The sequence below is a fragment of the Perca flavescens genome, chromosome 20, assembly GCF_004354835.1.
Source record: "Perca flavescens isolate YP-PL-M2 chromosome 20, PFLA_1.0, whole genome shotgun sequence".
In the NCBI taxonomy this organism is placed as follows: Eukaryota; Metazoa; Chordata; class Actinopteri; order Perciformes; family Percidae; genus Perca; species Perca flavescens.
Window position 1 is genome coordinate 10,834,201 of NC_041350.1, and position 72,089 is coordinate 10,906,289.

The following is a 72,089-nucleotide window of genomic DNA, read 5'->3' on the forward strand; positions in this document are numbered from 1 at the left end:
CTGGGGCTTACTTTATGAGAATAACCATATAAATCAAGTTTGTTTAAAAACCGAGCATCATAACGTGGCATAAAGTTCTGCGGCCTACTGATGATCAGAAAAACACACACACACACACACACACACGGGAGGAGACAACTAGTTTTCCTGCTCCAACCTGACTGGCTTCCCTCTGGCATCTGTCCATACAAAAGTGAGTTATCTACTGGGAGCTCAATCAGAGAGACAACTCATGGCTACAGGGAAAGTGTTACAAGTCTGGCAATGAGGATGTGTATGTATGTGTGTGTGTGTGTGTGTGTGTGTGTGTGTGTGTGTGTGTGTGTGTGTGTGTGTGTGTGTGTGTGTGTGTGTGTGTGTGTGTGTGTATATATATACAGTACATGTATGAAGGTGTGTGTAGAAGGAGAGAACAGGGATGACTATATATAGAGCCACAGTTTGACATGAGGTGGATGAGGGTTATATAAATGATTAATATGCTTGTTATAACACTGAAACTGTGCTGTAAGTAATATTCTTCAAGGCCACTTGTCCTTGATTTTAAATGGAGATACTTATCAGCTAATTACTTTTTCTGAGTAACAAATCAGTTATATTTATCAATTTTATTATGATTCTATATGGACCTTTCTAAACGGAATAAAAACCATGAGCCATGCTGAACGTATGCTACATAACTCTTTTGTGATCTAGTTCACAGTCTCTCCTTTGATATTGAATGAATGTGACTTTCTCAGTTGGTGCAGAGCACAGAAAGAGCTGCCTCTGCAAAGAAATATAGCCTACATTTTTCAGTTAAAATGAGAGCTTAATTCAGAGCTGGCATGTGAGAAGAAAGACCTCCCAAAAGGGAGAAATCATTCACGGCTCGACCATTTATCACAAAGCTGAATGTTAAAGCGGTCAGATCGCCTCCACAGCTAAGTCCCGTTCCGTAAGTGTGCCCAATATGGAACAAAAGAGCCACTTTCATTGGGAAAAGAGTCTCTTCATTAGTACAAAGCGGGGCCTACGCTTGTAGTTTTCCCTTTTTCACCTTCTTTCTTTCTTTTCGCTGCCCTCCATCCTCTAGTTCATTAGGGGCCTGGTGGTGATGAAACGACCGATCTGGGCAGAGACTTGGCCTGGCCCGAACCGGATGCCGCCAGAGGGGCTGAAGCTTTCTGAGGCTGCGTGGAGTGGGTCTCCGAGGACCTCAGAGAGGGACGTGCTTCATTAGGATGATTGAAGCAGATGGCGGGGAGGCCAAGCGAGCCACTTGTTTTCTTATTTGTCAAAATCAAGAGCAATCTTTTTGTTTCTCACGGATGAACAATATCAATATTGCAGTTGAACTTTTTTGAAATGATCCTGGTGGATACATTTCACACAGAGATTAATCACTTTAGATCAAATAAGAAAAACAAGTCACATACTAATGCAGCTTTGATGTAGCTGTCAGAAGACAGGACCACCAGACATTAAAATAAAAGCCCTTTGTTTTGACAGACATCCTCATTAATCATCAGCCACACGGCACCGCCGTCCTATTGAAGTTTGGGGTTCTGATGCTCCTCTGTGCTTTAAAGACAACAAAGACAACACTCGGATACCACGCAGGAGATCATTTCTTGTTAATGATCAGCAATCCTCTTTTCCAGCCCAGAGAGAAGTGCTTCTTGGATGTGGCTTTCACTCGGTTCAATTTCAGTACAGGCCCCTCTCAGTGGCCGACAGCGCTCTCTTTTAGCTAAAGAGCCGGGAAAAGGAGGTCAAGCAGGGCTAACCTCGTTTGGCTGCCAAATTCCACTTTGTGATTGTGTTCCTCATCATTCACACAGAGTGCACTACAGTATATTCCAACAGTGACATTGACAGGTTGACAGCCTGGCACACTATTTCAGCGGCGTGCCTTTTAGTCCTCCTCAGTGAGTTCCAATGAACGGCAGATTAATCGCATGCCTGATGGATGTCATATCCGCACTGTACGTTGTTTATGACTCATATTAGGCGGAGATGTACTTTGTGGCAGTTAAGAAAAGCGCTTGTTATCCATCACCTGCTAATGAGTACTTCATTGAGCTTGGACACATTAACTAAGAAGTACTTCATCTGTGCTCTGATCAATCTGGTCAAACGGAGATACTTCACTTTCTTAATTGCTTCAGCACTTCTCATACTTATTTGCATATTTCTGAAGGGTATTTCGTCACCCAATGTAGAGGGGGCGTGCAGAGTAGTAGCCGATGATAATTGCACCAACAGGGTTTAAATATATTAGTGCTGCAGGTATTTAAATTAAAACTCCAAACTTCAATCAGTGAAATACATGTTGGACTGAAATGCTTTCTATCACACTGGTTTAAAAAGTTCAAAATTTGTGGAGATAACATTGGACATTTTTATTTTTATTACGTCTTTCTTTTCAGTAGGTTGGGATACATGTGATGTTTCTGCTGGACCCGCGTCTCACAACCTGCTCAGCCTGTGCATAATCATGTGTGTTGCAGGTTGGATGTGGTACTAAAGCTGGTTTCTCACTGGCTTTCTGCACCCTTTTTATCCTTTTCTTAGAAAAAAAACACATTTACATTATATCTGCACATGCATGCACTTATACAGTATACACACACACACACACACACGCATATATTTGCATATGCTCCATTTCACATAGACGTTTACATGCTCAAATTTATGTAGTCTACATATAATGTTACTGTGAAAATACATTTGTTTCCCTTTAATATCCCTCGTCGTGCATATTTTATATTGTGCTATTAAAGAAAAAAAGAATTTCATTTTTATTTTGCAATTTTATACAAACGCAATATGAAAGCATAAGTGTGTAATTTTGTTATATTAATGAACGTCCGTTACATTCAAGCCATTGCCAAATGAGTTGCTACAAAGCTAATTAACACCATCAGCTCCACACAACTCTCTCTGTATTTCTCAGTATGGCTATGTTCAGAAGATTGTGGTGTCCAGTGAATTTATATCACATGAATGCCTTGAAAATTGGACAGACGTCAATGGGCACAGTCACATTAAAGCTCCATTCACCTTGGGGGACCAACCGACGTCCCCCACATTATTGGAGTGATTGCCATGAAATTTGGTGCAGATATCTATAGAGCCCAATGGATGAATCCAAAAGAATTTTTTGATCCCTTAACTTTTCATCTCGCGCCACCAGCCGGTCAAAGACTGACTTATTCAGTCAAATATCTCAACATCTACTACATGTATTAGCACAAAATATTGCACCGATCTGATCCCTGACTTTTGCTCTAGTGCCACCATGAGGTTTGAGGTTTTATTAATGCAATTTGGTACAGACATTCATGTACCCCTCAGAATGAATTGCAATAACTTTAGGATTCCCCTGATTTTTCATCTAGCACTATCATCAGGTCAAAACTGCAATTTGTCAAATGGTTTTAAAACCTTTGGTTTATGAGCTAATACTTGTGAAACTACTGATATTCCCATCATCCTCAGCTGTACTTGTTAGCATGCTAAGATGCTACGTTAACATGATAAATAGTATCTGCTAATCATCAGCATGCAAGCCTCAAGCAGAGATCAGTTGTTGTTGTTGTTTTTTTCATTATAAAACTTTAGCCACAAGCAACACTGACGCAAGAGGCATCACTTGAGGTAATGTATCAGACTTTAAATAGCTCCCTCTGGAGCCACAAAAGGCTTTATACAACTTGTTTTCACATACAACATCCCTAGCCTGGTCCTACCAGACTCTCGTACATTTCATTTGTACAGAGAGTCTGTGTCTCATTCCGCATACTTCCGTCAGTACACTGTTAATGTGCACTGAACACTTACTGCCGTATTGCCCACTTTTGATGGTTAGTATTGTCCTAAAAGGAACACTTACGTTAAAACACTTACCGGAAATGATGGGCAGTCAGCTCGGCTCGCCGCCTCTCAAAATCTGACGAAATCTATTAAACTGACCTTTGTCGATGAAAAAAACAGACGGATTCAGCAACTGTATGGCCTATTTCTCGCTTAAAATGTTTTCAGAAACACGTTTCGGTAAACACATTTACGTAAAATACGAGATCGTATTCTGAACAAGCCGCCATTATGCTCTGTTGTGAAATCCGGGAGAAAGTTGTTCTACACTATATACTTAAAACTAAGTGTTTGAAGTGTGAAAGTAGGCGGTTTGAGACACAGCCAGAGTCCGGCCACTCTCCATTGACAAGTGTTAACTTCCTTGAAGGCGGGTACTCTGTTGAAGTTTAAAACTATTGGATCTGCCCAGAGCCACTCTGGATCTGCCATAACCAATCGCTAACGTTTGGTCATGACGTGTGTCATGCACATGTGCAACAAGAGGGGAGACCGACAACAACACTATCGGCTTATATTTAGCATTAGCATCGCTAGTGTTAGCATTAGCCACCTCCTTAACCACTAACGGAGGGAGCTGGAAAATCAAACTTTTCTCGAACCCCGTGGGAATCAGGGCCACAACATCGTGGCAACCAACACTACTCAGCAAAGATTGTTCTTACTCGGGCTTTTACTTCTGGATATTCAGCCACGTTGCTACAACGGACCGCATATTTCTCCGGACCGCCAAATATTTGGCCGGAGAAAACCCAAGAATATACCGCAAACCCAGACGGAGTACTGAAGGAAAATGAAAATTGAGTGGAAGTATGTAGGAGGGCAGAGCCAGGCTACGACATCCCAACACCTGTAAGCTAAATTTAAAGTTCCCCTTTAATGCACTTTAGTTTGGTGTAATTTAAAACAGACACAAATCAAAAGTATCACCAATGATGTCAAATCAATGTAAAAGGCAACACAAACAGCATCTCTTCTCTTACACTTCCCTCAGTTAGTTGAATTACTTAAAAATCCATTCAAGCTTGTTTAAACATTTTGATCAAACTGGATCTGCTTACTCAGCATTATATTCATGAATAACTATTTCAATTAACTTCTCATTCTTGTCTGTTGTATTCTTTACTTGTTCACAACCAAACCCAAAATATATATTTTTTTAGCTTTCCTCTTCACTAAATTGCTATCGCATCCTGTGTGTTCACATATGTCACTACACTTATGGCTAGGCTGCACAGTGTGAAACTCACTTTACTGATCCGACTAGTCAGGTTACACACCCCTCTCTATCACTCTTTCATGTTCATCTCTCTCTTCGCGGCTGCCATCATCAGTATGTGTCACTTTAAGAACAATTCCCATCCTCTCATTTTTCACTGTCATCCACCCTCTGTGTGAATCCATCACGGTCTGTGGCCTTTCGTCTGTCTCCAAATGCACTGCTATCCTCCTTTTGGAGAATCAAAATCTGTGTTTTATGTCCATTTTCCACTGAAACTATTTCACTCCTTTGTTCTCTGGCCAAGCAAATGAAATTATTTAGCTGTTTTTGCTTCACTCCTCTCTGTCTTTCTCAGTTTCTACACACATACATACACACATACTGTACATCATGCCGCTCTAAATATAAAGAGAATTTATTGTGTGAGAGTGTATGTGTGTGAGCGCATGGCGTAACATCAGAGAGGAGAGGCTAGAGCAGCGCTCTATGGCTGTATCAGCATGCAGCAGGCAGGTCTTTGTCAGCCCCATGCTGAAAAATGTCAAATAGGAATAACCAAAGAGACACAAAGACAATGAGGGAGAAATAAAAGGGTAGAAAGAGACTGACAGAGATACAACGAGGGGATGATTTGGGTTCACAGTGCAGCAGGAGAAAGTGTTTACATATTTGGCACCGCTGTAACCCGACACAACCTCATTTAGTGTTTAGATTACATGAAAAAGCAGGGCCTTTATCGTTGAGTCTAGGAGAGAAGAGGCGCAGGATGTAAAAGAAAAAAACTGACAGACATAATGAAAGATTTTACAAAATGACAATTCATTCTGTGATTGCATATTACTGATTGGCCCTTGAAGTATTTGCAGTTAACTTTAAAAGTATGCATAATTAAATGAGTCATTATGATGAATGGGAACATCTTTTTGCTCACCAAAGAAGTTGATGACAGAAATTCTGCTCAGATAATTTCATTCTCTTTCAATCTGCATTTGTCAGACCAGAAGGAAACAATTCATATCTTCTTTTCATCATCATCATCATCATCATCATCATCATCATCATCATCATCATCATCATCACAGTACTGAATTCAGTTGGTGGTCTTACTGTGGCTCTGTTCAATGGTAACACAAAAACCTATTACAGCATGATAAAGATTTATATTAATTAAATAGCTTTGGAAAATATTTGAAGCCGATATCAAAATGACAGGAACATCCTATAAAATAATGCAACACAACAATGGCTTAAAGAATATGGCTATTGATAATGTATATGTTTAGTAGCCATCCTGGCAAAATGTCCTGACAGCTTTTGCATGGATTGCAATTTGAAACAAATATTTATGTCTCCATTCAAGATGAATTTTAATGACTTTGGTGATCCCTTCATTTCCTATCTAGCATCATCAGGTAAAAATACGAATTTGTCCAATTCTTCAAAGTTTATGACCAAATACGTGCCTGCAAAACTAATGACAATCTCATCAGCCTCTGCTGTACTTTGTGTTCCGTGCTTATAAGCAAATAAGCTCTTGTCACAAAGACACAAGCTTTTGAGACAAAGACACAAGACTTGTTAGTCACATCAATTCACTGTTGGTTTGAAATGACTGACTGAGCACTACAGCAGTCTGTCATTTCAAAAATCTTTTTCAAAGTTAAACATTTTTAGGTCAATTTTATTTTTCTTAAAATTCTCCCTGAAATCAGACTCTGTCGCCAAAACACTTTTAATATGAATAGCTCCTACTACTACTACTACTACTACTACTACTACTACTACTACTACTACGAGATTGTGACCAGCTCCAGCTCTAAGAAGGATGAACAACAGGCTGTTAAAGAGTGTAGGTGTGTGAAAGTGACCTGTTACATCAGAGACTGGACTGAGGGGGCGTTTGGAGGCAGAGAGCCTTTCGATTAGAGCCCAGCGTTCAACTCGCACTCTGAAGTAAGCATTGGTGCTTTGCCCGCTGCAGTTCCCCAGTGGACTGGCTTCCATGAATACCCAAATGCTCCTCTCTCTCTCTCGCTCTCTCTAAACACACACATAGAAAAACACATGCTGGTGTATGCAATAGCAGGAAGGAGAAAAGCGAGCAGAGGAAAAAGAAGATGAACAACCGAGGCGGTGATATCAAGCGATAAAATCATGTTCAATCACTCTGAGGAAGCTATCCAACACCTGTCATCAGACACAAGTTTCATTTCAGACTCAAACAGTGCACCCCCAGCTTAGCTGTTTGGTTGATTTCACACTAGTCTCGCTTTGCAAGACCCTCCTCCAAAGTGCACTGAAGGAGGGTCTGGCTACTCCACATAGCATTTGGGGATGGGAGAAAATGTGCTCTGGTTCTTTAAACCAATCAGAATTGTCATGGGCGGTGCTAAACTCTACACCGAGCCGCTGCAAAATAGTTGTGCGAGAGAAAACTCAGATTGGACAGATAACTAGCTGTCTCAATTTACTCTGCAGAGATCTGAGGAGCAGTCAACAATAGTCCTCAAAAATCCACTGAATTTAAAATTCCAACACAAAGAAAGCGTAAAGGAAATGGAAAATACATGCATTCGGCAAAATTTCCTGCAGCCCCGGAGCAATCCAGGAAGTGGAACGCGAAGGATATAGACTAATTTCACACAGACTCAAAGTCCTGATGGCAAAGATCTGACTTTTTTTTTCTTCATGTCTGCCTAAACTGGGTGAGCCCACACAGGATTGGATTGTTCCATGGTTAGACACCCGTGAAAAGATCAGTGTCACAAAGGCTTGTAAGCCAGGTTTACTGTTCCTGTGGGACTACAGTTGTAAACAAATACAAAAACATATGATCCAAACCAGCCCCTCAAACACAAAGGTGTGTCTCTCAGCCCTGTGGCTGGACTCCGCAAATCCACAGTCCCTCGCCTTCAAGGAAATCTTTCCTTGGAGATGAACGCTGGTGTTTAGTGGTCCATTTGAGTGACAGGTGAGAAGGATGATGGGGAGGCTGCTGCCAGAGGTGGAATGTGTGGGGATGTGTAGAAGCACTGATGTGTAGAATTTACTGACCTGCCACTGCAGATAATTAGAGCTGCTCTACAAGCTCCTTTTCTGAATGTTTATTTGTGCTGTGTGTGTGTGTGTGTGTGTGTGTGTGTGTGTGTGTGTGTGTGTGTGTGTGTGTGCGTGTGCGTGTGCGTCCATTTGAGCAGCGATGCACTAACAGAGGCAACAACAGAAGCTAGATGACGTCAATGCAAAACATTTGTGGGCTATATTGTCTGTGTGCAAGTTTGTGTGTGGAGGCTAGACAATGCTACCGCTCAGAGTATTAATGACTGAGATGGAAAAGGGGGAGATGAAGCGAAAAGTCCCACAGCATGAAAAGGGCAGCCAGCAGAACACAGCTGCTGCTGCAGCAGCCGCATCCCAGCATCTACAGGGCAAATAGAGCAACACACACACACACACACACACACACACACACACACAGAGAGGGCAGTGTTGCTTGGCGTTCTTTGGGAAGCACATCAGATCAGATCAGACAACAGACAAAGCATGATTTTGAGAAGGGGCACTACAGAACACAACAGCCGATTTCAGGAGGCAAATGAGCATTGTGGTGTGTCAGTAATTGTTTTCCTCAAGTCAGTGAGTCCACCCACACAAGCTCAGTGTAACTGCAGCATGCAGGCTGCATGCGTTTATTCCTTTATTTCCTCCTGTGTGAGCCCCCCAGTCCTTTTTGCTATTCCTCAGCTTGGAATTTTTATGTCAAAACTTGAGTGACAAGCAAACCTACTTAAGGTGTATTCTGACCAAACCCAAAGTAAACATATTGCATAGGGCGTTTCATTCAAAGTCAATGCAAAGACAGAAAAATATGCAAATTCGCCCAAGTTGAAATGTTTTAACTTGAGCGAATTTGTGTTGCGAAAGCATTGATCAACATTGAGATATTCTCCTGACGTCACCGAGAATCAGAAATGGAGGCCAATCGCCGTCTAGCTACGACTAATCATTCATACGGTTCAGAGAAAAAGGAGAGAGCCTAAGAAAAAAATCTGAAGCCATAGGACATCATGGTGAGTTCTGAAAATGTTATGTTACTTGATTCCCGCTATCAGTTGTACTTTACTACGAACAGAGTTATGTCGTAATTAATGGAAGGACAAATATTCACGGGTTGTGAAAAACTCCAAAAACCACTCCCGCCGTATTCGCGTGTGTTCCTGCACTTCTTTATTTTTTATTTTGAATTCATATAATTTATGATGAAATTCTTCTACATTAGAACAGTAGTTTGAAGAATTTTGAATTACATTTGACAGCCCTAATGCACAGTGAGTACAGTATAGGTCAAAGTTAAATGAAGAAACATTTAAATTGTGGTGGATTAGCCTAGAAATCTAGACGCACACTAGCGGCAGCAAATTTAATTTGCAGCCAGGGGGGTCTCCGTTGGCTTGTGAGCTGGAAAAACCAAACTCTGGTCAGGCCAATCACATCGTGTATAGAGTCGGTGGGCGGGGCTTATGGCTGCTGCTGGTAACAGCGGTCTTCTGGAAGACTTGGAGTGAAGCTTTTCTTTGAGAAAAGAACAATGAACGGCACAGAAATCATTCTTAAAAAAGGAAGATGTGTTCGGAGTTTTGCCGACCGGATACGGCAAAAGTGTAATCTATCAACTAGCTCCGCTACCTTCTTCGTTGCTCTGCCTGGTGTAGCGCTTTCCTATTGCGTGCAGAGGGAATTTGAAAGACAACCCTTTAGATTGAGCCCTGTCAATGGTGAGTTCTCAGACCCAACATCTGGATGTGGGTCTGGCTCGTCAGGCTAGTGGTGGATGTTTACAGCAGACACATAATAATTTAACTGTTTGGCTTTGTTTTCTCTTACTTTGGTTTTGTCTATGTAAAACTTATCTAATCGTCTGACTCCCCATGTTTCCTGCCCCATAGGACGTGTTTTTGACAATATCATTAATTATAGAAAGGGTGACCGAAACCATCTTTCAAAATAAATATGTGCGTGTGTGTGTGCGTGTGCGTGTGCGTGTGCGTGTGCGTGTATATCTCAGATGTGACAGTCCCATAAATGCCAAGGAGGATACGGTGACCTCTCTCCTGTCATAAACCACTAAGAAGCTTGTCAAATGTGCACTTTCCTCATGTCTTCCTCTTTTTCGTGTATACACAAACACTCTCATACACACCAACACCCACACACACACACACCCCACTCCTCCTGCTTTATGAATATTCATTGAACAGCAGAAGGTGATGTCAGCCTTTTTTTTTTTTTTTTTTTTTTCCAGCAGCCGCATTAGTTTTCCTGAGTGCTTTCTTGGAGCGCTGGAACTTCAATGACATTGCAGATCAAGAGTCGGAGTGGCAAAAACCAGATGCAGGAGGAACTTAGGGGATTTCTCTCAATCAATCGCTTCTCATCTCAGATGATCTGTGCACACTTTGAGCTTTTAGAAGTGTTGGATGCAGCTTTGATGAACACTAGGGGGATTTGCAAATGCCGATTTTTGTTTGGATGTTAGATCATCTTTAGCACTGGATGTAAAGCAGAACATTGTTTGGCCGACTGAGCGGCTCAGAAAGTGAGAGGTTTTACTTATTGGGCTTCAGCGCTCGCACGCCGACAGAGAGTTACCTAAGCTAGTGGTTCCCAAACGTTTTCACGTCAAGGACCCCTAAACTGACACAAATTAGACCACAGACCCCCATTTAACAAGATGTTATCCCAGGGTCCCGCATCTGAAAGGACTTTTGCTTTTAGATGTTTTATTACAGAAAGTGTATAAAGCCCATTACCAAAATAGTCATATACATTCTGTCATTGTGTTACTTACATGAATTAGCGCAAAAAGAAATTATTCCCTTTTTTGCTGGGGACCCCCTGAAACCCCCTTAAGGACCCCACTGACTTTATTACTGAAATTTGATCACACAAAGTTCTACCCCTAAGAGCTGTAAAGAAAATAATTAAAAAAAGCAAAGGTGAAGATAAGCATCTCTTTGTATTAAGACAGTACTTTCACTCATCTGGACTTAGGTGCAGTTAAAATCAATAAAAAGTTCAGAGCACACATAAATAGGAATGGTTTACCTATTTTTTTTTTTCTTCTTTCTAATGTACAGCAGCCAGGTCATTTCCTTTACTTCACAAAGTAAGCATTAACTCTTCACCATTAAAGTAAGTATTACAGTCCTGATGAATAGGTGCTGCAGCAGGAGTCAGAGAGCTTTATCCCAATGAGGCCTGCAACAGCCTCTCATAAAAACAGCTATGCAGCTGTACTCTGCGATGCGAAACATGGCCAATTAAATTGACTTCTCCAGCAAGGGACGACATGCTCCGTCTCCACTGTAACTATTCAACCAAAATCAAATCACTCAGCCCGAGGTAACCTGAGAGCAGGCGCCTGTGACACGTGTTTTCAACACCAGCAGCCTCCACTATACTTTTATCGTCCACTCGTAAGTGCTGACCGTGACGCTGAATCCAACGGCTGTCTCATTCATAGGTTGATTCATGGCGGTCATTATTTGGGCGAACGGCCTGATTGCCTGCATGAACAATCCTGAACCGCAGACCTGCCCTAAATCTCACTGTCTCATAAAGGCAAATGCTTAAAGACTGCAAGATGGTATCAGAAAGCTATTTAAAAAAAGATTATAAAAACAAAAAAGTAAAGATAGGCTGGAAATGAATAGATGAAGCAGCGGCAAAAAAGGCAAAGATGACGAAAGAGAGAATAAAGGAGGGAAGACAATAGTGAAAGAAAACTTAACCCAAACAAAAGTCAGAGAGATAAGATGTTCTTGTGGTCAAGGGGAGAGACTGAATGTCATTAACAAGCCTGTAATTCCTCAGACTCGGTCAAACACAGAGGATGTAGAGGTTGAGGAGACGGGAGACAGGGGGAGGGTAGAGAAAGAGATGGCAGTGAAGAGGGAGGAAGTAGAGGACTGTAATTGCATCCCTGACCTGACTTCTTTTATCTGTCCCAGAGAGAGCTGGATACGGCCTCTTTGCTTAGGAGAGAAGTCAGGTCTGCCTCGTGCCTTCAGTGATTTACACTCTTTTGGCCTTCACCCTCGTTCTCCCGGTCACACAGCAGCTGGTGCAGGAATGTTAACACAAGCACACAGTTACACACTTATAGGCCCACACTGCTGTATATTGAACAACTGCAATAGCAGGTGCATGCACTTTCAGCACAATGAGAGCCAAATCCATTAATTCATTGGCAGGACAATATTCTTTGTCAAAACATTTTGGCATCGGCAAGCATGTTGGCAGCTATGCAAAAAGTAATTGCAACATTACAATTTTGTATTTATTTATTTATTCACACTTAATTAAACACAATTAAAATGGCATTTATTGCTCAAAATTGACAATTTACTTTTATTGTCATCCTCAATAATAAAGTTTATTGTCCCAATTGTAAAATAACGGACATATTTATAACAAAAATGTTTGTTATACCGTATGACTGTTAAAATTATTAGATTTTTACACAGGATAAATAGATTGTCGGGCGCCCGGATAGCTCGGTTGGTAGAGCGGGCACCTATGTATAGAGGTTTACCCCTCAATGCAGCGGGCAGGTTCGACTCTGACCTGCGGCCCTTTGCTGCATGTCATTCCCTCCTCTCTCTCTCCCCTTTCATGTCTTTATCGGTCCTGTCAATAAAGGCCTAAAAATACTCCAAAAAATAATCTTTAAAAAAAAGATAAATATATTGTTATTTGCAATTATCATTATCAGTGTCAACTTCAACAATGGGTATAGGGTGGGCTATAATCACAACCACTTGATTGACCTTTGTTAAGTTAGTTACTTAGTTACTGTTGATAAGCCATCGAAAATAATGCCATTTATATTAATGACAGTGGCAGATTTGCCAAGCCAAATATGTGACATAAGTTTAGTACGTTACACAACTGAACATACGTACTTACACAAACAGCGGTCTCCTGGGTGAAAGTGCTGGGTTCATAGACTGTATAATAATATTAATGGACAGAACATGTGTGACGTCACTCATTGGTTTGTGGAGATCTGCTAAGAGTCGTCGATTTTTACATTACATTACATGTCATTTTTATCTAATCTAAATGTCCCTTGATTTCTTTTCGTCCCATTATTTTTTCTCATTTTAATGCTCTTATCAACATGGAAAAGTGGATCGGCTTGCTTTGTGCTTTTGTCGCCTGGCTTTGATGAGGGGGCAGAGAAATGGCATCAGCTGTGTGCTTGGCCATCAAGTGGTATTTCAGACTAGACGTGCTGCGACGATAGCTCAGTTCACGACGACAAAACACACAGATCACTTTGGTCTTCTCAATGCAACCATTTGGCAACTTTTTAAAAGTAAACTTTCCATTCAGAATCTTATTGGCATCCATTTCGGCATCTCGTGCTCGCCATATGTGCAATGCAATGCAGTCTTATTGGAACTCGCGTTAGAGCAGATAAACAGTGGTCAATACATTACATTACATTTTTGTTCTTGTGTTTTTGTTTTGAGAGCTGATGAAAAATAGCACTCTTCAAACTCTGTAGATTCAGAGTATCCGTCTTACTACGCCCCCATGTACAACGCTTTAACATATGGAGACATCCAAAGCTCGACGGACCAGCCATTCAGTCGCAGTTTAGGGAAGGGGGTTAAAAGTCTCAACTGAACAATCACACATGCACACACACATTTACTCCACTAAGCCACAGAGCACTAGCCTAGAAATCTAGACTCCCCCTAGTAGCAGCAAATTTATTTGGCAGCCAGGGGGCGTCTAGGCATTCTCCGTTGACTTTCAAGCTGCAAAAACCAAATTTTGGTCAGGCCAATCACATTGTGTATAGAGTCGGTGGGCGGGGCTTATGGCTGCTGCTGCTGGGAACAGCGGACTTCTGGAAGACTTGGGAGTTAAGCTTTTCTTTGATAAAAGAACGGCACAGAAATCCTTCTTAAAAAAGGAAGATGTGTTCGGAGTTTTGCCGACCGGATACGGCAAAAGTTGAATCTATCAACTAGCTCCGCTACCTTCTTCGTTGCTCTGCCTGGTTGTAGCGCTTTCCTATTACGTGCAGAGGGAATTTGGAAGACAACCGTTTATCCCGCCCCTCGGATTGAGCTCCGTCAATGGTGAGTTCCCAGACCCAACATCTAGATGTGGGTCTGACTTGTCAGGCTAACAGAGCACTGCAATCACAACAAAATGCAGCCAAATAGCTTGATAACTTGCCATCCAAACAACATGACAAAGTCAAAGATAAGAAAAATCTGACAAACAGCACTACAATCCAACACTGCTCTGCTTTTGTAAAATCTAACAGGCGTGTGCTGTCCAACAAAGCATGTTGATAGATAAAAATGCCCCTCATCAAACAGTCACAATTACTAAATCAACAAACAAGAGCAATTGTCCTTAGGAGACAGCACATCTATCTATAAATTGCAGGAACGTCTGTCTACGTGTGTGTGTGTGTGTGTGTGTGTGTGTGTGTGTGTGTGTGTGTGTGTGTGTGTGTGTGTGTGTGTGTGTGTGTGCCATTATCGCAACACTGGCAAACATTTCCACTGTATCTACTGAATCTCAATTACCATCTACTGTGACTCTAGCATGTGTGTTTGTGTGTGCGTGCAGATGCCTACGCAAGATGTTATGTTGGGTGTTAAGCGCATATCTCTCGAACCATTAGTCCGATGGATTTCAAACTTGACAGGTGTCTTTCTACGGGCACGAGTAAGTGCAGTGCCAAGTTTGACGTTGCTTGGATAAGAACCGCAAAAGATATCGCTAAATATATAGGTAAAAGAAGCACACATTGGCTTTTGCTGCTCTAGCCGCTCTCACACTGCATGCAAACACTGACTGAGCACCTGTTTGTCTCTCTCCCTCTGCGCGCACACACACACACACACACACACACACACACACACACACACACACACACACACACACACAAATCTGTAAGTTAGTAGTAGGGTATACAGGGGAGTTGCATTTGAAGTGGTTTGGGGTCCTTCTGTAAGTCATTTTGGGGTAGGCTACAATTTGGTTTTGATGAATTCTACAAGCAGCAATACCACAGGCCAAGTAATAGCCCGTTCCAAACAGGCATATTTTCAACGGGCACTGCACTAGTTGACAGTGAAAGGCACTTACTTTTGGCTGTCAGATGTGGCTGTGCTCTCTGCTACCGTTTTTCGGTCAGTTTAAAAGCTTCCCCTTCTGTGTTCTGCCATAAGATGCATTAAGTCAGTGAGCTGCTGCCAGTTCAGACTTACCCTATTTATTTTCTTCCTACAAAGCCACAAATTAACTCTGAATCTGCAGCGCTGTAATGGGATTATGAGCGGGAACTTAATCATCCAAGAGCTACAGTTGCTCCACGTGTGAGCAAAACCAACACATTTGCTCATCCTAATGTGTCAACAGTGGGTGCCAATCAAAATCTTCAAAATAAGACTTAAAAAGGAGGAGAGAAAGTAAAGAAGTTTTTATTCCATGTGTGAATTATAATTGTTCTCTTCCTCTCGCAGGTTTAAATCACACCTTCCCCTGCCGTCACAGCTCAGTATTTGTTGTGTCTCCTCTCCCTGGGCCTGAGTCCCAATCCTATCAAGCTGAATCAGGAACAAAGACTGCTGTCCCTCCCTTATTACTCCCTCCAGCCCTGCTTCCATCCCACACCAATCTCTAAAAAAATAAATAAATCCCCTCTTGGTCCTGGTCCTCACCTCTGAGCGACCTGCCAGAGCTCATAATCCAAACTCATTTTGATAGGCAGGAAAGACCCAGTGTCGTGCCAGGAAACATTGGTGCGTGTAAAATATTCATGCCGGGCTGTTCTAGGTGCTGTTTCATTCTGTGTTTAAGAAAAGAAATGCTATATCAGGTTGTGGATTTTAGCAACTGGAGACTTGACAATTTTATAATCCTCTGTGACCATAGCGCTTGGTCAGATGGAGTTCTTACTTTGTGACTGTAAGTGATAATGGCTGAGCGTCATGCCTCAGCAATTTCAAATTAAATGCATAACAAAATGCGCCCGGGCTGCAATATACATAGGACTTTATATGTAATGTTAACTAAAAATGAATATATAGACCATAATAGAGGTCCAGGATTGAGGTTATTTGCTGACCTCATCATTTTGTCATGGTGGCAGCAGACTAAGCAAGACATCCAACATGTCTTTATTCTCAGCCACATCCTCCAGCTCCTCTTGGGGTATCCAGATGACATTCTCAGGCTGGATGTAGCTTGCAACGTACGAGCAAGCCAGGACATGCTAGCGGTAGTCAATCACAATAGCTCCTCAAGCGTATTTCTCTTTTATCTGTACTGGGCCATTTAGTTCACAACATTTTACATACTTGTATTGAATAAATAACCTTTTCCAAGCTAATGAGCATGCTAAATGCTTGCTAACAGATGGTTAGAAACATCTAATTATCAAGAGTGCTTCACCAAATCGATTCTCACCCTTTGCTCTTCCCTTCAGTGTCTCAACATACTGTATGACTAACCTGTCAGGTGTAACCCAGGCCTTTCTGTCATTATATAAGCAGGAAGGGAGCAGTGAGCCGCACTGTCAGAGCATCCAAAAGTCAGTGTTAGCAGAAGGGACACTTCAAAGAGCTGGATAAGCAGAGCGTACCCTCCATAACTTTGGACTAATGTTCCACTTCATGGTCCTCCGCTCCCTCTTTTGAAAATTTATTACAGCCAGTGACCATACAAATCCTTTTCCCTGACCACACACACACACACACACACACACACACACACACACACACACACACACACACACACACACACACACACACACACACACACACACACACACACACACACACACACACACACACACACACAGGTATGTCCATAAAGACATCAGATTTATTGCAGATTTTCTTCTTGATCTGTGTTTAATGTAGAAGACTGTAAAGTATCAGCAAGCCCAATTTCCAGAAGCAAATTACTCGCTTGGGCTGAGTCCTTTATGTGTTTGCTGAGTGCTGAATTTAAAGACCATTAACATTCTGTTGGTCCAGGACTTTGAGAGATCACTGAGAGTGTGGAAACTGTTGACAATTCAGTGGGTTGTCTTTGTGCTGCCCGGGCTTAAAATGAATGAAGTAAATTTGCCTTACAGTATGTGTGTACTACTCTGTGGTACATTTTCTATGATTATCAGTCTTTCATTTTAAGTAAGCAATTAGTCAAGGATGACTGAATGAATGCAAATGAATGAATAGAAAACTGTATTTTTGAAGAAAATAAATGGGAATATACTGTATATCTACACAACATCCACTCAGAAACCCCTTCAACACTTATCATTTGTAAAATATATAGCAGTTTCAGCCTTCATTATGTCTTAACAGGGTCATATTTAAATGGTTTGTGTTTTTATTGATGTGATGGGCAAGAACTGTGGATGCGTTTGCTGCTGCTGAGCTATTATTGCCGTAAATTTAAAAACTTGAGTTTGTTCAGGATTAAAAAAGAAGAAAATAATTGAAAATCCCAAAAGTGAGAAAAGGGTGGGAATCTTTTTTGTGTGCTAATGTTTCATATTTGTTGCATGTTTTTCAACGGTTACGATGCAACAGGCCCAGCTGTAGCACATTTTATCAGGTCTACGTGTGAACATCGCTGATGATGATCACATTTTTTAGTCCAGTGTTTTCCAGTGTCCCCAAACTGGAAAACACACAATAGGAAACGCGTCATTATGGCCCTCTTTACAAGAGTACGCTCGCGGGTGAAAAAGACAAAATATTTTATCAGATGTGCCTTTCGTTTAGACGGCGACGGCGTTTTTGGGGCTTAAAAACGCAAAAAAGTGAAACCACCCTCCAGAGTGGAAATCTTAAAAAACGCTCAACCGTCGCGTTCCCATCTAAAGGGTAAAAACGCACTGTGCGAGTGTGTGTGTGTGTCTGCGCCGCGTGTGTGTGTGTGTGTGTGTGTCTGCGCCGCGTGTGTATGTGTGTGTGTGTGTGTGTGTGTGTGTGTGTGTGTGTGTGTGTGTGTGTGTGTGTGTCGCGTGTGTGCCGCGTGTGTGTCTGTGTGTGCAGTGTTTGGAGCAATAACTCCACCTCCTCGTCTGTCCAGACAAAATTGTCAGCTTTTGTTGTTTGCTTCGCGCTACTAGTGTCAGTAGTTGTAGCTGTCTTACAAATAAAAAGGTTTTGTTTATTTACAAATAATCATTCAATAGTCACTCAAAACAGGGTAGCAGTAGCTCAGTCCGTAGGGACTTGGGTTGGGAACCGGAGGGTCGCTGGTTCAAGTCCCAGTACAGAGTGTGGATTGGTAGCTGGAGAGATGCAGTTCACCTCCTGGGCACTGCCAGGTGCTCTTGAGCAAGGCACCATACACCCCAACCGCTCAGGGCCCTGGCAGCCCACTCACTCTGACATCTCTCCATTTGTGCATGAATAGGTCCTGGGCATTTCTGTGTGTATTTCCTTTGTGTAGTGATTTCTAACAAACTAAATAGTAATTTCCCCACTGGGGATCAATAAACAGTATAATTAATTAAATTATTTTCTTCAACCATCATATAAACTCTCCTCCTGCCCCATTTATGTATAACTTACACCTGTAGCTCATCTTGATATAGTGCTGGCCTACATCCCATCTGCTTAACATTACACGTCCACCTCCATCAAATGAAATTCCCCCCAAAGACAGTCAAGTGGGAATAAGAAACAATTACCATTTTTCTGTCAATCAGTATTTGTTTCATCCAACCATCCACTGATCCATCCATCAGCTGTCCACTCACCCAGCTGCTTTCTGAACAAATGGAGGTGTTCAGTACCTCACCTCTCTTGCCCCCCTGCCAAAATCGTACTCTATTCACACTTTCCCTGAACATTGAATACAGCATTCTGTCTTGTTCCTCAGCGCTGTGTATTGACACCTGAGCTGCATCTATTGACTTACAGTGTCGCTGAAAAAACCTGAAATACGAACAAGAATTACATACAAACTTATGTATATTCAAATCAAACATTATTGTGGTATTGTGTATCTGAACTTTATGTTACAGCAAACTTATGGAGGAGTCAGAGGTCGGTGGCTCAGTTGAGAACAGGAATCCTTCCCCTTGCCCTTGAAGTTGGTAGATTTAAAAACATCCAGTATAAAGTTGAGTGTGAATCACATTTTCTTTTGTATTGTCCTTATTATGATGAGTTAAGAACACCCATCTTACATGAAATGTCTGTTCTAAATCCTGAAATGTTCTGGTGTACGGATGATGTCTAAATGGAGTGGTTGTTTAGATTTAATATATAAGTTGCCAACTTTTGTTTCTAAAGCATGGCAAAAAAGACAAGAAGGTTTATTTGTTTAATTTATGTTGCTATTTTTGGTATCTGGTCCCTTAATAATAGTTAGTAAAAATTAGTAATGGTGTCTTGTAAGCCCGTTTGGGGTGGGCATACTTTTTGTGTACATGACACAATAATAAAATGATTCATTCATACATGCATTACATCCTGAGTGATCTTCAAGCATCACTTGTCATTCGGCTGGTGCCATTTAGTCCCTCCACAATTTGTTATGGATATTTGCTCCTACAGATTTCAGCGACCTGATGTTCAATGTCAACTTTAATACAGATGAGGTTTGTCAGGTTTGGGTTCCTGTTCTCATTTGTGAACATGTGACTGGGTGATTCCTACCAGTGTTCGGGATGTACATCAGCACCACCACAGGAAAGATGCCAGTTACCACAACAGGACGCATGGCTCGATGCCCACTGACTCTCACAGCATTCTTCAACCGGAATGTACTCTGGAAAGGTCACACAGTTCATCTCGGTTAGAAACAGCATTCAGTGCCAATATATTGTAGCCTACAATAAGTCAGGTCTGTTAGGCTCCAGTCAGACCCGGAACTGAGAAACAGGCACACGAACACAGATGAGCAGTTTACAGTGTTTATTAGAAACAATGTTTGGCTGGCTGGAGCAGAGCAGGTAAGAGGGGCCACGCCCCTTGACCTAGATCCTCTTGAGTGACATGGAAGCTGGTGGAGACAGACACAGACAACACACACACAAGGGAAAGGGGAACAGGAAAACAGGCAGGGACAGGGAGACAGACACTGATCCACAACAAGGTCGTGCATTTTGGTTCCATGTTCTACCCCAAAGATCTCAGATAAAACCTTCTTTCTGTTACTTTAAACAAATAAACAAAAAGCACTCAGCAGGGGTGTGTGACTCTGGTTGCTCGTCTGGTCAGATGGGGCAAGACGCATGAGCGGTAGGACAACAGGCGAGTTATAAACAAAGCAACAGGTATGGACATCAGAGATTTTGCAAGTTTTTACAGTAAAGTAAGTTAGAAAGGCAAACATCTCATATATAAGGTGGACATGTGTGAGCAAAAACTCCCCAAAGGAGGATTTAAATAAGATTCAATATTCAGAAAAGGAAAAGACATGATGAAGTTAGATCTCATGATTAACTTAGGTGCCAACACGGCACAGGCTTGAAAAGTTACAGCAAGTTTCATTACTTCTCCAATTCTTCAGTTCAGTTCTGGAGAAAAGGCAGCGTGGCATGAAGCCAAGAGATCCAAGCATAAAAGAGGAAGAGAGGATAGAGTGGACAAAGGATGTCCAAACCAGTTATAGTTTTAGGTTAAAGGAGCGGAGACTAAGGGACTTTATATTTTAGTTTTTTATTGTTGTTTTATTGAAACTATTCTTTCTTTTGCCTTTGTGAGCTGGTTTGGGTCCCTCACTCTTAAAAACAAAAACAGGCTGCAATACATGACTACAGTGTGTGGCAACATTTCCCTAAACTCTCTGACTGACTTAAAATCGCTATATGAGACAAAGACCCTGAAGAAGGCCCAGTCAGTCCCAGCTGATATAAGCCACCCTCTGAACAGCTACTTTATGTCGTTGCCGTCTGGCCGAAGTTTCTCTCTGCCGAAATGCAGGACAAACAGACACAAAAACTCTTCTGTTCCTGCTGCTATAGGCTTTGTTAATAATTCAATGTGAGATGTGGACTTCTGTGTAGTATGTATTTATTTGTGTCCTCTATTGATAGTGTCTGTTGTTTGTATGGCTTATGTGTTGTTTATGTTGCATTCTATTGCTGCACAACGAATTGCCCCTCGGGGATAATAAAGACTCCTTGAACTTGAACTTGACTAGGGGAGTGTTGGCACGAACCCTAATGTTACACCTCTTTTAATTAATAGATGTTCCTTTACTGAAATTTGGACATTTTGTATGTAGTAGAATAGTTTTCTAAAAAAATCCATCTCTTTTTGCAACTAAATGATATCAAACATGAGGGAGTATCATCCAGACAGTGTTATCCAGCTGTGCACTGATCGGTGCACTCTACTGTAGGAGGAGATTGACTCTTAAATCATGCAGATCACAAACACCTGGAGGATAACACTGCAAGGCTCATTAAAAGGGAAACATTTTGCTACACTACTATCGCTCACACTTATTTAACCCTTGTGCAGTCTTCCCGTCAACCTTTCGACGTATTTGTTTGTTTTCGCTTTTTCCAACGTTTTAAATTGTAAAGTTTTTCTGATATAAAACAAAAATTGAAACTGGGTCAATTTGACCCTAAGTCAACAGAAAAACATGATGAAGTGCATTAGTAAAAATTAGGTGCCTGTACTTTACTTGAACAGCCTTTTCCATTGCCTGCCACAAATATATTTCCACATTTCAGGGCACGACATTGTACTTTTTACTCTTGTACATTCATTTGATGTCTTCAGTTACTTTACAAAGATGCAGTGGTGCATATTCAATTTACTAAGATGATATTACACTGTTAAAAACCCCACCTTGACCAACTACACTAACAGTTAACAGTAACCTAATAATATATCATAGTATTACCCTCACAGGGGGCATTTTATGCATTAAGTACAAATTTACTTTTACTTTTAAGGGGTATTTTTACATGATAACTACTTTAACTTACTTTAAAGGATGAGAATATTCCTGCTGCTCATGGATACAATGGTGGTGATTGTGTTTTTTACAGTGCAAACTCCCTCCCTCACACACACACACACACACACACACACACACACACACACACACAAAAAAACAGCACAATAACCCCTCCACCACCACCAACAGTGTTTCTCCGAAGCACGTCAGAGGCAGCTGGCTATGAATCAAGGTGCCTCTAGTGGGGTGAAGAAAACACTTCTTGAGGAAACAGCTAGGGGACAGTGTGGGTCTCCTGACTCTGGACTGACACTCCCACACACAGGCACACATATCCCGGAAAGCTTCAAGTCCACAGAGTGCTGCAGGTAAACCACCAGGTACTGTATGCAGACTTTAATCCATTTCTCTACTCGCTTCAGCCTGCGCTGTTGGTTCTTCTAAAACAATAAAGTAAGCAGGAAGAGGGGGCAACTCAGTGTTGAAGTTAAGAGGCATGCGTTTGTTTTTGAAGTGGAAAAAGCGGTTGAAACCAGCCCCGGATGAGACTTTATCTCTGTGACTGTTTGCGTGGGACGGTGTATGCATATTTAATCGATGAGTGGGCAGCAATAATTCAGAGCACTGGCTCAGCAAGTGGGCAAGTAAAGCAGGAGGATAGTAGCGGATCAAAAGAGAGGGCTTTTTGGTGACAAGTTTGCATTTGATCAGCTGGACTCATCCCTTGATGTTGTGCTTCTGGGGGGCTGGAAGAAGACTGCACACTAAATGATTACAGCTGCTATTGTTTTGATGGCCAGTCTCTGTTTGTAATGTGAAAAATGATGGGAAAAGTAAGCCATGACTATTGAACAATAGAAAACAATGGAAACAGGGTTACATGCCTGTATAGCTTAAGTATAGAAAATCCTTCCTTTTCTCGACATTTATTGACTTCTACTTTATGAATTATTTCTCAATGCAAAGACAGGGAGTCAGTGTGACAGGCAGGGACAGTCCAGACACTCATATACAAAGCCAGCACGTTTCTGTCTGCAGCAGCCGAGCGGCGCTGAGCACCACCTCCAGCAGCAGCAGCAGATCGAGGAGGGTTTTGGTTCACAGCTGAAAGACCGACGACGCATTTGAACAGCGGCAGGCTCGAGAGCAGTCAATGATAATGGCTCACTGGCTGGTTACCGGTTGCCGGTCGCTGGTTTCCGGTGGCTCGGGGGACCGTCGAGGCTTTTGAATGAGCGGAGGTGTCGCTGGAGCGCTGTCCGAGGTGCTGAAAAGCCGCCGACAGACTGGCCGCTGTCTCTTTTTTTTTTCCAGTCGAGACGATACGCATGAACTGACGTGAACGCCGAGCAGCACAACAACGGGCACAGCAGTTCGGCGGCTAACACAGCAACCCCGGCCAGGGTAAATGGGACCGCACGTCGCCCGAGCGTTAGAAAGATGGAGAGATTTATTTTCCTGCTCGTCCTCAGCTGTCTCTGCGCCTCTCGAGTCACAGCGGGTAAGTTTCTGTTTATGTGCAATTAGAGAAATGTTTCCGTGCATTTTTGGGGGGCAGAAGCTCACAGAGTGCTATTTTATTGCCTAATTAAAAAGGAACCGTGGAGGGGATTGCAGAGGCATGTGTGGAAAATGCTGCTGTCTTACATGGAGCTGTATTGTACAGGCTTTAGATTTTAACCGGCAAGACATTGCGTACAGTCGATTGTTTTTGTGGACGGACTGACTGACTGTCTGTGTTTGCAGGCTACTAGAGGCATTTCCGTGTTGTCATCTAAGGAAACATGATTCGAACAATTCACATCTGTCATGTTGATTGATTAAGATTAGAGGGGCTGAATTGCTCTGTAACAAACTATGTTTTTGTCTGTCTCTTAAAGCACAATGTGTGTGTGTGTGTGTGTGTGTGTGTGTGTGTGTGTGTGTGTGTGTGTGTGTGTGTGTGTGTGTGTGTTGAATTTAATTTCTTGCAGGTAAGCAAACTGAACACTTTGACACACACACACACACACACACACACACACACACACACACACACACACACACACACACACACACACACACACACACACACACACACACACGGCTCAATGTTGACCTGAGCTGTCTATTAACACTGTCAGTGTGAATATTAGAATATTGCATGTGTTGACCATTGATCATTGCTAGACATGTTAATCAATAGAATCCAAAATGTGACTGGACTGAGCCATTGGAAACACATGATTGGATTACTGGGGAGCTTTTGCAACTATTAAGGTGCATAAAACCATCGCACCTCTACAGTGACGTCATGACACTCACACATTCACATATCATCCATTCTCAATGAACTGATCATCTGGGGGTTGGTTGTGTGTGTGTGTGTGTATATGTGTTGATGACCAACATATACTGTACAAGTGCATCTATAAAACACGCTTTTTACAGCACAAACCACACACACACACACACACACACACACACACACACACACACACACACACACACACTGTGCCCGCTTACTGCTATGGAGTGCCACACTCATGCCATCAAAATGCCTCTGGTTTGGTTTGCTTGGCATCCTCCCACTGCTCAGTCTTCGCACTGTCGATGGATCACTGTGCTGCACACACACACACACACACACACACACACACACACACACACACACACACACACACACACACACACACACACACACACACACACACACACACACACACACTTTAGCCCCTTAGCATTTCACTGGTAGGCTGTGAGATGTTTGTAATGGATGTTGGCACTGGCACATTTTGATTGGATGTGCTTCACTATAGCAGCACTTGAGAATATAGCTTTTTTTTTGGCAAGATAGTCTTAATTTTTGCTTGCTTCAGCTCAGAATACAAAAGAAACAGGATAATAAAGGATATTAAAGGCTGCAAATCACTCAGTGTGCTCCAGTCCTTTTTTCCTGTGAAAATAGACATGCAATGCCCACAGAAAAGTGCTAAGAAAAAAGTTACCATCTACTATTCCATGACAACCAAGTAAACTTCGTCTGCTGATGATGTCATGTAAAATGATCTGAAGCTCCAGAACAGCTACTAAATAAACCTGCTGCCCAGTGAGTCCAAATGTTTACGTGGCTGCTTCAGAAACTTGCAGACTGGAGTGTAACTGCATTACTTTTAGAATCAGAATTCAAATCCATTCAAGTTTTTGTCTCCCAGTTTATTTTGAGACTCAGTCAGACACCAGCACCAAGAAAAGCAGGCCAGATCAATGTCGAGGCGGAGAGGTCGACTGGTAGGAGTGAGCGGGCACTATAAAATGTACACTACGGTGACGTCTTTACTGTGTCTATGTTTATAGTGACTCATAAACAATCAGTTGGTCCCGGAAAGGAAAGCTAATGTTTCCATTTAAAATGTAAATTGACTCTCTAACACATTCATCCAAATGAGGCCGTAAATCCTTGCAGGCAATTTTCCCCAGTCCCTAACAGTTCTGAGTTTGGAGAATGAAATAAAAAAAGAAAAGAAAATCAATGAATCAATCAACAAATTGAACAGTGATGCAAGCAGTGGAAAGGCTCCAGGGCTTTCAAGAGCTCAGAGCTTTAATGCTGGAAAAAAATCTAGGAACAATTTGGCAACCACCTGCCAGGTGATAAATTAGTACCAGTATATTATGTGTCAAGTGCTAAGTATGTAGCATCCACAGAGAGGAGTTACAGACCTCAGCTGTCAGTGCCAAAGTTGGTAAAAGCTACCCATCTTCTCCTCACCAAATTACCATCAAAAGAGAATCAGACTTACACTGTGAATATTTCTGAGCAGACAGCCCTCCGGTCAGAGAGATGCAGAAAAAGACTAAATCAAAATGGATGTGGTTTCATAAGAATCTCTATGTCATTTGTCACACACACACAGTCATTTCTCAAACACATTACAAATACTTGTTTATGCTTTGAGGATTGTTTTGTAGACACAGCACAGTGCATTATTCATTAAAAACAAAGCCTCCGGGTCGCTTATGTTATTGTTTCCAGGCGGCAGCTTTGCATGAAACGAGATGAGCGAAAGTCACTGAAACCAAAGTTCGTCATCAGTGTCAGAGGATAAGCAGACAGTGTGCAGGGCTCGTGTTCACGGTCCAACACTGAAACAATGATGTCCTTAGCTTTACCGTGCACATTAGAAACATCATCAGATGTGTCTTGTGGTGTCTTTTAAATCCTCTAAATGCAACGCTGCTCTCCTGATTTTCTTCAAATGTGTGTCCTTTAGACCTACTGGGTATCTGGGGCAGCCTCCTCATTGGAGGGAATCATTACTGTTCCCTCTGAATAGCCACTTTAACAGGGCCCGGAAAGGATGGGAGGTGTGTGTGTGTGTGTGTGTGTGTGTGTGTGTGTGTGTGAGAGAGAGGGAGTTTGCACTGTAACAAACACAATCACCACCAATGTATCCATGAGCAGCAGGAATATTCTCATCCTTTACTTGAGTTAAAGTAGTTATGTAAAAATACCCTTTTACAACTAAAAGTAAATGTGTACTTAATGCATAAAATGCCCCCTGTGAGGGTTATACTATGATATATTATATTATTAGGTTACTGTTGTAGACATATGTATGTGTAATTAGTGTAGTTGGTCAAGGTGCAGCTGTTTTTAACAGTATCATATCATCTTAGTGAATTGAATATGCACCACTGCATCTTTGTAAAGTAACTGAAGACATCGAAGAGACGTGGGGGAAGCAGAATTGTGTGTGTGTGATTATTGGTTCATTAGTTTCCCTGTAATTGTCTGAGCACAATTAGCTGTTTGTAATTATTAGTTGTTTGTCATCTTGTGTACAACCTTTTTTTTCCCAGAAGCTTATCAGAGTGAGTGTATCACAGTCACTGCGCTAATTTCTTACAGATATGTTGCATCAGATTCAGGGGCTCTGGCCGGTCAAAACCTTATTATGTTGCAATTGCATGTAACAATGCTAAAGCTACAGTGTGCTTTTTGACTTTTGCAGTGCTATTTATTACCATATTACTTTCAAGAAGACATAAATAGACATTGGCAAGCTGCCACTACAGTTAACTTGAGTTTCCAGGATGCAGTTGGCAAACACAGTAAGGAAGGCTCCACCAGTCCATCTCATCCACTCTTAGTAGCAAAGCACGTGATGACAGCTCTTTGTTACTCCTTTACTACACAATGAGTGGGCCTGTTTTTTTCAAAATGTACAAAGAATGAATTGATTCAGTTTTTATTATTGTATCATGCAAAGACACCACAAAATCATGTAAGCCAGATCCAAAGTGCTGCCTGTACATTTTAAAACAATGCTACAAAAAGTTGAAAAATAAAGAATCATTTTCAAAGGTCAGATTTTCTTGGTGATTTTCATTTGGTGTGGTTTGTTTTTTTGGCTGCATGCAAACAGGTATTTCTGGTATGCAAGTTGTAGAGCTTTGTGTAAATACAGAACACGTTTTAGGTTGTTTTAGGTTAGTTTAAGGTAAAGCCAGAACTACTTTATAAGCTTGACTTTACTGCTGGTGTATTTCTGGAACACAGAATTAGGGCTGGAGGACAAAAAGAGAAAGAACAATGTTTGTCCGTCCTCTCCCATAGCTTGTTGCCATGTCAAAGCTGCCCAGATAATCTTCCTTTATCTTTCCCTCACCCAGTCACGTTTTAATTCTCACCCAACAAGCTGAATTCAACAGCAGTAAATGCCAGTATTTCTGAGTGTTTGTATCAACAGATTACTGCTGCTGCTTCACCTCATCAGCCTCTTCTTTGTTTTAAAAATCCTCTCGGAGTTCCTCTTTCAGAGCTCACCGACGGCTTAGTGAGACACAGATGAATAGAGCGATGGCCTCGTGGCTGATAGTGAGGGCTAGGGATAGACCGATTATCGGGCCGTTTGCAGATCATCTGTATCAACATTTTATTTGCCTGATAACCAATAAAGTTAATGAATTAAAAAGTGCGTTTCTTTGGCAACTCTGTGTCCGTCCCTCTGCTTCGGTTTCTCTCACCACTGACTTAATGTCCCACCTACAACACTATCTGACTATCTTTTACTGTGAATTGTGTTGAAAGATTCCAACCCTAATGAGTGGCACATAACGTGAAGTAACATGGCATCCCAGACAAGCGGACAAGCCTTAATGTTGAGCCCTGTCACATATTTAAAGATTGTAAAAACTGATTATTTTCCAATTCATGGCACGTTTTGTATTTTTTTATTTTGAATGCGTTCTGCAGAGAAGGCGGCAGGCGTGTCTTGCTTAGGCGGCTGCCTAAGCTGCAAAGTGCTGTGGGAAACCCTGACTATGGCTAAGACCAAACGGCAGGAGCTAGCAACACAAAGAAAATAATTTAGATTTGAATCTTTTTCTCCTCAGAAAATGTTTTCAATGTCATTTTACTTGGAAGCTTTTCTTTAACTATGTAACCATGGCTCTTTTTTTGCTGAAAATAGAATAAAACAAGTATTAGAGGACAGATTGGTGCGATCATCTGGACACCGGGCCTGTGGGAGAAAGACACTGCGATGCCAAAAAGACTGACGTGGTAGCGGCAGCTCGCTGACACAGTCTGTGGTCTGTACAGAGTCACGTCTGAATGCATGGAGGGGGTGGGGGGGGGGGGGGGGTTGGAGCAGCCATTGGAGGGAATGAGCATGCCATGAATGTACATGTAAAAGGCGTTTGTGGCATATTCTGCGTCACAGACTCATTAGTAATTATTTGTGATTCTTGAAGTCTCGTTTATCAAAGCATGTGTAAAACAAGTTATAAATGTGTGCGTAGGGATTTGTCCGTACGATCAAGAAAATTGGCATTTATCAAATATGAGTCCTCACACCTTTACACAATGAACAATGAGGTTTGAGGCAGGCTCGTTTACACACACACACACACACACACACACACACACAGGCTCCCAGAATATCATACATGGTCAGCATGTATACAATCAGTTATTACAGTATGCACAAATGAGGTGCGGATGAAATGCTGTTCTGGCTGTTAGTTCCCTAAATATACTGTGTAAAGGCAATCTTTCACACTCGTATTGTTTCGCAGCTAAAAAAAATCGTTGTAGTTTTAAATGAAATGTAGCTAAACCAAGCTGTATCGTTCCACACATTCACAAGTAACTTGTCTAAAGATACTCTATACAAATACTGTAAAGACACAGCATGGGGAAAGGTGAAAATAAAAAATAAAAACAATTTTTGCAATTTAGAGATTATGGATTTGATTAATTTTAAATTGCTTCTTAATTGTTGCATTTGTTTTAACAGTTTGACAGAAAATATACCTCTTTTAGTTGAAATGAATGTTGCATAACGCCTTTCTAGCAAGTTTATTTGTATAGCACAATTTAAGTACAGGGGAAATTGAGTGTGCTGCAGCAGCCCAGCAGAGCATAAAAATAATGTTTTTACTTGACACTAGGCAGTCAAATCCTGTGGGGGGTTTTGTGTTGTCTCTCTCTCTCACACACACACACACACACACACACACACACACACACACACACACACACACACACACACACACACACACACACACACACACACACACACACATTCATTTGTCTCTTCTTACAAAACTTTTCTCGCCTGTTCCAGAAGTTGTGTCTGACACATAAAACATTTTTTATGTTGTGTTAATGTAAATGTGACAGTTAAGGTGTAAACGTGTGTGATTTTCAGCCAAGTCAGTTTCCCATGATCAACCTTTGTGCCTGGAGCTGCGAGTCTGGCTTTGGGTGGGGGGGCCTCAATCCTCAGTCGGGGGCCTTGTGTGTTTTTCTCAGAGGAAAACTACCAAGAGAGGGACACAGATGAGAGACAATGAAGTTATGCAAAGTGGAGAAAGTGCTAGCGTTAGAGCCACAGGAGAGAACGACGAACCCAGAGAAAGACGGGGAGAACACTAGTGGCAAAAAGAAAGCATGACACATGGAGGAATCAGAGAGAAACTATTATTCATGTTCTCCCCCTCCACCTGCTTGTGACATCAATCCTACCAGGCAGGCAGCTACTGTAGGCGTTACTTTACCAGCTGTGCCCGACTCCACAGAAAGAGAGAAGCTACAGTAAGACTGGAGGGAAAGCTAATATCATGGCCTTATATCAGGCTGTGGGTTCCGTTACTGGCAGTGTTCATGTCAAATAATCAACCTCATGGCACTCCTTTGCCTTTTTGAATTGGCAGGTATTCTCTCTGCACACAATGCTGCATTGGTTTTCATACCCTGCCTTTTGACATTTAATTAGAGAAAAGTGTGTGTGTGTGTGTGTGTGTGTGTGTGTGTGTGTGTGTGTGTGGATGGAAAGAGAGGGAGAAAGATTCTGTTTTGCAATCCCACTCTCCCCACCTCAACATTCTCGGCCAGCGGGGTTGAAAAAAAATTGATTTCCTGTTTGTAGATAACTCATTTCTCGGGGGACAAAAAGACCCTTAGGTGTGATTATTTGACTGTGTCACAGGGCAGACAGACCACAGACAATGCACAGACTCTGTCCCTTGGATCGATGGATGCACGCATGCAGAAAACACACACAGAGAGCCTCCTAAACACACACACACACAAGTGCTCTGTGGCCCTTAAAGGAAGACATCGTAAATTCATCCACAATTAAAATCTATAGACGGACAAAAATCTAGCCTCAAAACAATTCCACATATAAGCTGCACATCTGCTTGCACTGAAAACCAGCTGATCAGCAGCCAGTGTGTGAGCAGCATGGGGCTAATCAATATTACCCGAGTGAGTCACAGCAAGGCTACCATTTCCCCTTTTCACCCACCATCTTTATCCCGATTCCCATTGAAGTATCAGCTACAGGCAGAGAGCTTTTACACACCAGGCTATGGAGGAGCTGCCAAAAAGCCCCGGTGAAGTAGCTGTACAGAAATATAGCGGGGAGCGTTGGCGAGACGGACAGAGATAAAAAAGAAAGAGAGAATAACAGATAGACGGTGCAGTTTTGTGTGAGGGGGAGGCTAGCACCAAGTGTCCATTACAGTCGGAAAAAAAAATAGGTGTTGAAAGCAAAAGTGAATAGATGAGGTAATACAGGAATCCTTGCGAGTTGGATTTGCTCTGATAAGGAGGTGGTGAATACAGATCCAAAAGCTCTTGTATGAAACAAACGGCGGGACAAAGAAGAAGAAAAGAGGCTATCCATTAGAGGAGCTCCCTTTTGTGGTTTCTGCAACACTTCAAGCAGTCCTATGGAAAAAATGGTGGAACGGGTTTGAAACCGGAGGAAGTTTCTTAAGAAAATGGCATTACGGCAATTGTAAAACGGGACGCAGTGTTACAGTGTGGCTCCGATGCGTACAAAGCACTTCTGTATTATTCACCAGATGTTTTAGCTTATAAATGAGACACATTAACGCCTCATGTTTGTGTCACACTGTGATCCTCCTAACTTCTGAACGTGTTTGTGTTCACCCACAAGAACGAGACCACGTGTCAAGGTCTCCTCAGACACAATGCCGGGGCAAACTCCAGATTAGTACAAAACCCTGATGGCTCTATAAACTATGGACGAGGGGGAGCTAGCGTCGCCGGCAGCTCTATGTGCGCTAACCTCCTAGAGCGTAGCGCGACCGCCGCTCACACAAGCTCTGAGAGCATGTTAGCGGGGAAAACAAGCGTCAAGCAATGCCCGCTAATCAACACGTGTCAATTTATAGCCGCTAACTCCCCCGTGACCTCACGCTTTCTAGCCATTATGGCTGCAGCACAAAGTTGTATGTCTTCCCCCTACCAACGTGTTCCTTCAAATGCATAATAATTCCCTTTCATCTTCCATACAAACTGGCTTGTTTACTTGCTATTAGCCGTGAAAAGAGCTAAAGTGGTAGAAGATGCTAAACATGAATTATTAGCTGCACAGTGATCCCCTACGGGATTCAAATAAAAGAGCAGGAAGTACACGAGGCCTGTGCTTGTTTCTAAAATACCAGGTAACAGTGAAATATAATTTAGCTAACAGGCAGTTTCCAAGTTAGTTTACAAGCTGACAGGCTGATTCATTGGCATCCCGGAGAGCAGAGCCAGCCCAGAGGCCTGACTCTTAATAATACATTTCTAACTATTGCATAGCTGTAATAATTTGGAACAAGTCAGTTATATCTCCCCACAGCGGCAGATGGAGGCTGGAACACCACCATGCTCGCTCTCGTGATCTCTTAGTCTCAGATAAGCCCCTGCTGTCTGCTCAGGTGTCCTACTGAATCAGACGGCTCAGAGCAGGTGCACTCCTAGACTGCACATTCAAAGATTTACTCACAACCACAGTGGAGTTGCAGTTGGGCAGCTTGACCAAATTATACACAATTAAAGAGGCCTTTTCCCCCAGCAGACATTTGGACTTGTCATAGTAGGACAATGGCTCTGTTCTGTGTCCCAGTAAGCTGAAGCAACAATAACTGTATTATTTAGACATACACTTTCCCAACTCTGGCCTATATTAAACCTTTCTTCCCAATTTCGGGGTTCACATTCACATTCCACATGTTCGGTTGTGTAGTATGATATACAATAACAAAGTGTTTTTGAGCATTAACACATGTAAACATGTTCTAGTAGAAACACTAAATACAAGTATGAACCTGAAAATTAGCATAATAAGTCACCTTTAAAAAAGGTTTTAAATTGTTTTTGCACCACTAAAAAGGACAATATGAACTAAAAGGGTGAGTTCTACATGTTCACCTCACTTTAAGGTCCAATCTTGTAAAAGAGGCCCTGTATCAAAAACTAGGTTTAATACCTTTATTATTTCAAGCGTGATTATGCTCACATAGTGTATAATCCTAAATTGACAGATCTTTCATAAAATTACCAAACACTCGCAAATACACAGCAAACCTGACGTGGGGTAGTACGCCTGCCGTACTGAGGAACCAGTTGTTTTGTCAAGATTTAGACAAACTTTAATGAGGCTGCCATGTATGGCCTTGTTGTATGCTCTTGACCTGATGATTATTTAAAAGGCAAAAGTAGAGAGATAGGCTCAATCCACCAGCCAAGCCACAGCTCAATCTTGCCCTGGGGCCCCCTGGTGTGTTAATCCATCCTTTCCTAATCTCCTTATCCCTGGTATTAATGTACAATCTCTATCTATTATCTGGATAATGACATCTGATCACACTTTGCATTTACACCTGATATTGATAAGCGTTCTTGTTATCTCGATCCTGCCCACATTGTGATTAGATCTCACTATGCAAAGCATGTCGGCGGGACGTCCTGCGGATGCTGCTTCTGACTGTTAGCGTTCTGCCTACATTTGCACCGTGCATTACCATTTTGTATCTTATCCAGATAAGATATTTAGAAACAGATTACATGTTAATACCAGGTGTACATGTGGTCCCTTTATACAAGATGATTGTTAGAGCGAAAACTAATTCCACAGACATCAAACAGGAAACCTCAGCATTAAAAATCAGAAACAAGGTGATTTGCACATACAAGGAATTGTTCTTGGTGTTTTGATGCATAGCCATACAGTTTAAAAGTCAAGAATAACAGAAAATAAAAAAAATTTACAATTTAAAATATGAACAAATAGAAAGAAATACATACAAATGTATGTTTTGAAGTGGAAGAGCTATACATTTTTTTGCAGGAAGGTGCAAAATATTGACCAGGGTATGTGCGAAAGTTCACAGTAGGCAGTATAAAGTACAACAATATGTGCATGTGGGGAGATATTCTTCCATTATTTATTGATTGTTCTCTATTTTTAAATAGTTTGATATATGCGATTATGTGTGAATATATGTGTGAATGCACCGTCAGGATTGCTACTTCATTTTGTTGTACTGTCCACTGAAAATAAAGGAATTAAATTCTATTCTTTAGTATTATTAGTAATTATATTTAGTATCTATTCTAGTCTTTATAGCAAACTATGATCTCCACATCATCTCATGTTACCTGCAACATTTCCCTATATAAATCTATAAATCAAGTCAGAAAATCACTACCTTAAAAGAACAAACTGAGAAGACATCCAGAGGAGTTAGGAGGAAGGGATGGCAGCAGGCCTGGAGGAGGAGGAGGAGGAGGAGGAGGAGGAGGAGGAGGAGGAGGAGGAGGAGTGATCTTGTCTTTCTGAGGTCAGAGATGTGAGAACCTTCATTAGATAATGATGGGTTTAATGGACCAGTAGTGTACACCGTCCGTGTGTGTGTGTGTGTGTGTGTGTGTGTGTGTGTGTGTGTGTGTGTGTGTGTGTGTGTGTGTGTGTGTGTGTGTGTGTGTGTGTGTGTGTGTGTGTGTGTGTAACAGCTCGGCTTCCTCTCCTTGACTGTATACAGTCACTCCCTGTGTGTTCTCTAATGAACGGTGATGCTAAGGAGCTGTCACCCTTCACACGCCTCAGCATGGGATACACAACTAGCTGTCACTCCGATCATTATTTGGCTAATAAAAAACACACACACACACACACACACACACACACACACACACACACACACACACACACACACACACACACACACACACACACACACACACACACACACACACACACACACACACCATGGCTCAAAGTCACCCCCATCTCTCAGGGTGAGGCAGACTGTGTGCCACCGTGATGAGTGAGAGTTTATGAAGACATCTGTCTGGTGTTTCATTAGAGCTGACTCTCATGTCATGAGGATATTTAAGGCCCGCAGTCATGGCCAATGTCCGCTCTTGTTGTCCCACAGCGTAGCGCGGCCATACGGAGGGGAGGAGACGGACAAAGACAAACAAAAAGCGACCGGAAACTGTAGGACGTGAGGACAATCTAAGAGATGGTTTAACTTTGTTTTGCAGAAAGCTAAGGAGAAATAACAAGGACAACGTTTGTTTTTCTCTCTCTACCTTGTCCCAATCTATATGTAATAATCTCTTTTAACATTTGTCTCTCATTTAATCTTAGCGTCTCAGACAGATCAAGGTCTGTTTTCCAGGAGAGACTTGAAAACCCAATAATTCACTTACGCATGGCAACAGGCAGTCAGCTATACAATCAAGCAAGGGGAAAACAAAAGAAATGCGACACTCTGCTACATTATTCAAAGTTACAGACATTAATGAAAACATGAGGTATCATTACGTTAAGATCATCCGGTGGGAAACGAAAGTCTAATTTCTTTTCTGCTTTGCGGCAGGCTGCTCTGTTCTAAGGAGCAAAGAGAAAGGACTCTTACTAATTTTAGAAATATAGAGGCTTTATTAAAAGCTAACCATCACTGGGCAAAATTATGGACACAAGGGATGAGGTACAGCGCTTCACAAGTAGCCTTGACATTGATGTCAGGCGATTATTGAGAAGAGAGACGGGTAGCAGCTTGGTTCTATTATCACGTCTGGAAGATGACATTTTGTGTTCTATTGGTGTAGTTTACGAGAGTCATGTTGAAAGTCAAAATCAGCTTTCATTTTCTGCAGTTCAATGAACTAGTCACGAGGAGTACTTCTAATATGAGCCTGAGAAAATAACCCCAGGGTTATCTCTGACTGACATGTACCTGTTGAATTATGGGGAGTGTAGGATCCTGTGTTTTTTTTTTTTAGCTTGACCCATACTAAGGATTACTGGTGCTTTCACACCAAACCTGTAGGGAGCAGTTCTGGTGTGTTTGCCCATTTGCCCTTTTGGTCAGTCAGCCTCTAGCGTTGCCAAAACAGGAGAAGTAGTAAGCCCCGTCAGCAGCTCCCTCCAAAACATAAGCTGCTTACTTGCTAGCAGTCTGTATGACTTAATGGTTACTCCTCTTGGTTCAGTTGTTATAAATCTGTGTGAACATTAATTGGACCAGAACTAAAAAGACTAGTGTATCATTTTTGCTCCTTGGTCCGGAACAAATAAACTAAACTAAAAGCGAAATAAAAAAAGAAGTTGGGACGTCTTAGCCTCTGCTGCGCTGATATTTGATCATTCTTATCTATTTACTATTTTTGCCTGGTTCTCACAAGTCTCCCAACCTTATGGAAGTACAATAGTAGACCCCTCTTAGGTATGGTTCTTGTTAGAGGAGAAAGACAACATAGATATTTGCAATTTTGTAAAAAAACGTTTTCGCATGTGCAAACAAAGCAACAGCCTGTGTCAGAGACCGAAATGAATGTAGTCCCTGCAGGGGCATTAGGGGCTAAATGTTAACAGTCACTGTGTGTTTTTGAGAGCGGCGTTAGTGCATGACAGAGAGAAAGTCAGTGAGAGAGGACTAACCGAGAGATAATGAGTTTGATTTGTGAATTCTTCAGTCGCATCAGCACCCTCCGCCCAAGTCACGCTTTTTTTGGTAAACCCGTAAACAAAAGCAAAGACACGTTAAACATCAGAGTCCCCGCTGATGAAGAGAGGCAGCAGGTCTCCCATCCTGTCATCTACTGTTCGTCAGGCCATTCATCAAAACGTCAGCAGCAGGCGAGTGGAAATGTAACACAGAGGCCTGCTCGGATATGGTGTGCTGATTTTTGAACATGTCAGTGTGTATACAAGTGCTACCAGCTGTGTGATTTGTACGCGTCGAAGGGCAAGTGAGCGTTAACCTATTCAATAACTCAATGACTGCATTCGCGGGGTAAATTAGATTTATATCCCATTAAAGACAGAAGAGCGGCGTCACCGGTGAGTGACCACTTCTCCTCGCCCCTATTCATCTCTCTCAGTTCTGCTTCACGTTACAAATATCAATCAATCCCAAAAGGCCTCTGTGATTTATAAGAACTGATGTCTGCTAGCCTGGCTCTGTCCAAACAAAATCTCCCTAACAGCATCTCTAAAGCGCACCGATTAACACGTTATGTGAATTGTTTGTTCAATCCATACAAAAACCAACTGAGGTAAGGACAGAGCCAGGCTAGCTGTTCCCTCTCATTAGCATACAGACATTAGAGTGGTATCAATATCTTTTCATCTAACAATCTGCAATAAAGCAAAGTGCATACATAAAATAAGCATACATAACATTGAAATACATAAACTGAACAATAAAACTAAATTGAGAATGTGCTGATTTCGACATTTAGATAAAAAGAAAATGGCTCAACTTGGTTGGACAATCTTCAGACACCTTAGCTGGCCACAAATCCTAATTTACATACAGCTGATTTTATTGAGCGCGGGATTGTTTTCTGGCCTTTATTTTAGAAAAATCTGCATTTTCAGGAGCAGCAATTCAGACCTCCGACAGTTCACAGTGTTAACGGAATTTAATTAGCCCCTCAGGCATTAAATACATCTAAATGAAAACAAAGACTTTTTGAGTCATAACTGATTAGATATACATGAAATGGTGATCTATTTATAGCTCCATGGTGCCTACTGGCATGTTTTTGTGTCATAACATATGGAGACACAATATATTGTTACACCTCTGCTGCAGGGCAATGATGTCAATGAACTTTTAAGTTCTTTGAAATTATGGTGACCCTTCAAATTAGTTTAATGAGAAAGGAAAACGTACAGGATATGAGAAACAGTGTGAGAGAAAAATCCATTCCACTCTTATGAAGCAAACTGATGTGCCGGCACTTGGTTCATCTGGTCTGCACACGCTCATTTAAGACTGTATCCATTAGGTATGTGTGTGAGTGCATGCGTGCCTGCGTGCATGCGTGCGCGTGTGTTATGCAGACTAGAACAACAATTAAGAGTCTTATTCAGCGGCAGCTGAGGCCATCAAAGTGCATGTGGACTCACAAACAGAGACACACAATCTTACACTTAAATATTTAATGAAACCAAGTCACTATTGTCAAATGTTGTAGCCTTGAGCCTGTGTTCTGTTTACATTTAATCATACTTGTATTTCATTCGGTTTCAGAACTTCGCAAAATCTTTCAAAATACTGAAACAGATCAGTGGGTACTTCAGCAGTAGCATTTAATGAGGACTTCCTGTTGTCATTATGTTCAGCTACTGTATGAACACACTGTTTTAATGAGAGAAAGATTTTGGTATGTGCTAAGAGTTTTTATTTTATTTCTTTTCTATATGTATTCTAGCATCAGTATTGTTGTTTGTACATAACAAATACACTATAAGTTGTATTGTGTCTGGTATTAAAACCGTATCCGTATCTTTGAAATACTGCAGCAATGTTCACATGGGGTTTTGGGGGGACTAAATCTAGGGCAGAATTTGGAGTTTTTCCTCACAAAGTTGTTTGGTGTTAAAATAGGAATCTCAGTAGCCATTAGGTAAGCTCAGACTAGGGATGTAACGATTACCGGTGTAACGGTAAACCACGATTAAAAATGTTGACGATAACAATTACCGTTTTCAATTAAAATATCATTATTATCACGGTGGATTACCACGGCGTGGAAACCGTGTGTTTAATCCTTCCCAGCTTCATCCGAGTCTCCTGAAGTTGCCGCGCGGGCGCACTGCGTCACCTAAAACGTGCGTTTCTTTTATCAAGTTTGGCCTATATTTTTGTAATATAATAAACACCGTTTGAAACTATTTCAGCTTGTGTAGGCCTATCAGTGCTTTCTGAACATATTGAACACACTACACAATACCGCGATAATACCGAAAACCGTGAAAACTTTGGTCACTATAACCGTGAGGTTCAATTTTCATACCGTTACATCCTTAACTCAGACCGACAGACAGACAAGGCAGACAGACAAACAAGCAGAAAGGCAGACAGACAAAAAGAAAATGATGAATCCATAGTGCAATACAGAAAGATTCAAAATAAATCTCATTGACATAGTCATGGTTGGTTGACCTCTTGTTAGTTCATGGTCAAATTGATCTGAGCTGCTCTGTCTTTAAGACTTAAGTATCTCCCCATCATTAAAACTGTTATTAGAAATCCATGCATGCAATACTGAAAAGAAAAGTGTTGAATGTCGGAGGTGTGTGCTGAATGTCAAAAAGTTTAGAAGAGCCATGCTAGCAGCTCTGAGAGGAAGCAACTGTGCGTTGGGCTAACCACTGTAACACTGAGGAATTGTTTAGTGTTTCTATACTCTATTCAATGATTCCACCTTACATAATGGATTCAGCTGAGAAATTTATTCACACCACTGAATTTGGCTTCCTGCCATTCTAGTAGTAGTCATCTCTGCAACCGGCAGAACTTCTCATTTGTTTCATACCGCCAAAGATAAAACAAGCTTCTCTCTCTCTCTCTCTCTCTCTCTCTCTCTCTCTCTCTCTCTCTGTGTGTGTTTGCAGATAGCTTGTCGCCTCCTGTCAATGTGACCATCAAAGCGGTGAAAGCAAACTCTGCTGTGGTGACATGGGACATCCCAGAGGGAGACCCGTTTTGGCTTCGCCATCACACAGCAGGTGAGTAGCATGCATACAGTACAGACACAACTCACACATATATGTAAATGTACCAACAAGGTGGATAAACTATGCAAACACACACACACACACACACACTAATTGAATTAATCCCTGGTTGTTTGCTGCCATGTGCAGTTCTCTTTACCGTGTTGAACCTTTCCTCTGAGTCAGCGTGCATTATGGGAATTATCACAGGATTCTGGATCCTGTCGGACTGCCCTTCTGCTCTCTGACGACAGGAGACACTGACAGCTCTGTGACGTGATAAAACGTGATATTATTTGCTGCCATCGTGCTCACACAAACACACATCACTCAGGTTCACACACACACACAGACACACACACACACACACACACACACAGACATTAATCGGATTAGTTTACAAGTATGACTCCATGGACACAAACACATACACATTCACGGGAGTGGGGAGTGATGTGATTGAGAAGGACAGCTGCAGGGCCATTGTGTGTGTGTGTGTGTGTGTGTGTGTGTGTGTGGGTGTGTGTGTGTGTGTGTGTGTGTGTGTGTCTGCAGAGGAAATAGATAATAAATAGATAAATTTCACAGCAGTTGATTTTTAGGGAAATTCGCTTATTCACTTTTGGCGACATCCTGTTGTGTTCTTAAACTCCCCAACAAAGCACAGTAGGCTTTATATTTCACAATTACTGTTTTCCGTCAGAAAAGATTTCAGCATTCTGTGGACCGGATTGGGTCAGTGGTAGAGGAGGCGCACATATACTGAGAGGTGTATGCCTCGACGCAGAGGTCCAGGGTTCGAGTCCAACCTGTGACAATTTCCTGAATGTCTTCTCCCCTTTCTCACCTAGCTGTCCTATCGAATAAAGAAAAAATAATCTTAAAAAAAAAGATTGACATTCCGACTGCACTTGAAGGCCACTAAAAGGGTACTTCGAAACATCTTTGCCACAATGTCACCAGAAGGCCTCTTGAGCGGCCCTCTAGTTAGCTAAATTGTCATTCTTCTTCTGCAATTTACAGCCTAATCATATACCTCTACTGTACATGGTGGGTGGTGCCCTTTTTGTTTTCACAACCGCCCCTTAGTGAATGTATACACCACTGTTGGACAGCATGATGACGGAAGACAAAACCTCTGTCGCCCTGCCGCAAACAATGCTCACCATCCTCTCTTGTCGTACTGTGCTCAAACAGAAGAAAGACGTGCGCATGCTGCGATTCATCCAGGAAGTCAACACCACCACCCGCTCCTGTGCATTATGGGACTTGGAGGAAGAGACAGACTACATTGTGCACGTCCAGTCCATCAGCATGTCTGGGACGAGCCCGCTGAGCGAAACTTTGCGCTTCCGAACGCCGAAGGAGGCCGAGACTCAGGCCTCTAAGAGTAAAGGTAAAGTGGCACCAAGACAAAACACACACCATACACACACACACACACACGAATGCTTGCTCAGTCATCCAACATATCCACACTTAAAGGAAAAGAAAAAAACTACACAGTGTGTGCAGAGGGGACTTGGCCTTTGACAATATCTTGACTGATTTTGTCTTAAGACCAATAAAAAAAAATCAATAGACGCGCAAAGCGTGAAATGAATTTTTACAACAGAGTGCTCCCAAAGCTCGCAGCCGCTGACCACAACTCAAAATTAAAAATGCAGAGGGGGGGTCCATACTTCATTGTGTATTGATGTGCCTCTGCGGGCCTCACCCTGAATGCACCCAGCACGAGTGCACAGTAAACCAAAATCGAGAGAGGCATTCATCAGACACGAAGAGGAAGCAGTCAGACCTGCGAGGGATGGCGAATCGATGTGCTTTTGGCTGAAACCCTGCTCCATCTATCCCTACTCTCTTTCACACTCATCTCTCATGTGAGCTAAACTTCCATTCTTACTTGTGTTATGGCGGCCAGTGGGCTGGCAGAAACATATTGAATATAAATGCAATCATTGCAGAGCACTGAAGACATGTTCTTCTCACCACTGAGGCCTTATTAGCACAGGCGGTGTGGTCTGTGTGTTGGGTCTGTGAGGGAAAGATTTTACAGAAATCAATAACTGCACAGCATCCACATTTTTGTTTTCAGATTTCATCCTTTTGGGTAGTATGCACATGAGTGTTTCCTCGACGTTGCAGATATGATTCTCTCTCCTGCCGTTTGCAAAAGCCGTCAAGCCAGAACTGTGGCTCCAATTCATGCACAAAACACAGAAATAAACAGCAGTGCCTCTTAACCACAAACCCACATTCAGGCGAACAATGAGACAAGAAAACAAAAACTGTATGTAAGTTATATTGAGAGTGGTAATTCAATTTGTATAAGGGGTAGTGGCAACAGGAAAATGATACACTCCTTATAGTAAAGCTCTTAAAGTTAGACATTCACATTCTTTCAGAGAGTAGAAACATGAAGCTACTGCCGGCAGCCAGCTAACTTAGCTTAGCATAAAGACTGAAAACAAAGGGAAACTGCTAGCCTGGCTCTGTCCGTAGATTACAAAATCCACCTACCACTTCTAAAGCTCACTAATTAACAAGTTGTATCTTGTTTGTTTAATCCATACAAAAAAAACGGAGTGTAAAAAACAATAATTCCCCTTTTCTTGGCTTGGACAAGAAATAAAACAAAAAGTAGTTGTTTTTACACTTTGGTTTTTGTACGGATTAAATGGATTAATTAGTGAGCTTTAAAAAGGTGCTTATATCTATATATATATATATATATCTATATATATATATATATATATATATATATATATATATATATAGATATATATATATATATATATATATATATATTTTATATAGACCCAGGCTAGCTACTTCCAGTCTTTATGCTAAGTTACAGTAAGTTAGCCGGCTGGCCAGTAGCTTCATATACAAGCATGAGAGTAGTATGGAGGGCGACCTTCCAGTTTTTTTAAATGAGGTCGTTGAATCAAATGCAGTTGATGCCTCTATGGTAACAGCACTTCGACTCAGTTCAGGAACACACACACGCACGCACACACAAACACACACACAGCCCGTAAAGTCCCTACCCGCTGCAAAGCGAAAGAGATTTCTCCGCACTTCCACACATTTCCCACCATGAACACGTTTCACAAAGCAAGTCTCCACAGAGAGCAGGTCTGCGATTCATCACCCTTCACTCTTACACAACATCTTCACAGTTTAGCTCAACGCCACACATCCTCATTTGCATCGCCTGCTCAAGGATGTCCGTTTAATTAGCTTAGCTACATTGGAACAATGAGCTCTTCTGATGACAGATGAGCAGATTTTGTTTAAGTTGAGAAAAGCGAGACAGTGACTTGTTTAAATCTACCAGGATATGTTGGGCTTTTATACTGAAGCGCTTTATTTACATGACTTGTCGGGTTTTTTTTTCCAACTAGGTAGACGAATAACACAGGTGACGAATTGCACAGGTGATCACTAATCATTTTTACTTCTCCACTATTCTTAAGAGATTAAAATGATGATTCAATGTGGTAATACCCCCTCATCATTCTGCAAATGGATGACAACAAAAGTGTTTAATGGTTATTGGAAAGGACTGCAGCACAAAATGAGTCCAAAAGGGAAAAATAAAGTTAGTCTTTTACTGCCGATAATTGCACCGGGTAGAGAGTGTGGGAGAGACAGTCTCTCAGTACAGCCGTTGACCATTGTCCCGATACAACAGGCGAATTTCCTAGAAGAAAAGGGAGGTTTTCACCGTCCTCGCTCGACTGCTCAGCCATTCTGTTCTGCCATATCATGCTGATATTAGTAGAAAGAGCAAAAGGTTGAGTCTGAAATGCTAGACACACAAACATGGAAAATCAAGGGTAGATGGGATTCTCAGCTGATTGCCACAGTAACGGCATGTGAAACTGCCGTGACATCATCGTCAATGCGACGCTCGCTGAATCATTTCATCGGCAACATTAGGCTCATTCGAGATGAGCCAGATCTGCGCAGAATCGATCACCGGCGATCGGCGGCCAATGCATGCCGGTTAGATTTGTGTCCAACTTGATCCCGACTTGATCCCGACTTGCTCTGACGTCATGCACACGTGGGCAACGATAATCTCACGAGACCAAGGCGGCCGCAGTTCTGGGACGCAGGTAGCGCAGTTGCTTTTCACCATAGACAGTATATAATGGACCAATAGACCCCGTTGCTCTGGACGGAGACCAGTGAAGGCTATTAGAAGCAGTAGGCTCGTTGGAGATGAACTGCGCCTCGCCTGTAAAGTAGACGAGAGCAGGCGGATGATCCATAATCTCAACAGATTTAGTCTCTCTGACTTCTAAACCTAACTATCAGCCTCACAACATGTGTTCTGTACAGAATAAGCCTTTAAATCAGACAAATGGCAGTTAAAATCCCTCCGATTCAAAATCAATAAAAAGTTTATATAAACATCATCATGTTGAGTCGATTCTGCACCAATCAGCTGTTCGATCAGCTGTGAGGCCGGCGTTTCCCAGCATGCACTGGGTCCACCTGCGTCCGCCTGGCTCTTGCAGTTGGTGAAAAGCAACTGCGCTACCTGCGTCTCAGAACTGCGGCCGCCTTGGTCTCGTGAGATTATCGTGTGCATGACGTCAGAGCAAGTCGGGATCAAGTCGGACAAGAATCTAACCGGCATGCATTGGGCGGCGATTGCCGGTGATCGATTCTGCGCAGATCTGGCTCATCTCGAACGAGCCTATTGTGACGTGAGCAACGTGTCTGAAAGTTGTAAGTCTTCTCGTAGCTGTGCCGAGAGAAATCTCAATCATTCCCAATCTTACAGATACGGAGAGCGTAGGTATATGTAAGGAGATAACATGGGCACAGGCTAATTATTGCTAATTAACATGCTAGTTAACATTAGTAATTAAACCTAATGTAAGTCAAAACTGCCTTCGAGCTTCTCCTGTACTATACGGTAATTCCTCTACTGTACGACAGTAAGTCACTTGGTTATGACCCAATCGTTAGCCTATTTTTACAAAAACGTCTGCTACGGAGCCATAACGTGAGGTACAAGGTAATGAAGCCTTTTATACATTGTCGTGTTTCTTTGGAACTAAACAACGGACAAATAGAGTCTTTAAACGATTCTGATGTAAAGTTATTCACAGTAAAGTGACGTAAAAAAAAAAATGGCGGTCAGCGGAATTACTAACAGGAGGTGATGGCCAGTTAGCAACAAAATGGCGCCATAGATGGCTCGAGTTCTGAAGCGAAGCTTACCCCCTTGCTTTTCACCAACTGCAAGAGCCAGGCGGACGCAGGCGGACCCAGTGCATGCTGGGAAACGCCGGCCTCTCAGCTGATCGAACAGCTGATTGGTTCAGAATCAACTCAACATGATGATGTTTATATAAACTTTTTATTGATTTTGAATCGGAGGGATTTTAACTGCCATTTGTCTGATTTAAAGGCTTATTCTGTACAGAACACATGTTGTGAGGCTGATAGTTAGGTTTAGAAGTCAGAGAGACTAAATCTGTTGAGATTATGGATCATCTACAGTCTGTTGATAATTAAAATCAGCAACAGATCACATGTAGAGAATTTTGACAGCTACTCTGTCATAATAAAATCAACTGGAGACTGTGTAGGAGCTGATATATGGGTCTGATAACATTTTATTAAATCGGAATCGGACCACAGTGTTTGTGTCACTTCCTGTTCAGCCTGAAGGCTGCTGGAATCAGCTGGAAAACTGTCCGACTTGAGAGCGGACTTTTGTCACCGGCCCCCGGCTGCTGCCGCCTGCTCTCGTCTACTTTACAGGCGAGGCGCAGTTCATCTCCAACGAGCCTAATGTCTGCACTTTGACGATTGTAAGGCACTAGTGTACGTAGCGCACGGCGTAGTTTTGCAGGCTGCCATTTATTAAACTCTGGGGCGAGGGAATACAAAAAATGGTTATTTAGAAATGGCGGATTTCTGCAGAATGTCTTATGTCCCACGCGTGATGATTCTCTCTGACCGATCAGTGGTCTGCGGTGTTTTAACTCCACCTTCTAGTACCAGCTCAGCTTGCTCGGAACATCGACCAAGGTGGTACCAAAAAAAAAAGTACCAGGTACTATCCACAACTTCTGGTAATGGAAAAGCAAAAAAGAGCGAGTCGAGTTGAGTGGAGACGTGCCGTGAGATGCGCCATTAGTCTCCCCTTGTCTGAAGTTGTGCGCTTAAAACTTAAAAGTAAATTGAACTTTAAAGCGGTTCATTCATAAAACCTCGTTGAGCGAATGGTCAGCATGCATCAGAGGTGTTCCAGCTGACGAGTTAGCCCCAGAGAGGCCGGCTGGCAACAGTGTCAGGCGCCCTGAGATGTTGTGCTTTGATTAGTTAATACTGGGCAACAAAGGCCAATCGATCAGCAGAATTGCTTGTTGCTAAAAGCTACTGGAGCATGGGGTTCCTGCCACACGGGGCCATCCAAATGTCACCTCGCTGCATCTAATGAAAGGATAGGAGCCCTCTCTACGCTGCGCTGAACTTCACATCAAGCCTCTGACTTCCACAAACACAAAAAGGTTACTACAGTGTGCTGCTTTGTTCGATAGAAACCTTCAGGCATCTACTGCTGCAAACAACGAGATAACACGTACTTCTCTCTCTGATATTTCTTCTGATCATACAACAATACTTTTAAAATATGATGATGGAATTTAAATGAGGCGGGTGATCCTGAGTGCCGCGATTAACTTATTTTCATTGCTTTGTCTCTCCATCGCGCCAGTACGAAAGATCCCCAGTGGCCTAAATGAAGCCTTAACTGTTCTCTTCATGTTCTGCCTCTCTGTGATCTTTTGACTCCATCGGGCGCTCACAGAATCAGCCCTATTAGCGATCACAGAAAATACATCTCTATAGCTGCTCATGCATGCAAGTGTCTGGCTGTGTGATGCCTGTCTGTATGGAGTCAGTCTTTTGAAAATCATCACTTAATTTACTGCTGCCTTAAACCCCCCTGTGCTTCACCTCCCTGCCATTTAATTTGCTGCACATGTAATTTAAGACATAATGGCGACGCCAGGAGAAGCTGACAAGTGGCAGTATTCTTTATGGATGTGCAGAGTCTAGACTGAGATCAGAATGGGTAATAGCCCTTGATTCACAGAACATTCAGGGAATAAGACCGCTGTGAAGTGGTGACACCGACCCTCAACAACAGAGGACTTTGAGGAAGTTTCAGATCTCTAGAGTAAGAAGAATGTAGACCTTGAACTGCAACGGTCTCAAATAAAAGAGTACGTCAATGAAACCCTAGGTGGATACAGTGACTGAAAAGTATAGTTCTGCGCTGAGAACTCCGTAAGCAAAGACAGAAAGAAAGAGGAATGTTATCCTCTCAGCAACAGCAGAAAAGGATGATTTAAATCCATATTGATGGAGGTAAGGTGCCCTACCGGGGTGCCGCCAAAAACGGCGAGAATTGGGAAACAAAAGGAAGTGAATTCTCCATTCTCTCTGCATTTGCTCGTGATTATGGAGCAGAAGCAAATGCAATAACTCAAAAATGGTTGAACGTTAAAGAACTGATCAAATTATGACGTCGAGCAAGTTGTTGGAGTAGCCCCTACTACAACATTGAACACACAATCAAAGTTAAAGAAGCGTGCTGTTTGCAGATATCCAAGACACTCAGTACGTATGGTTGCGTGATCAGATATTTAGCAGGTGCAGTGAAAATGTTAATGATCCAATTAAAAAAATATGACCATGAAGTAGTTTGTAAGCCTGTCTATAAAACAGTTAACAGCATTAATAGCGTATTATTCAAGTTTGCAGAGATAGTAATGTCCCAGTGTGCAGACTGCAGTTTAGTCTTCTTTAGGGACTGTACAAAAGTTATTGGGGAGGGGACTGGAGGAGGACTGAATCTCATATTTCCTCTCCCCTACATTACTTAATAATTTCTTTGGACGTCCCCCTTGACTTAAAAATACGACACCCTCCCCCCATCATTTGAAAATATACACACCGCCACACACTTCTAGTGGGTCATAAGTGATGATTGAGAGGGATTGTTATTGTGTTAGTCTTTACATTGTCTTTTTAGGATAACACTGCATATTGTACCTTTGATATATTCATGGAAATAATTGTTTTTACAATAGCCACCAATGGGTCTATAAGAAGTGGAATTAGCAATTGTCAAATTTATGGCAATGTATTCTGTGTTTCTAAAACAAATTATCATATATTGGTCTCACAGGGGAAGGCTGAAATTAAATCAAAATTTGCGTTGAGAAAAAGTTCAGTCATGCAATCCAGCTAACTATACACACACACAAACACACACACACACACACACATTCCTGATATACAGTCCCTTAATTGCTATTGGAGTAAGAAATGGATTTCAGAAGTTGTTTACCGTTTGATATCTGAATGTTATATCAGCCGTGTCACAAATTCTGAAGTTGTTCACATTACAAACCTCATCTCTGATCACAGCACCCCGACCTGTCAACCGTTTTACCTCAGAGGAGATGGTTGATGCAAAGTTTTTATATCATGCACAGGATTTGTGCTCATTCTGTGATAGAGCAACCTTGCGATTCGTATTACACAGTGATGCTGACGTATTTGCCTCCAAGCTCAGCATGACTGAAGTGTAGGTCATTAGACTCAGTGAAAATCCTGATTTTATAAGAAACTATTTTGCTGATACGTTGAATAATGTTGCAGTTCAAAGCCAATGAGCTCCTCGTCTTCCAAACAACACCTTGACTCAAGACTTTAAACACTAGCTATAGGCCTACCACCTCAGTGCAGAACAGCCTATAACGAGAGTGAGGGAATAATGATCTCAACTTTAGGGCAAGTCCATCTGAGACAGACAACGGCACAATATGTTATGTTAATAATGTTGACAACATCAAGAGACAATTTAATTTATAAAAAAGTCGCCGTTAACCACCTGACGATGTCGTAAACGTCAACAATTACACCTTTTTATGGGGCGCCTGGGCAGCTCACCTGGTAGGCTACAGAGGCTCGGTCCTCGCCGCAGCGGTCGCGGGTTGAATTCCGGTCTGCAACCCTTTGTTGCAAGTCATTCCCCCTCTCTCTCCCCTTTCAGTCTAAGCTGTCCTGTCAAATAAAGGCCTAAAAATCTACAATTACACCTTTGATGTCATATTCAATATCTCCAGGTCAATACAGTGATCAAGACTTACTTTTGTTTAAAAGCGCCGTTTCAACGAGGTCTTCCTTTTTGCGACCGTGGGCCTTTTAGTGTCTTCATCCAGCCTGGAACTACAGTGTCTTTGTAAATCCATAATGATGAATCCATTAATCACGTTACGTAATCTCCTAACGTTATATCTCCGCATCGCTTCAAGCTTAGCGTCGTTCTGTTTGTTTAGCCTGAAGGCTATAACATCTGGAGGGCTTCTGTTTGATCTTATTAGCCCTTCCAGATGCTTTGTTATCCGGCCTAACTTCACTGTCTTTTTAAAAACTTTCCACAATAATTTCAGAACGATATATCCACAAGTGAACGGTTATTATTTAGTCTTTTTTTCTGTTTCTTTCTGGCCATCATGATGACTTCCTGAATTTCCTGGGCTTATAGTGTGTCGACCAATCAGACGCTGTCTTTCTGATAATCTTCTTCTTCTTTGGCGTTTTACGGCAGCGGCAATCGCAAAGACTCCGTCCCATTCCCTATTCCAAACCATAGTTCCAAACTTGAAACAAATCATCTGAAATAATGATATAACAGCTTAAATGAAATAAATAATGCATAGGTTTTCATTTGTGCATTTGTATAGTATTGTAGCCTAAGGCGTGGCCCCAGGGCACATTGAGTATGGATGAATAGTTTTTCTCGGGTTTTTACATAGGCTATTTGATGTGACTTTTTTATGTGTAAATTGAATTGACACGAACTAGACCTACAGTTATAAAACAGTCCATCATCATACTATGTGACTTATTGACAGAGAAATGAACATGAAGTGATGTGTCCGGAGAAAGGCAGCTCGCTCAGCCAACACATAGCCTAACCCTAACCTGATACAAGCAGCAGGGCCTGTGTGTGTGTGTGTGTGTGTGTGTGTGTGTGTGTGTGTGTGTGTGTGTGTGTGTGTGTGTGTGTGTGTGTGTGTGTGTGTTAAATGAGTGTGATTTGGCCTCCTGATGTCACAGCAGACAGGAAATGCATTGGAGATGGCACAATTGACTTTTTGGATAAAAGCGCATGGACTTTTCTGGAGAGAAAAAGAAAACATTTTACTTATATTGTTAGTTACAGTGTTTCTGTTTCCCCTGATTGCCAAGACATGGGAGAACACTTTTCAAAAGCTCAAAGTCCTAGCCATTATTGTTCTCTGTGTGATTTCAATACATTTCTGTGAGATGCAATTTCTGTTTAGTTTTTTTCTTTTGTCTTTATAGTCATATAACGATTCATACATTCATGTGACGTCCCTGCAGCATACATATCCTGACAGCCCAGGTTGTCCTGAAAAGAAATGATGTCTATAACTTGATTGTGCATAACAGGGTTGAGGTCAACAAGCATTATAACACAAGGAAACCAGGCGAACCGAATGTTTCATTTATTGTACATAATTGTACATTTCTTGTCAATCATAACCCACTTCCACTGATAGTCAGTTAAATATGTTGCCCCTTGACTCCTTCAGACGAAGTGACGATGGAAGAAGTGGGCCAGTCCACCCAGCTGAGGGCGGGGGAGCTCATCATCATCGTGGTGGTACTTATCATGTGGGCAGGTGAGGACAAAACTGTTTATTAAACCAGGATGGCACAGCTTCACACACAGCGTACCATGGGAATCTTAACTCAAAACAACAGAAAAAAATAACAAAAGCAGGAGCGTTCATTTGTGTTTTAACCAGAGTCGGCTGATCATGAGTACACTCTGCCTCTCCTCCCAGGTGTGATCGCTCTCTTCTGTCGCCAGTACGACATAATCAAAGACAACGAGCCCAACAACAACAAGGACAAAGCCAAAAACTCCTCTGAGTGCAGCACTCCTGAACATCCGACAGGGGGGCTGTTGCGCAGTAAGGTATAACCCACCCCCTCCTCCACCCCCCCGGGTGCCTCCCCCACAGCGGCGCCGGGCAGGTGAATGGTCCCCCGGCCACTTCTAGACTTTTTTCCTCTGACGCCTCATGCACAATTATAGTGTCATCTGAAACTTGGCTTCAGGCTTATGCTAAACACTGCTTTAACATGGCACCATTGTGTGCATGACTTTGCAACCTTCAAATAAAAAAAAAAAAAACACTAGTCATGGCTTCTAATAAGTTCTTTTTTTGACAGACGCACAGAGCCCCATACCATATCCATTTCCTGCCCTCAAACCAGTGCAGAACCCAAGTCAAAATAAATCCATATCCCTTTTCACTCTCTTGCTTTTAGGACATGAGCACAGAGGCATCCTCATGCTCACTGAAGACCTTCATGTATGATTCCTGTGGGTCCTTCAGCCTTCTCATACCTGTCATCTTCCTCTTTTCTCCCTCAGTTCCCCAAGAACAACAACAACAACAATAGAATGCCATCTGTCAACATCATCGAGGTGTGACTGCCAGAAAATCTTCTCTTTATCTAAAAGACTTTGTGTTCTCACAAGCAAGCAGGCCCCTTTTTACAGGCCCATCTGCTTGCCAGGATGAGGCTAGGACTGTGGGCCCCTCGGCAGCGCTTACTCTCTTTTGGCACGGGGCCTGCCGCTGGAGTGAAGCTGCGTGACTCTGGGGGTCAGGCACGACCTGGCCGGAGCTGGTCTGAGAGCAGAGTCTGCAGCAGAGTGACTGTGGCGAGAGTTCAGAGGCTGCTCCGTGCTCAATAACAACAAACTACTGTACTGTGCCACGGGGCAGCAGAGATTAGGGCCAAATGGCTCCGGTGGTGGAGAAAAACCAACCCCAGGGACCAAAGCCAGAGACCTTTTCATTCTCTCTCTCTCTCTGTCACCTCTTTCTTCTCACCGTCTTTCAGTGCATTATAAACAACCACAAACCTGGACATTTCCAATTACTGGGTGGCTCTAAGATGCATCCACTTTGTTTAAATCGTCTCCTGTACTTTAATCTTCTACACCTTATTTTCTTCATAATGTTTTATATGCTCTCTGAATTGAAGGTAGACACTGTAGACCATTCATGTGTATTACTGTACTTTTACTTATTTTACTTTTAACAAGGTGCCACCAGAGCAGTCCTGTTGTCCTGGTATCTATTTTTTTTTTTTTTTTAGATCCCCCCCTCAGGCTAGGAAACTCCTGTGGGAAATGTTTTCATTCTGGCAAGCTCATTTCCCCCCTCAGGGAATCCAGACTCCACCTGGCTGATTTAGGAGCCATTTCTTACATGTACTGTGATGACGCCATTAGCAGCTTTAGAGGGATATCTCGGCTCACCACCGGAGCTGAATCACCCAATTTGTCAGAAAAGACAAAAAGTAATTCACTAATATTGAAAGGCATCTCTGATCAGAACACATGTATACAGTGAAGTGTGTAACCAGGCCAGCTGTGGTATCATTTTGGTCACATTTGCGTTTGTCGTCTAACTTCTTTTATGCTTTTATTATGGATTTCTGAAATGTTACATTCCACATCCAGGACGAGCCCTTTAGTATTCCCTTGTGTCTTTCTGTTTGAGGGTGTTGAATTTCAAAGCATAATGTCATAATGGAGTGCATTCATCTAATTAAAGGACTATAAAAAAAGGGACTGGACTCTATGGATGTCTATGGAGAAGTGGCTTCTGCAGAGACACTGAAGAGATCCCTTATATCAGCAATAAGCACGGAAGCAAGGACTCAAACTCTGTAGCCTGTTCGTCCAAAACTTGACCTCCCGGCATGCAATGTTCAGACAGATGAACAAACTGCACATTGAATATTGAGGGAATTAACCCTGAGCTTCATTTGCAGGTGACCCCTCTCCTGACCTTTTAGAGGAAAGTCTTTCAGCGCTGTTGTAAAAACTTAAGTTTCTGATTGAGAACATGGAGAAAAAAAAAACTTTTTATGGGCCCAAAATTCCACCCAGAGACTTCCTTACGACATCCTGAACAGATGTCACCAAGACACAAGGGCTTCTATCAAGACTTTTTCACAAATCAGAGTGAACATTTTGCGTTGAAACTCCATGTTGAGGAGACTAAGAATAGCGATAAGGGATCCACTGTTGCCATATACGGTTCTGTGCACTGTGTACCGCAAGGGAACTTGTTTGAAGAACGCAAATAGTGTATTTGAGGGCTGGTTCAAACTCAGTAGTTCTGCCTTAAAAATAATTGTATCTTATGATTTATCTAATAAGATGGAAAAGCCCTGTATCTCACATTTGAGTCATATTATTGAGTCAATCATTAGCTTTCGCATAATATTTAACTGTGTGTGCAAAGCAAAAGGAAACATTACAGATGACGTTCAGACCGAGCTGAGGTAAGATTGAAAATCGGGAAAAAATGGTTGACGTTGAATGTGTAAATACATTTTATATTTTATTCTAGTGTGGTGGTGTCTGCTTAGAGAGCCTTGAAATATGACTATTGTGGAAACTGTATAGAATCCTAATGTAAAAGGATACTGCTACTGGTGATTTCTTTTGTTAATACACTGCTGTTAAAGTCTTTTTCATAGCACTCCTCTACTGTTATGTATTTCTATTACATCATGTCATTGCGCTGTTTATGTGCAATAAGAACAAAAAAAAACTCTTTTTGATGAGGAACATAATGAAAAGCGCTGGATACTTTAAATAATCATCCAAACATAAATAGTTGAGAGCCTTTCAGCCGGCTGGAAATCCATCTCACAAATACATGCACACAAACACAACAGGTCCCAACACCCATAGCCTCGAGTGTGAGAGGCAGAAAAGATGGTTAAAGAGAGAGCAAGGAAGGATACGGTTGAGCGGAGTGGGTAGAATGATTACTAATGCAATGGCAGGCTTTTATCACTCCTTGGCTCCCTCTCCTCCCACTAAGAGAGAAAAAGCTTGAGATTGCGCTCCTGGAATGAGTTCTGATTCACGTCAGATGCAGGAGCAGGTTGAAAGTACAGTCACAAAGTGGAGAAAGGGGAAAAGGAGTGTGGCCCGTCGGACTGATTAACACAGATGTTTAAGCTGTTACCAGGACAAACTTGGTGAAACCTCAAAACGATGTTCTGTTGCATTACCCAGTTTATCAGCACTTCACCGAAATCTTCTGCCCCCCCGAACACTGCACCCGAAGCTGCTGGCTTTCCAATCGATAGGCATCCATCCACACGCATTAACAGATCAGGATGACTGACTCCCTGGATGGTTTCTTTGAACTAGGCCCATGTCTTAGGTGTGCCAAAAAATATATATTTCTAAACCACATTCCATAGTGTGGGTATTTTTTTTAAATTTAATTTCCTCTTCTGTTACTTAAAGGAGTGAAATTTCAGGCAGCAACATATGAGGTTTACTTTTAGAGCTGTCACAGAGGTTCAACTAGGAATCATTTGTCCTTATCCGAATCAAGGGTCTACGATAAGAGTCTTATGCTGTACAGATCGTAAAGCCCCTTGGTGCAAAATTGTGATACTGGGCTATATAAATAAAAATGATTCAACTGAATAAAAAGTAAAAAGAAAAAAACTGAGTGGTTTAACTCCAAATTATGGTCAACTGTTCTATGTTGTCGGTGTAAATACCGTATTCCTTATTACCGATTTAAATACAGGGCTATTGTAGGTTGTTGTCCAACTTCACTGTTAAAGAATAGTGTGACATTTTGGGAAATGTGTTCATGCACTTTCTTGCAGAGAGCAAGTAGAGAGGATTGTTACCACTCTCTCAGACATGAGTGGTATCAATATTTTTTCCCCTAAATGTCAAACTATTCCTTTAAAGGGTTGCAGCTTCTGCTTACAAGCAATGTGTTTGAGTGAGCTCTCCTGAACAGAGATGATAATCCAGCAGCCTCGGTTTGATGGTCAACAGCTGTGTGGAATATAATGTGAGAGGTCTTGGACATGTTGGGTGAATTAGTGGAAGACATCTGGGTATCTAATTAATTAGAGTCCACGCTTTTCATACCTGGTGGTGTTAAGTGAAGTTTGCTCGGTCAGTCACATGGACCTTTACTGTCCCTACTTATAAGCAACAAACTGGATTCAAGTCGTTTATAACTGTAAGGACATCCAGCCGCTATTGGTGTTTCTGGTTAAAACAGGTTTAGTAATACACCTGTATACCACAGATCCTTAATCCCTTACATCTTATGGTGACGACTGTAAGAACTCAACATTCCATTTGAGCCCTGTGGTGGCAAACCACTCTTCTAGCAACACACTGAGGACTTTTCTTTTTTTTTTTCCAGTGTTGTGTTCCCACGCTACTGTATGTGTGATACAATGCCCGAAAAATACGGTATACTTGGTAGCAGAAATGGGACTACTTTGTGACGAGACCACAGAGGAGTAACAATACACTGGATTCTTTTTTCTTTTTTTTTTTTTAAACATCTTACACGTGTATTTTGTATTAAACTACAAACATGCCTGGAATGCATCATTGTGATATTACAGGGAAGTTGGACTATTTCATTATAAGTTATTTAAATATAGTAATGAGATCCACAAAGAAGCATGGTTTAGAAAATGAACTGCTTTATTAGCGCTATCATGTTTATATCCATTGAATGAAGTGTACAGGAGTCACTGCTTAACGAGGGATAGCATGGTTGAACTATTATGCACAAGGTTACACAACTTCAGTTATGAAGAATATGGTGTATGCTTCAATAAAATGAAAAATATCTAATATTTTCAACCAAAGTGTGTGATCTTAATTGTGAACAAGGACATTAAGAAGACAACTAAAAATGAGATTGTCTAAACATCTCTGTACGAAAACAAAAAGGTCAGGTTAGTGAATTTATTTCTAAAGAAAACTTTTACAGAACCAAGGCAGCGAAGCTCTGGCTTCAACGGTCAGTTTCCTCCATCAGAAAAGCACATCGACCGACAATTTGTCATCTTAAATTACTGGGGAGGAATGTTTGAGTTTTGAAGACATTAATCCTTCTGAAAAATTCACCGAACAATATGGTTTCAGGCAACTTTTACTGTTGAGTCAGCAGCTTGTGTATGAAAACGTGCCTGAATTTGTAATGACTTTGAAATCAATGAGACTTAAATAGCACAACACAACAAATCACTTGGATCTTGGCCAAGTCCCAAATTAGATTAGGTGCATATGGTATCCATTTATCAATACAAGAGCAATTGTTGGGTCAAATAAAGGCAGTTGGCATGACTTCTATCTTAGTCTTTTTGTTATGACAAAACCCAACACAGCCAGAGAACTGTAAAGTATGTCAGATAAACAGAAACAGTTTCTTCATTGCCGAGATCCTGCTCATGACTCTGGAGGGGCAAAGCATAGTTGGAAAAGGTATAGAGAGGTGCTGCGGCTCCTCTCATGCACACATGCCCCGCAGTCTGCACAGCACATGTCACAAGGCCTTTACTGACACCCACACACATCTGCCTTCTGGATGGCTGGCCAGGGACAGGTTGCCCCACTATCTGTACAGGCACGAGTACTTTAACAGCTTGCATTATTAACGAATGGGAGCCATGCTGATTAGTTCACTGTATTTGGGCTCCACTAGGTCGCTTCTGTCAGCCTGTACACAGCACTCCGATGGTGTGAAGTCAACCCTCTATTAAAGCTGACAAAGATGCAGCATTATTCAAACGTTACAACATACAAGCGATGATAATTGTAGTGGCAGATGAACAGTCTTTATTATAATAGACGAGTACCTCATCAAGAACACCATCTTACCCCTGCACAAACACAGCCCTGCTCTGACTTTAGGGCCAGAGTTCTCCACTCGGCACCTGAGGCACTTAAACTTTTCTTACAATGTTACAGGGTTTAATGAGACCACAGTGCAGAGCATCCTCTTAAGCAGCTGAGAGTACACTGGTCACTGCTGCTTTACAATTTAAAAGTCAGTTCACACAAATCACTGCTAACATTTTACTGTGTAACTCCTAGTGGTCATGTTTTTAAATATCCACCACAGACCTCTCAAATACACGTCAAAGAGGAAAAATGTTAAATGATGTGGGTGAACTAACCTTAAACAATCGCTTCCTGCTAACACCGTGCCAATGTGTGGGGCACAAAAACAACACAAATAGAGAATACACTCACAACATTTCAAACAGCAGTACAAAAAAAATGCATAAATACACATTAAAACATGCTTGCTCCTTAACATAATTTATCAAACATCAAAACATGCATAAATCAAACAAAAATACAGAGCAGCACAAAAATAAACACATTTAACTAGGAAATAACTACAAACATTAATATGAAGTGCCATAAAACATTAGCCTAATTTAGGCTCCTTTCAAAAATTTTTGGTACCATGGCAAAACGCCTGCTTTTTGGGCAATTCCTTGCTTGCCACTCTTGGAGGGTCATTGTAGGGATTGGGATTCCAAGACGCCTCTGGTAGTTCCTAAAAATAAGCACAGATCTGTATTTTGCGTTGGCTGAAACAGGTCTGCTTTAGGACTATTTGAAATCCACACCTCTTCATAACTATGAAGAAAGCCAGTGAGAGTGATGTACCTGCGTGTCAGATCAGAGGGATGTTGCCACTGTCGACCACCTGTGCCTGAAGCCTGGTCGGCCACATGCGTCATCAGTGACAGCAGCTCAGTCATGACATCTTCAGGAAACACAAGTATGCTTTTTTTGAAACTACACTTAAAAATGAACATGATAGGCGGGTGTATTGGGGTTCTCTGGTGTGTCTGGTAGAGCTCAGGGTCATACCTGGATTGGCACCTCGATGCTCTTTCATATGTCTGGTCACGGAATGAACATAGAGCCGTTTCTCACGCTCCCAGTCCACCTCCCGGTCAAAGATCACCGGCCTGAAAAAGACAAAAGGGCTATACAAAACATACTTAAAATATAATATGTAATTGTTTAGGCTGGACCCCAATATTCAACCATTAGGATATTCTTTTTTTGGGTAGGTAACAGATTTGCAATTTTGGTATTCAAATATTCAGTTTTTTTCCCCTCTTCAATACTGTAGAATAACAGGAACCTTTGATGAAACCCCCATAACAGCACAGCGTTTCCATTTCAGTTCAGTGTAAGAGTAGCCCACAGCAAACAGCTCCACAAACTTCAAGCTGCATTAGATCAGGCTAGATGTGTTGGACATATCTAACAAATATTTACCTTTTAATCTAAATTGCAGTAGCCTTCAACAGTAAATAACCCGTAATGTTATTGAATAAATAAATGTAATAAATGTAAAACAGGTTACCCCAATCTCCCCACAAGACTTCAGTCTCATTGGTTTTATATAAAATAATCTGCAGACCTCATCCACATGATGTTAACTGTGGCTAGCTCAGCTGGACAGATGTCTCAGGGATGAACAATACTGTGCTTCGACTTAATCTGTCCATTTACTGCTGTCACTAAAATGCATTTATACTCAGAGCAGGAAATTGTCGCTCACACATTTAATCGCTTTTGTGTTGATCTTGTTAGAAGAGAGTAATCAAAGTGATGCTGTCTGACACTCCGCTTTCAGCTTGCAACTGAGCAGCTGCTTCTGTTCAGGATGCTAGTTAAGCACAAGTATGAGCCTCAGATAGCTAAACCACACAGCCACCAAACAAAAACTATGTGGAATTTTCATAACTTTCTGCTTCAGAGTTCTACAACACGACTGCCTCAGGTTTACAGTTTGTGCAGCCCTTTCGAGTGGTAACCAAACACACCTGTAACGAAGGTTGTGCATTGTTTAGATATTTACGATTCTGATGCCAATTCCGATTCTTCCTTTCGATTCATTCCAGTTCTTATCGATTCCCAATTCCAATTCTTTGAGGAGTGGAGTTGAAAGGGGTCACATGCTTATTTCACAAATAAGAGGAAAGTTTTATTTTGATTCAAAAGGTGGGTTCAGTTTGACAGGGCTTTTTCTATGTAAAATAAAGCCACACTAGAGCACCGCTTACTGTGCTCTATGGCTGCAACACAAGTGCCTGGCCGCTACGGAAACCAAAACTTGCGCATGTTAAAATTGGAACCCATGATCAGATTTGAAACCAAATCCTCCAAACGATTCCAATAAAGAAACGATTCCGATGGAATCGTAATTTTTGAAACTATTCCAAGTAGGAATCGGTTCTCGATGCCCCGCCCTACCTGTAACTCAATCTCATTAAAACGTTAAAGGCTCCACATAGTGGGGCAACAGCATACTACAGCAAATCTACACAATGAGTGTAAAATAATTAAATAATTACAGGCAATTAACCAATAATCGATTAATCTTCCTATAAAATACCATTTCAATTGTATTCCTTTTTTAAATTTAATATTCAAATTACATTTGAATTAGGGCTGCAACAACGAATCGATAAAATTTGATTACTAAAAAAGTTGGCAAGGAATTTAATTATCGATTCGTTGTGTCGCGCAACTATTAGGCAACCTAGTCGCGGAGATAAAAAAAAAAAAATTTAGTTGAGCGCGGAGCGAAAGAAAAGAAAAAAAGAGCAGAGCGGGGGTAGAGGAAATACAGAGAGAGACCGGAGAGACCCGTAACGTTGTTCTGAAACACTCGGCGGAGGCAGAGAAATCAGTACGACCCAAGTCATCCAAGGTGTGGGAGCATTTCACACTAAATAAATCAAAAACGTGTTAATTGCAAGATAAGCAAAAGCGAAACGGCATGGCACGGGCGCACCACGGTGATGAGTCAGCACCTAAAACGTAAACATGTTTGAGTCCTTGATGAGGGAGTTCAACAGCAGGGTAAAGTCACTACACTATCCTACTTCTGTTCCGTTCTGAAGTGAGGAACGTACCGTCCCTCCAGTAGCTCTTCTGGCGCTGCTGTTTACTCATTATCCAGCTGACTAGCATGACAAGCTAGCGTTAGCTCGGTAATAACTGTAATAAAGCAGGGGTGGTATACTTTGCAAGACTAAAGACACGGTTTTATTCACTCGCCTTTTTTGGCCCATTCATTTTTCAATCTGTTGTCATGTATATATTATGTGCTTTGTCCCATATCAGTTATTGTTGACAAATATATTAGTGTGTGATGTATAAACAAACTTAACTTGCACTTACAACAATGATGGTAATAATTTAATGAATAAGTGTGTGTGTGTGTGTGTGTCTGTCTTGTCTGTATCTGCTATTTGGGTTACTTACCTTAACACAACTATTAACTAAAACAACAAGTATGTATGTATTGAGTTGATGTAAATGAATGCTTTTTTTTTTTTTTTTTTAAATAATCGACAGATTAATCGATTATTAAAATAATCGTTAGTTGCAGCCCTAATTTGAATGCATGTATGGGTTATCAGACCAAAAAATAAAACAAGAATTAACTAGCTAGTAAGGTTGGGCGATACGTTAGCACCCGGCAACTGCCATTCACATTTATAAAAAAAATAAACATTCCAGTAGTAATTTCAGCATTCGATAGTTTAGATTTTGTTACTATTAAATAAGCCCATATTCGACTTCTGACAGCCCTATGGCACAGAAAGACAGACAGGTAAAAATATGAGAGTATTATCAAGGACAAACACTGTTGCCCTTCCACATTGTGTTTTATATGGTCCTACAGCTCTCCCTAGAGGCGGCAGAGGCTACTACAGTACCTTTGACTCCTGGCACTGACATATTTGGCAGACGAGGAACCTCTGTTCTCATCTTGGTTCAGCTTGGTGGGGTTAGCGGTTTGCTCTGGCAGAGAAGTTGCTGCCGTTTTACTGCTGGAGGTGTGCTGCCCAAGAGCCACCACAACTGATTTCACCTTGAAAAAGTACACAAGTTGAAGAACTCACACTACATATTGTACAAAATGAGCATGTGATATGCAAACAAACATGACTGCATATATGCGGGACCACATCACGGTCAACCAACTCTGCTTACCTGAACTTGGAGGGGTAATGTGGTCTCATAAGAAGTGTCCAGAGTGGTTTCCGCTCTGCCAGGTGTAGCTTGAAACATGGAGGATTCAAATATGGGGGAACCAATATTCCATGCCTCATCAACATCACCTTCTAAAGGCTCTACAGGACAGTTATCAGACTTCAACAATGGCCCACTTACAATAGGACACAAATCCCTAACTGTGAAGGAAACTTCCTGTCCAGACCGCACAGCTTGTTTATGACAACCTGGCTCAGATGAACATTCAGGATGGTCCCCCTTCTTGGATCTAACACACAGGTACTCCTTCTCTGGAGTCTCAACCTCACCTAACCTTAGCAGGGAACTTGAGGTAGCTGGAGGCACCTGAGAGTATACTGACTGAGAGGGGTTCTTTCCCATTTTAAGGTCCTTTATGTAGGACATGGAGAAATAACCCTTATCCTCTTCTACATAATTTACATTCAGATGCATTTCTTTCTTAAGCTCCTCTCGTCCTTCCTCCACTTGTCCATCTCCTCTTTTTAACTCTTGTCCATTTGCCACAGTTAAGACTGGCTTATTTTGAGAAAATCCTACAGCAGTGCCTAAGGGATTGAGGCACAAGATGTCCTCAACATCACAGTCAAAGGCAGGTGCAAGATCTTTCTCACACCTCAAACTGTGGGGTGCAGTCCCCTTACTACCCACTGGCTGTGTTGAGGAACAGCATTCAACTTGCTCTGAGCGTAGCAGAGATCTCACACTTTCTTTTATTTCACTCTTAATATCTTGCGTCTTATCGAACAATTCAGGCGTAGAGATGGCAAAGGGGGACATTGAGTCCTGTGTTGCAGGAGAGCTGCTGTAGTCCATGAAACACCCGAGGTCTGGGGACACATCCTTTGGACTACAGGCCTTTTTTGCTGGAGTCTGATAACTGTCATCCTCCAATTTTTTTTTTCCAGCACTATTGTTTACCAACTCAATTTTAAAATTAATAAACGGGTTTGAGAGTTTTGTCTGGTGATCAAGACTGGCCTTTTCCTCACAAGTGATCATCCTTGAATAAATGGACAGAGGTGTAAAATGTTTGGCCGGATTGAGCCTATTGAAAATTGGGTTTGTTTTGAAATGCGCTTTATCATCCATGTCTGTTGAAAACAGAATAAAACACATACATCAGATCATCAGTTAACTAACTTCAGATCATCATTGGATAACAGCAACAATAAATGTTTTTATAGTCAATGATTGGAGCTAAAATCAAAGTGCTATAAATATAAAATTAACTTGTATAGCGATAGTACTTAAAAAAAAAAAAAAAAAAATATATATATATATATATATATATATATATATATATATATATATATATATATATAAAAAAAATATTTTGTGTTCATCAGAGCCATCATCCTTCATAAATCTACTTAAGTAAAAGTAACGTTAATGAGAAGTGCATGACTGACCCAAATCCTGAATACAATTAGCTAAATCGGAAATGAATTGACACACACTTGCTATAGCCTAGCTAAGTTAACTTGTGGGTTTAGCCATCTTCACAAACTCATATTAGCATAAACTTACAGGGTTCCATTTTAAAGAAAAACAAAGAACCCAGATTTTCAAAAAACACCAAATTTGGCAGGGTGGTTTAAATAAAATAAGATTTTTTCCCTTTAGCTAGCTAGCTAGCTAGCTAGCTAACGTTATGAGTTTACTTAACTAGCTAAATGGCGGACTCCTCAAAAATATAACGTCTAGTTTCAAAAGGGGCCACCGACAACATGTAGCTAACGTTAACCTTACTTACAGAACAAACTTACACACAATGTGCATTTTTCTCCAATAACGATGCATTTATGGTCACCCTGTAATTTTCTTCAAAAAGCTAGCTAAGTTTCCTGTCAAGTCATGGTTGGCTAAATCATTTCCCTCACCGTAACATTCATTGACTGGGATTTAGCGGACGTTAGCTACGGTCAATAACTTGTAAAAAAAAAAAAAAAAAAAAAAAAAAAAAATGTTGCACCCTAACGTTAGTGAAGTAGGAAATTTGCAAACGTCGCCTTATCCTAACATTACCTAGAAAATGGCTACAGTTTACATAGTTCAACTAATCAAATTTAATTAACATAAAAAGTGGTTCCCAATGTAGCTACCTAACGTTAGCTAGAAGTACTCCGCGGGCATTTTGCTACGCTAACAGTATTAGCATTATTTGTTTCAAACGTTAGCTAGCTAATTTCGTTTACGGTACTAATAATTTGGCGTAGCTAAACTGTAAACGGTAATATAAATTAAGATAAGCTGATGCCAGCTAACGGAATTGTGCACTAATGCTCTACCAAAATGTGATAACATAAAATCAACTCACCTCCTATTGAATACCAGCCAACTATGGAAAACACCAACTACCTGTCGCTCATCTCGGCCACGCGCAAATGTGGTTGATAAAAGAACGTGCACACGGGGATTACATTGGATGGTGGCGCTGTTCAAGTTCAAGCTTGTATCTAGTTTAAAGTGTTCTTCTTCTTCTTCTTTAGAGTTTAACGGCAGTTGGCATCCAAGTCGTTGCATTACTGCCTCCTATTGACAATTTCTCAATATCTATTTATTCAGACCAATACACTACAATTTCCTAAAAACACCAGTACCTTTCAAAAATGCAAATAGATATTTCCTTCCATTCATAATAACACCACTTTCAAGGACATCTGTAATCCTGAGTTTATAGTTTAAAGTGTGCTGCATTGTTGTCATTCAATGTTGTTAGTTCGGCTCTTAATTAGCGACTTTTGAATTGACAAAACTCTAATTGAGAAATTCTGGAACAGACTGCAACAGACAGTTAGGACGGCAGAGAAAAACATTGGTGTCAAACTGATGCCTCCAGACATTACTTGACAGGAAACGGGCAGGGAGCAAGTATTATCTTCAGGCCCACCAACTACCCTATTTCAGCTTCTCCCCCCTGGTGGGCGCTACAGAACACTTCGCTAAAACAACCAGACAAGAACAGTTTGATCCCACAGGCCATCACCTATGAAGAGTGTCAAGATTAATCCCTGTGCAATAACCAAACACAAAGCATCCACCTTTTATAGTGTTAAACACATAAATTAAACATGTAAATATTTGTTAATACACTCCAGATCCAGTATAACTATATAGACTAAACTGAATACAGTGTAGAAGTCGGTAGAAGTAGCCTACTGATTCCATGGGTTACTCAAGAAATTACAAGTATTCTCATCATGGTAGTTGACATTTTTTTGAGCACAGTCGAATATCAAAAATCCCGCTTTCACTAAAGTAGATTTTCAATTTCTGTAATAGGCTCCTTTTGTAAAGGCAAATAATCACTTTTAAAAGTATGAGAAAATCTGACATATGTTTTCGATTTTAACTCTGGTTATATTCAGTCAGCAGGCTACATTTACATTGCTATGTTTTGGTTTTAAAAAAGTAGCCTTAGTGACCACATCTATCTCAGTGGCTGTTACTCAAGGTAGTTCTTCTCATAACAGCTACTTAAGCATTTAATTTGATTCATTTTCAACTCAAGTAACCATAAATGTACTTTACTATTTTTAAGTGAATCCAGCACTTCTCTAATATTCTACCACTACTTTCACTCCTGCAGGATTCTGGGTAAGCGATAAACTGTCCTGAAGTCACACTTCATTACAGGTCTCACTCCCATGACAGAGAGAGACAGAGATTAGTAAGATGATAATGTTGTTATTATTTGTTGGTGTGAGATACATTAGGTGATTAAAAGACAGGGGGAGATGAGAGACTCCAATCCGGTTGTAGAAATGTAAGCCATGTCCCAATGCAGGGGCTGCAGACTGCGAAGGCTGTGGCCTCCGAAGGCTGCAGCCCCTAAATTGGGACATAGCTATAGTTTCAGATTAAGCTTCTCTTAAAACTTGTGAATATGGGCCTGAAGGTATCAGGGTCAAGATCCATAAGCATACAATCATCACGCGTGTATGTTCTCCTTTTTTTTTTTTTTTAACTTTCTCAAAAGCTTTGTTTGATTTTTTACAAGGGGAAAAGCATTGTTTCCTGTGAGGGTTGTAAACTGGACGACTCCTACACACTTTCTTATCTTTATTAGACACACACAAACCCACACAAACACACACACACACACATACCACAAACCCTAATCAATATGACTTCTGAGTAACAATCACCTAATGAAGCTTAGACTTCTACTTCCCTGAAGTCTGAACCCTACAAATAGTGGCCAGTCTCTAACATAACATAATGCCTATCTTTTTCTTTTTTTTTTTTACTGTAACGTAACAGCAGACCTGTTTCTCATTGGCTGAACCGGTCACACCATCATCCACTACGTTTATATTGTTTATACACAGACACCCATTGACGATGACATAACTAGGAGGCCGTCCCACCACTTCCTTCATAAACTTGAGGTCATGACCCCACTGTAAATCAAATTTAAATACATTTTGTTTAGTTTCCACAGAGAAAGAAATCGGGCAGCTGTTTGCTGATACGCATGCATTTGTAGATTATTTCCTTAAACTTTATTGATGAATACTTCTAACTTTTTTACATTTAGTCAATTAAAAGTTAACTCCATGAGAACATTAGTTCTCTTTTGTAGTTCCAGAAAGGCTCTTCCCCCTTTTATTAGTACAGTGTCCACTACTATCTTAACATGTAAGATACAGTTTACAGAGCTGACACTGTTGTGACTTTTAATCTTTAAATAGGCAGAGAGAGAAAGTAGGGCAGTCTGAGTAGTGTCAGGTTACAGTGCAGTGTGTGGACCTGTGATGGTTAAAGTAATTTTTCTTTCCTGTGTGACAGTTGCTAGGAGCTCTCAGCATAAACAACTCTGATGGTATGATTTCATCTTCCTGTCACAAGTTATCTCTCACACCACGGGAGATTACCCCACCTCACCCACTTTTCACTGGCTGAGACATATCACCAGATATTAAGACACACCTTTTTTCTAAAGAAACCTACAGTATATCTACGTAATAATACATTTTGACAAAAAACAAAAACTCTTGTTTTTAAAACGGTAGCCTTTTTAATGCAGGAAATGTGACATGAATTGATAAATGACTATAAAAACAAATTCCATAAAGCACCAGAGGGACTCATGAATCAATTTCTGGACCACTTCAAAATCCACTACAATTATATCTTCACTATATCTCGCCCCACAAAACAATTGTATTGGATAAAATTACATTGCACATGTTATTGCATCCAAACCCTGTAGTGTATTTATAATTATATATATATATATATATATATATATATATATATATATATATATATATATATATATTATATTATTATATTATATTATATATAATATATATATATATATATATATATATATATATATATTATATATATATATAAGTATTGTATAAAATAATAAAAATAATAATAATATAAATACATTTTGGCATATAAATACTATGTTAGCATATGTATATATGCATATACATATGAGGTATCATTTAATATTTTATTCTTATTTACTTACTGTATTTTATATTTAGTGTATTACCCAACAGTATGGACATATGAATTTATAGTTAAATATTTCAATAACATATTATGAATGATAAGGATTCAGATGGACATTAAGAGGGGTTGCTGTAATGCTACAGGACACTGAAAGGGCACTCCCTGGTGCTGCATTACGGGTCTCCTAGCTTCCACAGCTTTGGTACACGTTCACACCAATATGGGGCTTCTGACTGGACCTGGGGAGGTTACTATATTGCTATTGGAGTGGGCCTTGGTCCACAAACTGCACTTTCGGTCTGTCTGTCTGTCTGTCTGTCTGTCTGTCTGTCTGTCTGTCTGTCTGTCTGTCTGTTTGCTTCCACAGCCTCAAAACTATTTATATATGCATCAATACATCATAGCCAACTCCTGGCTGTGCAATTATTATCAAGGGTGATACTGTTAAAAAATGAATAAGCTGAGATACTGCTTCGTCAAATGTAACAGAAGTTTCATCTCACCAAACATGAGATTGAAAAAAGGCCATATGTTGACAAAATTTGCGGTATGTCTAGAGACAACTGTGGTGGATTCGGTCTTAAATGTGGCCAGGAACAATGACACAATGAGTTGAGCTTACAATGCCATGATACAGTACATAATCAACATCTGTCACACTAACGGTCTACGTTTGAGGTCAAAGTGATACCAATCGTATATATATATATAAAAAAAAATATATATATATATATATATATATATATATATATATATATATATATATATATATATATATATAGTTTCCTTGAAACTTTTACTTGCAGCAGTAGCCTGTTGACATGATGGTACTGGTGGATGTGGGTTAGAGAAACCTATTCAAAAATGGATTAGCTATGCTAATATATGTTTTGGCTACTAACCCAATTAGTAACATGATTTAAACTGTGACGTGAATGCATAACACAAATCCGATAGCAGAAATATGGATTTAACGAGGGAATCTAGTGCATTCTTTCAAACTGGGAAAAGATGGCTGACCTAAAGAAAGGCCAACCACACTGATTTTTTGCCAAATGTAAAGAGTAATGCAGCAGAATTAAACTGATAATATAGAAAAAATGAAAGCACACTGCTACTAAAAGAATGTAGGGAAACACTGTGAAAAGCATTGATATAGTTCTCAGCATGATTATGTCATAATACTGATGTAGGTAGTTAGACGTGCTACAGTATGTTTACTAAGAAGCTACTCTAGATGGCAGTCTATATTTAGATACATTGACTAAGCATTTCATCAATTGAAGAAAGGTGAAAAGACGAAAACCCACTTCCCCTAATTCTCCGTCTCCACATCAGCTGCTTCTGGCTTAACGCCCGGCATCATCACAGACTTGTAACGGCGTCTGATTCCGGTCCATCCTATTACCTACCAATGAAAATAGAGCATTATTTAAAATTGCACATATAAAAGAATGCATGTTATTTTACATACCGATTTGATTAGGAAATACCTGAAAAAGTTTATCCTTGAATTTGTAACACAGGGCACAAAGGAGCCCCACCAGGAAGATGGATGCAACACCACTAATAATTCCAATCCAGATGTGGGTTAACTCTGTCAGGTAAAAGAGTTTGACAGTTAATCAAAACAACAGACAATTTTTTTTGACCTAAAAAGTTAAATTATTTACTCAAATAACGTAATTATCACAAAGAAAATAGGCATTTTCTTTTAGCTTACTACAATTCATGCATATTTTGAACGGTAATCGACAAAAGATTGGCATCATTCATTTTGTAAACATCCAGTTACTGTATATTCAATAATACATCCATAGATTTATGCTGCAGTGTATTGTCAAATTAATAAATGAGTTGGTCAGGCTGGGTGTTATAATGTAATAGTTTGATCCGCCCACCTGCTCTACTGTAACTGGTGATAAGAGCTACAGATGTCTACAAAAGGTAAGACAAACAGTACTGCGTGAGGCCTTGTAAGACATTCTTTGATTATGGAAAAAGCCAATTTAACTTCTTATATGACAACTACTTGCTGTCTATTAGTTATAAATGAAAACTGCTTTCAAAAAAAGGTCTGTGTTGCACACCACAACACTGCTTCCTGTTTCACTCAAACAGGAAGCAATACAGACACATGATGTAACCTTACATTAAACATTTTTCCATGCTTAGACTGCAAAACACACAGAGTGAGACAAACTGCTGCTGTAGGATGTCAGCCATATCTGATACTGTACACAGATTAACTAATATTATTTATGGCATTTGCTTCTTCTTTACCTTGGTGTTTTTGAATCTCGGGGGCATTCAGAGTGCAGTTAACTATAAAAAGAAGACAGTCTTACATCAGAACACCGGATAAATAAAATACACATTTGAAGGAAAACACTCATAATGACAATCACAGATACAACAGGATGAGACAATCTGACAAAATGTCAATGGTGGAACAAAATGTTTACAATTACAATGGAAATAGATGTAATTTAAGAGTTCAGTCTAGGACAGGAAATGATACTCACTCATACAGTTAGCTGTGTAACTTCCCCCCTAAGGAGAAGAAACAAAGGGCCAATACAGTGAGATTATTATTGACAGAAAGACATCATTTTCAAATGGATCCTATAACTCTATGTTTTTAGTACTTCTAATGTCAAAGGTGTTATAGCTTATCCACAGTGCTATTATCTGATTCCTAAGGGAAATTTAAACTAACTCTTCAATCTCCTAACTCTACAATATTATTTGGTTAAACATTACCTTACATAATTTAAAAGATCTTGTTTTTTATTTTAGTTTTTTTCTTGCATTTCTTATATTTTTGTATATAAGAGCTCATATTGTGAGTTGGTCAGTGTGAGGTCACGCTTTTTCACATGGTAAAAGTGCAATACCTCTGAGATGCAGCTTCGTTTGAAGATGACAGCGTCAAAGCATTTTGAGGTGACGATAGCGTTGATGGTGTTTTTCACAACCAGCTCATTTTTCTGCTCGTGATTTGCAATGACATTGTCCTAAAGTCAACATAGAAAGAAGGGTGGGGGGGTGAGTCCAACACTCAAACCATATAACAAAAATCCTCATGTCTGTTCCAGCGAGGTTCCAGTTATACAGTATGCTCACCAAAACAAGCTTGGCTATCACACTGCAAGTAGTCTTGCATTGCCAGACCTATCACAATCGTCAAAGGCAGATGTCAAATGCCACATCAAATATTAAATGAAGTTACATGCCCACACAATACAGTAGCTTGAGCTATTTAAATTGGTTGGATACAATTTGCCCTTACGAGTGTATCGCTGTGTGTACTTTGTCCACAGCAATCCCTACCAATCGGTCCCAAAACATCCCAGTTAGATAGTAAATGTTGTCAACATAATTCTTTGTAAATCTTTACAATCATTCCCCGAAAGAACCAAGCAGGTCTGCCTTGTTGCACGATCCAAATTTTCTTCAAAACTTGCCATTTTCAGCATGTGGCCTGCTAGACTGAAGGGATTTTGAGAACGGCAACACACAGAGAGCGGAAGGTGAGGGACAAAGCTTTATCCTGGAAAAGTACTTCCATTTATTCAAACTACAATGCAAGTAACTGATAACGTATTTGTGAGCTATAATGTCATGAGAGATATTACAGTACATTTCATATTTTATATATTATTACTGTATATTTGTTTTTATTATACATGTTTAAAGTATTGATAATATATGTTGTTTTTATTTGTTGTTTGTATACCTGGAGTGGTAACGAAAATAATTTCCCCTGGGATTATTAAAGTATTTCTGATTCTGATTCTGATTCTTGAACATGGAAGATTTGTCAGAAAACACTAAGCTAAACTACTCTGGCTTGTCTAACTTACAGCTGTCCACGAATACTCGCAGTCATAGGGCTTGACATCTGAGACACGAGACACTTCTGATATTTTGTACGCTGTAAGTTCAGCCCCCTGAGCGGCCGTGCAGTTAATGTCCTGTCCCCTGCAAAGTTGTAGAACACCCCCTGTGGACAAAAAGACAAATACATCCCATGAAGCAAGATCTGGTTATGAAATGCTGTAAGCATGAAGACTATATCTGCAAATAACTATGAAAGTGGCAATGGTAACATGCACAGAGTGTAGGCTTTTCCTTACACTGCTGCTCAAATGATCTGGTTTTGGGAAAGAAGATGTAAACATCATTAACCCCTTTATAGTTGTGGTACCCCGGATCTTTGTATTTCTTTACATGGCTTTTTTATTATTCTGAAACTTATGGTACTATACCACTAACACACACAGGATGCTTCAGTACATTACACAGTAATAATCTGCGCATTTTCTTTGTCGAATGTTGTAGCACCCCCTAAATCGCAGGTGTATCGGGTGTCACGGAATTGTAAGCTAATAAAGGGCTGCGGGCGTATTCCGATCATGGGCGATTTTAGACCCAAGCCCCCCTAAAAAGGGTCGCCGATGCTATGCACCTGTAACCCAGTTAAGGAAAGGGTTAACAGAAACGTAGTGCTGGCTTAGTCTGTATCTGGTCTGTCAGAGGGAGACCAGGGGCCTCATTTATAAAACTGTGCGTAGATTCTATTCTGAAAGATTTCAGAATTTTCGTACGCAAAAACAATATTCTGATTTATAACACCTTGCGGCGCACACCGGTACGCACTCTTCTCGTTATAAATACGGACGTGCGTTACCTTATGCTATCGTGCACGAGCCTCACGCTCCTCCCATGGTCTTCCCATATTTGTCCTAATAAGCTCCATGTTAATCAATCAATGAATATTCCAGCCTTGAAAGGAGCCCTTGATCACCAATCACGAAACGGAAAAATGGGGAAAAAACACGATTCAGTGTGTGTCAGATCGATGTGCTTCTAACAGAGGTAGAACATCGAAACAAAATCGGGGAGAGGCAGGGGAGAGCAGCGGAGGAAAAGCGCATTTCCTCCGCTGCACGGTGTGGGAGGATCCCCTGCCTCTCCCCGTTGCTGGCAACCCCTCGCCAGGTGCCGCGACCGGCTCTGGGTCGGTTTAGCAAGAACGGGATTGTTGGGTTCAGGAAAACAAAAACTGGGTTAGATTCGGAAAACGGGCATACCATCGGAGTTCACTAAAACGCAGTCTACCAGTAAGACCTTGGGAGCATTACGCACGATCACACGTGTGGTCAAAAGTTTGCGGAAAACTGGGAACATTTTTACGCATGGCAATTCTTCATAAATCCCGACTATTGCGAGGAATGTTGCGAAGACAAATTTCAGATTAGAACCTAAATTGAAACGTAAGCAACTAAAATTGCTGAATGTTAGAACATTGTGTCAAATTGGTTGTTATTACTGTGACTTTTTCTTGCCATAACTACTCGGGTGAACTTATCAATGCTAACGTTATTTGTCCATCGAGACTATTCATGGAGCGGTCAATGCTAAAATGGCTAAACAATGCTAAAACAATACCGCTATATGACACACTTCCTTCTAAAACAATAGTCATACCATTTGTTATTGTTTACAATTTTATAGCTGAGCAGTTTTTACGAGTGAAGCAACGTGATAGAGATCACGTTGCGTCACTCGCTCTTTGCTGTGCAGGTTACAGGTTTTGATTTCAATCATTTATTTAAAACAATACATTACGTTTACTCACATAAAAATAAGCAGCACTCAATGATTTGCATCTTGTCAGCAGACAGGCTTTTCCTCTCCCGCCCGACGTGGGGAATTCAGTTGTCTGTTGACAGCAGGTATGTATTAAGGGTTGGCAGGATGATGCAAGGCAAGGAATTAATCATGTGATGATGAAACCACGTGACTTACGGTGGTGAAGTGGATTATTTCGACCTAAAAAAAGTGCGCAATATTGTAAAAGCCTGCTTAGTTAGAACATGTCTGTTCGCCACCTTTTGCCATTTTACATTAATAAAGGAGCAGGGCCAACAGAGAACCGTGCTGATGGAGCGGATGTGAGACTGGGCAGGCTGATACTTGTGTGTGTGTGTGTGTGTGTGTGTGTGTGTGTGTGTGTGTGTGTGTGAGAGAGAGAGAGAGAGAGAGAGAGAGAGAGAGAGAGAGAGAGAGAGAGAGAGAGAGAGCCATACAAGACACAAGCAGCACCAATAAGGGCATGTAAATGGCTGGAGCAACAGATGGGGAAACAGAGAGGCAGCTGTCGGCTACTGGGTGGGTGTAGCACCCATGTTGTAGCACCACTGGAAACATC

General features: G+C 41.2%; 2 protein-coding genes across 4 annotated transcripts; one reads left to right on the plus strand and one right to left on the minus strand.

The window, feature by feature from the left end:
* Positions 1-23,370: 23,370 nt before the first annotated feature.
* LOC114547006 (fibronectin type III domain-containing protein 5) lies at positions 23,371-52,054 on the plus strand. Its single transcript, XM_075447407.1, is given in 7 exon segments — positions 23,371-23,564; positions 39,268-39,346; positions 39,348-39,381; positions 40,567-40,765; positions 50,034-50,123; positions 50,289-50,422; positions 50,885-52,054. Coding segments are annotated over 7 exon segments (657 nt in total). The 5' UTR covers positions 23,371-23,503; the 3' UTR covers positions 50,945-52,054.
* A 2,941-nt stretch (positions 52,055-54,995) lies between these two features.
* On the minus strand, positions 54,996-63,003 carry kop (askopos). 3 transcript variants are annotated; one of them, XM_028566495.1, is made up of 6 exons: positions 62,718-63,003; positions 60,359-61,491; positions 60,082-60,236; positions 57,209-57,309; positions 57,002-57,101; positions 54,996-56,888 (listed from the first exon to the last, which is right to left on the minus strand). In XM_028566495.1, the coding sequence occupies exons 2-6, from the start codon at positions 61,487-61,489 to the stop codon at positions 56,762-56,764; spliced, it is 1,614 nt and encodes a 537-aa protein (XP_028422296.1). In that variant the 5' UTR covers positions 61,490-61,491; positions 62,718-63,003; the 3' UTR covers positions 54,996-56,761. The 3 variants fall into 3 exon arrangements, with proteins under 3 accessions (XP_028422296.1, XP_028422297.1, XP_028422295.1); XM_028566496.1 differs by having other exon boundaries at positions 60,359-60,498; positions 62,718-62,996; XM_028566494.1 differs by lacking the exon at positions 62,718-63,003 and adding an exon at positions 62,167-62,317.
* Positions 63,004-72,089: the final 9,086 nt, after the last annotated feature.

What these genes read in the sequence shown, in the direction of transcription:
- kop (XM_028566494.1), bottom strand. Translation starts at nt 62,200, where the DNA reads ATGCATCGTTATTGGAGAAAAATGCACATTGTGT. An exon ending in GTCAGTGCCAGGAGTCAAAG is followed by an intron (nt 57,310 to 60,081) that starts GTACTGTAGTAG and finishes TGTCTTTTTCAG; the next exon opens with GCCGGTGATCTTTGACCGGG. An exon ending in GCATCGAGGTGCCAATCCAG is followed by an intron (nt 57,102 to 57,208) that starts GTATGACCCTGA and finishes TGTTTCCTGAAG; the next exon opens with ATGTCATGACTGAGCTGCTG.